The sequence below is a fragment of the Hordeum vulgare genome, chromosome 2H (assembly GCF_904849725.1).
Source record: "Hordeum vulgare subsp. vulgare chromosome 2H, MorexV3_pseudomolecules_assembly, whole genome shotgun sequence".
Taxonomy (NCBI): domain Eukaryota; kingdom Viridiplantae; phylum Streptophyta; class Magnoliopsida; order Poales; family Poaceae; genus Hordeum; species Hordeum vulgare.
Window position 1 is genome coordinate 108673641 of NC_058519.1, and position 72089 is coordinate 108745729.

The window sequence follows — 72089 nt, forward strand, 5'->3', positions numbered from 1 at the left end:
CATAAATATTGCAAAGTTTACTTAGACTATGTTCAAGATAATTAGAGTTCAGCTAACCATATTACTAATAAACTCCCACTCAAATAGACATCCCTCTAGTTATTTGAGTGTGGCATGATCCAAATTCACTAACTCAAGTCCGATCATCACGTGAGGTGAGTGTAGTTTTAGTGGTAAACATCTCTATGTTAATCATATCAACCATACGATTCATGCTCGACCTTTTAGTCTCTTGTGTTACGAGGCCAAGTCTGTACGTGCTAGGCTCGTCAAGTTTAACCCGAGTGTTCCGCATGTGCAACTATTTTGCACCCGTTGTATGTGAACGTTGAGTCTATCACATCCGATCATCACGTGGTATCTCGAAACGACGAACTGTCGCAACGGTGTACAGTCGGGGAGAACACAATTTTATCTTGAAGTTTAGTAAGGGATCACCTTATAATGCTACCGTCATTCTAAACAAGATAAGGTGCATAAAAGGTTTAACATCACATGCAATTCATAAGTGACATGATATGGCCATGATCTTGTGCTTCTTGGTCTCCATCACCAAAGCACCGACATGATCTTCATCGTCACCGGCGCAACACCATGATCTCCATCATCATGTCGCCATCGAGGTTGTCGTACTATCTATGCTATTACTACTAAAGCTACAATGTAGCAATATAGTAAACACATCTGCAAACACAAACGTTAGTTTAAAGACAACCCTATGGCTCCTGCCGGTTGCCGTAGCATCGACGTGCAAGTCGACATTTAACTATTAACACATTATCATCTCATACATCCAATATATCACATCATGTCTTTGGCCATATCACATCACATGCATAGCCTGCAAAAACAAGTTAGACGTCCTCTAATTTGTTGTGCATGTTTTACGTGGCTGCTATGGGTATCTAGTATGACCGCATCTTACTTACGCAAAACCATAACGAAGATATCCAAATTGCTTAACCTCGATCCAAGGACCGCCTCGGTCAAATCTGATTCAACTAAAGTTGAAGAAACAAACACCCGCAAGTCATATTTATGCAACAAGTTGCATGTTAGTCAATGAAACCGGTCTCTCGTAAGCGTACGAGTAAGGTTGGCTCGGGCCGCTTCAATCCAACAATACCGCCGAATCGAGAAAAGACTAAGGAGGGCAGCAAATCGAACATCAACGCCCACCAAAACTTTTGTGTTCTACTCGAGATTACATCTACGCATGAACCTAGCTCATGATGCCAATATTGGGGAACGTTTCATGGGAAATAAAAAATTTCCTATGCACACGAAGACCTATCATGGTGATTTTCATCTACGAGAGGGAGATCGGATCCACATACCCTTGTAGATCGCTAAGCGGGAAGCGTTAAGAAACGCGGTTGATCTAGTGGAACAGCTTCGTGATTCAAATCACCGTCGTCCCACGATCCGTCCCGATCTAGCACCTAACGGACGGCACCTCCGCGTTCAGCACACGTACAACTCGATGACGATCTCCGCCTTCTTGATCCAGCAAGAGTGGCGGGGAAGTAGATGAATTCTCCGGCAGCATGACGGCGCGCCGGTGATGGTGATGATCTATTCTTGCAGGGCTCTGCTACGGCAACAAAAGTTCTTCCCCGGCAATGGTGCTAGAGATCCTTCTTTCGTCTCTTGAGCTTGCGTTGGTTTTTCCCTTGAAGAGGAAAGGGTGATGCAGCACAGGAGCAGTAAGTATTTCCCTCAGTTTGAGAACCAAGGTGTCAATCCAGTAGGAGAATCTCGTCAAGTCCAGAGTACCTGCACAAACACAAAGAGCTTGCACCCAACGCAATAAAGGGGTTGTCAATCCCTTCAAGATTGATTGCAAAGTGAGATCTGAAGGCGGAAAGTGCAACGAAGAAAAAGTGTAAGGCTGAAAATATGGTGTGGAGTAGACCCGGGGGCCATAGTGTTCACTAGAGGCTTCTCTCAAAATAGCAAATATTACGGTGGGTGAACAAATTACTGTCGAGCAATTGATAGAACCGCGCAAAGTCATGACGATATCTAAGGCAATGATCATACATATAGGCATCACGTCCGAGACAAGTAGACCGATACTTTTTGTATCTACTACTATTACTCCACACATCGACCGCTATCCAGCATGCATCTAGTGTATTGAGTTCATGACAAACAGAGTAACTCCTTAAGCAAGATGACATGATGTAGAGGGATAATCTCAAACCAATGATGAAAACCCCATATTTTTACCCTTGATGGCAACAACATGATGCGTGCCTCGCTACCCCTTCTGTCATTGGGTGAGGTCACCGCACGGTATGAACCCAAAACCAAGCACTTCTCCCATTGCAAGAATCATAGATCTAGTTGGCCAGACAAAACCCACAACTCGAAGAGAATTACAAGGATATGAAATCATGCATAAGAGAGATCGGAAGAAACTCAAATAAGATTCATAGATAACCTGATCATAAATCCACAATTCATCGGATCTCGACAAACACACCGCAAAAGAAGATTACATCGGATAGATCTCCATGAAGATCATGGAGAACTTTGTATTGAAGATCCAAGAGAGAGAAGAAGCCATCTAGCTACTAGCTATGGACCCGTAGGTCTATGGTGAACTACTCACGCATCATCGGAGAGGTCATGGTGTTGATGAATAAGCCCTCCGTGTCCGAATCCCCCCTCTGGCAGGGCACCAAAACGTGCCCCAGATGGGATCTTGCAGAGACAGAAGCTTGCGGCGGCGGAAAAGTACTTTCAATGATCTCCTGGTTTTTTTTCTCGGATTTTAGGGAATATATAGGCGCAAAACCTAGGGCAGAGGTGGCCCAGGGAGCCCACAAGCCAGGGAGGCGCGGTCCCCCCTGGCCGTGGCTAGGGGGCTTGTGGGGTCCGTGCAGGCCCCCTACGTGATTCTCCGGCTTCCCGATCTTTTTCTGTTTCGGAAAAAATCTTTTTGGCAGTTTCATTCCATTTGGACTCTGTTCAAAATACTCCTCTGAAAGGGGTCAAAACATGGAAAAAACAGGAACTGGCACTTGGCACCGAGTTAATAAGTTAGTCCCAAAAAATATATAAAAGGCATGCAAAACATCCAAAGTTTGACAAGATCATAGCATGAAAACATCAAAAACTATAGATGCGTTGGAGACGTATCAAGCATCCCCAAGCTTAACTCCTGCTCGTCCTTGAGTAGGGAAGTGATAAAGAATGAATTTTTGATGTGGAATGCTACCTAGCATAGTTGTCATTTGCAACTTCTTTCATGTGGCATGAGTGTTCAGATCCGTGAGATTCAAAACAATAGTTTGCTATTGACATGAAAACAATAATACTTCAAGCAAACTAGCAAGGTAATCATGAACTTTCAAAATAACAAGGCCAAAGAAAGTTATCCCTACAAAATCATATAGTCTGGCTATGCTCCATCATCCTCACATAACTAATGAAATCATGCACAACCCCGGTATTGGCCAAGTAATTGTTTTCACACTCTAACTTTCTCAAACTTTTTATAACTATCACGCAATACATGAGCATGAGCCATGGATATAGCACTATAGGTGGAATAGAGTGTGGTGGTGGTTGTGAGACAAAAAGGAGGAGATGGTCACATTGACTCGGCGTATCAAAGGGCTATGGAGATGCCCATTAATAGATATCAATGTGAATGAGTAGGGATTGTCATACAAGGGGTGCACTAGATCTATAAGTATGTGAAAGCTCAAAAGTAGAACTAGTGGGTGTGCATCCAACTTGCTTGCTCACGAAGACCTAGGGCAATTTTGAGGAAGCCCATCATTGGAATATACAAGCCAAGTGATATGATAAAGATTCCCACTAGCATATGGTAGTGACAAAGCAAGTAGCTCTCAATCATGAAGAACATGGTGCTATTATGAAGCACAAGCGTGGAAAAAGATAGTAGCATTGTCCCTTCTCTCTTTTTCTCTTTTTTTTATTTGGGCTCTTAGGTCTCTTTTTTTCTTTTCTCTTTTTTTTTAAAATTTTTGGGCTCTTTGGCCTATTTTTTTATTCCTCACATGGGACAATGCTCTAATAATGATGATCATCACACTTTTATTTACTCACAGCTCAAAGCTTAGAACGATGATGACTCTATAGGAAATGCCTCCGACAGTGTACCGGGATGTGCAACGATCTAGCTTGGCGTATGATGTTGAAAAATCTCGCTAGCTATCTTACGATCATGCAATGGCAATATGAGAGTGACAGCACAAGTCATGAGACAGAACAGTGGGAGTTGCATGGCAATATATCTCGGAATGGCTATGAAAATGCCATAGTAGGTAGGTATGGTGGCTGTGTTGAGGAAGGCATATAGTGGGTTTGTGTACCGGCGAAAGTGGCGCGGCACTAGAGAGGCTAGCAAAGGTGAAAGGTGAAAGTGCATTTATACCATGGACTCACATTAGTCATGAAGAACTCACATACTTGTTGCGAAAGTTTTTATTAGTAATCGAAACAAAGTGCTAAACGCATACTCCTAGGGGAAGGGTTGGTAGGTGTTAACCATCGCGCGATCCCGACCTCAACACAAAGGATGACAATCAATAGATCAATTATGCTCCGACTTCCTAACATAGCGGTTCACCATACGTGCATGCTACGGGAATCACTAACTTCAACACAAGTATTTCTAGATTCACAACACCCTACTAACATAACTCTTAATATTACCAAATCCACGCCTCAAAACTAATTGAGAGGAAACAAAACTTCTCTTTCTACTCAATGCACATGAAGATGGAGGTTTTTGTATCCTCTTTGGGTACCTATCACCTTTGGAACTACTTTTCATAGCATGAGCCAACTACCAAGTCACGCACCGTCGTGCTCTAAAAGATCTAAGTGAAGCACATAGAGCAAAATTATCTAGCTCAAAAGATATAAGTGAAGCACTATGAGCATTCTAGCAAAATCACGATGAGTGCATGTATCTCTCTAAAGGTGTGCAGCAAGGATGATTGTGACACAACAAAAAGAAAAGACTCCTATGATACAAGACGCTCCAAGCAAAACACATATCATGTGGTGAATTAAAATATAGCTCCAAGTAATGTTACCGATGGATTGAAGACGAAAGAGGGGATGCCTTCCTGGGGCATCCCCAAGCTTAGGCTTTTTGGTGTCCTTGAATTTGGCTTGGGATGCCTTGGGCATCCCCAAGCTTGAGCTCTTTCCACTCCTTATCTCTTTTTCCATGAGAACATCACCCAAAACTTGAAAACTTCACAACACAAAACTTAAACAGAAACTCGTGATAACATTAGCACAAGAAAACAAACTACCACCTCTTTAGGTACTGTAGAAAACTTGAATTATATCTATATTGGTGTTGGGATACTGTATTCTCACTTTTCCATGGCTAGTACTCCCCGATACTAACCATAGTTTCATCAAAACAAGCAACCAACTCAACAAAAAAACAGAATCTGTCAAAAACAGACCAGTCTGTAGCAATCTGTATACTTTGTATACTTCTCGTACCTCAAAAATTCGGAAAACATACGACTGCCTGTGAAAAAGGTATATCAACCAGCAGCAAAAATAATCAACTCAAAATCTCTTTCTGAATAAAAATGAAAAATCATCTCGTGAGCGAAAAGTTTCTGTCTTTTTCCAGCACGATTAAACAACCATCACCAAGACTAGTCATAAAGGTTTTGCTTGGCTCAAACACAAAAAGAAACAAAAAAAACACAACCATAACAGAATTATGATGGTGTGGACGCAACAAAAATAAATAAAAATAAATAAATTCATTGGGTTGCCTCCCAACAAGCGCTATTGTTTAACGCCCTTAGCTAGGCATTGATAATTCAATGATGCTCACACAAAAGACAAGAATTGAAGCACAACGAGAGCATCATAGAGCATGTGAAAATCACATCTAAGTCTAACATACTTCCTATGAATAGTCATTTTATAGGAAAATAGATTGTCAAGACAACCAATAGTCACCATATGCAAGGTAGAAGAAAGAGACAATATCAATCTCAACATAACGAGAGGTCATTTAGTGGCATGAAAGTTTCTACCATAATATTTTCCTCTCTCATAATAATTACATGTGGGATCATATTCAAATTCAGCAATATAGCTATCACAAAGGATATACTTTTCATGATCCACATGCATGCAAAGTTGACGCTCTTCAAAAATAGTGGGATTATCATCAACTAAAGTCATGACTTCTCCAAACCCACTTTCAATAATGTTGCAAATATCATATTCATCATGAGGCTTAAATTTTTTTTCAAGATCATAAGAAAAATCATCACCCCAATCATGATCATTGCAACCAGTGGTGGATATAGCAAAACTAGCATCCCCAAGCTTAGGGTTTTGCATATTTTTAGCATGATTGTCACTAATAGAATTTATAGTGAAACCATTGCAATCATGCTATTCATCCAAGGAGCCCTCGTGAATCACTTCATAAATTTCATCCTCACAACTTGTCAAGTGCACTCAACTCACTAGCAATTGGATCAACATAATTGGATCTCTTAAAGAGATTAGCAAGTGGATGAGGATCCATATCACTAGATTTTCAGCAAGCGAAGATGGAAGCATATTGAAGGCACATGGCACACAAGCGAACAGAAAGCAAGCGAGAGAAAAGGGCGAACGAAAAAGGCAAATAGAAAAGGCAAACGAAAAAGGCAAATTGTGAAGTGGGGGAGAGGAAAACGAGAGGCAACTCGCACACAAAGTAAATGCAAGAGATGAATTTGCGACACTTACTTGGATGAGTTCTTGACTTGATCCTCCCCGGCAACGGCGCCAGAAATTCTTCTTCTACGGCAACAAAAGTTCTTCCCCGACAATGGTGCCAGAGATCCTTCTGTCGTCTCTTGAGCTTGCGTTGGTTTTTCCCTTGAAGAGGAAAGGGTGATGCAGCACAGGAGCAGTAAGTATTTCCCTCAGTTTGAGAACCAAGGTATCAGTCGAGTAGGAGAATCTCGTCAAGTCCAGAGTACCTGCACAAACACAAAGAGCTTGCACCCAATGCTATAAAGGGGTTGTCAATCCCTTCAAGATTGATTGCAAAGTGAGATCTGAAGGCGGAAAGTGCAACGAAGAAAAGTGTAAGGCTGAAAATATGGTGTGGAGTAGACCCGGGGGTCATAGTGTTCACTAGAGGCTTCTCTCAAAATAGCAAATATTACGGTGGGTGAACAAATTAATGTCGAGCAATTGATAGAACCGCGCAAAGTCATGACAATATCTAAGGCAATGATCATACATATATGCATCACGTCCGAGACAAGTAGACCGATACTTTCTGCATCTACTACTATTACTCCACACATCGACCGCTATCCAACATGCATCTAGTGTATTGAGTTCATGACGAACAGAGTAACGCCTTAAGCAAGATGACATGATGTAGAGGGATAATCTCAAAGCAATGATGGAAACCCCATCTTTTTACCCTTGATGGCAACAACACGATGCGTGCCTCGCTACCCCTTCTGTCACTAGGTGAGGTCACCGCACGGTATGAACCCAAAACCAAGTACTTCTCCCATTGCAAGAATCATAGATCTAGTTGGCCAGACAAAACCCACAACTCAAAGAGAATTACAAGGATATGAAATCATGCATAAGAGAGATCGGAAGAAACTAAAATAAGATTCATAGATAACCTGATCATAAATCCACAATTCATCGGATCTCGGCAAACACACCGCAAAAGAAGATTACATCGGATAGATCTCCATGAAGATCATGGAGAACTTTGTATTGAAGATCCAAGAGATAGAAGAAGCCATCTAGCTACTAGCTATGGACCCGTAGGTCTATGGTGAACTACTCACGCATCATCGGAGAGGTCATGGTGTTGATGAAGAAGCCCTTCGTGTCCGAATCCCCCCTCCGATAGGGCACCAGAACGTGCCCCAGATGGGATCTTGCGGAGACAGAAGCTTGCGGCGGCGGAAAAGTACTTTCGATGATCTCCTGATTTTTTCTGGGATTTTAGGGAATATATAGGCGCAAAACCTAGGGCAGAGGTGGCCCAGGGAGCCCACAAGCCAGGGAGGCGCGGGCCCCCCTAGCAGCGGCTAGGGGGCTTGTTGGGTCCGTGTAGGCCCCCTGCCCTGATTCTCCGGCTTCCCGATCTTTTTCTGTTTCGGAAAAAATATTTTTGGTAGTTTCATTCCGTTTGGACTCCGTTCAAAATCCTCCTCTGAAAGGGGTCAAAAACATGGAAAAAACCGGAACTGGCACTTGGCACTGGGATAATAAGTTAGCCCCAAAAAATATATAAAAGGCATGCAAAACATCCAAAGTTTGACAAGATAATAGCATGAAACTATCAAAAATTATAGATACATTGGAGACGTATCAGGCTCCGCGTGAGCTCCGCAGAAAACCAATCTAGAGGAAGAACTACGAAGTAGAGGTTTAGGGTTGCACGTGGCAAAGTTGTTTCTCAAATGCCCTAAACCTCAAGTATAGATAGGATGAGCCAAGGGGTGGGGCTTGCCTCTAGGGCGCCGGCCAAAGGGGGAGGGATCCTCCTCCAAGTCGGTTTGTACGGAGGAGTCCCTTCCTTCCTTCCCACCTACTATTTTTATAGTGGGGGGAACAATCCAACCGTTACCCCCCCACTTACTACACTAGCCAAGCGATACTACCGCTGCTGGAGCGGTACCAGCGTTGCTAGGAGCGGTACTCCCGCACGACAGTTCGTCAACCACGGTAGTAAGATATTACTACCGTGCCTACCACTGTAGAGGCAAAAGGATGCGCAAAAAGTCTGACAGAGCGGTAATGAAAAACTACTACCGCCCACGGAGCGGTAGCAAAAAACTACTACCACCCCGAGGGTGGAACTACCATTGTGCCAGCGGTACTACCACTTGCGCAAGCGGTACTACCGCTCGCCCTTTTGCACATACATGGAAAACATGGTTGGAGCTCCATTTGATGCAAGGGAAAGGTGGTGCAATAGAAATGTGTACGTGTTGATTCCACCCAAACCTTTCCGACGCGGACCCCCTCTTAATAGTACGGCTTTCCTATGACTCAACTCCACCAAAGAGAAACGTAGAAAGCAACCGTCTTTGAAAGACTCTGAGGGGCACCGAATCGTCTTGTGCCTAGTCATGAATTATCTGAAATGCTCAATGCACACGATTAGTCCGCACATTCATTGTCATCAATCACCAAAACCACCTAGGGAGAAATATGCCCTAACAATCTCCCCCTTTTTGGTGGACTGATCACAATACATGATTTGCACTAAAGGATATAAAAATAGCATATGCAAACCCACAATCTACAAACTAGAGACAGGCTCCCCTGGTTGTGTGCATACTTTAGAAAAAGGATATGGTCTACCGAGCACACAACCAAAGAAAAGCACTCCCCTAGATTTTATAGACGAGGCAATCCTTGCAACAAACTGAATAAACACTAAGCATGGAAGCAAGGCATAGCATGTGAGCATGAAGATAAGGGCACATAATAATTAGACTCACAAGATACTACTAAACTAGATAATAATGAGACAATAAAGATAGAGGAGTGATAGCATAAGTCTCACACCATATGATGAAGTACGGCGTCTCCTGGTCTCACACACAAAGCAAAGACAACCAAAGTAGCAACAAAAGTTCAACAAATTAAGCAACATAGAAAACGAGGAAACTCGCAAATCCTACACTCTCTCCCCCTTTGGCATCGGGACACCAAAAAGTCAGAGAGGACACCTACGACACAGGTGGTAGTTCGAACTGTAGATGACTCGGCCATCAGATTCCTCAACGTACTCCTCGTCACTCTCGTCTTCTGTCTCCTCATAAAACTCCTTGTCAGACTCAGCCCACTGCAGAGTGTTCTTTTTCATCCAAGGAGCCTCAGGAGTGATGTCTTGCTCAGACCCACTGGAGATGTGCGCGTCGAGCTTCCTCATAATCAGCTTGTCGCGCTGATGGCTCTCCTTCTGAGCAACATGAGTCATGTACTGCCCCTTCGCGTGCATGCAGAACAAGGTCTTCATCCGGTCTGTGAGCTTCTTGGCCCAAGATGGCTCGGCAGAGGAAGGCACATGTGACTCTGGGATGGGCTCATCCTTAGCCACAACCTCATCCTCATTAGAATCCACAATGGAAGCAGCAGGTGTGGTGGCGGTGTTGGCCCATTTGTTCTTCTGTCGCAGCTTAATAGGCTCATGGCAAATCCACCCGGGAGCATGGAACTCAATAGCTGGGAAGGCCTTCACCCACTTCTTCTTGATCAGGTAAAACAGATAAGGGCCCTAGATTGGGACCTTACGGTGGAAGACTGTCGAGTGAAGCTCACTCCACATGATGTGAGATGCATCAAGTGGTCCAGAGGAACGAGTCCGCCCTTTCTGACACATCATAAGCATATCCACCAGGTATGAATGCACCCGGTCCTTGTTGCCAAAACGCGGAAAAAGAGTGTTGCGAAAGATACGGAGCATGACATCAAGGAATGGGTTCAACACGTGGGAGACCTCACCAGATGGGGATTCCTTCATAATAAAGAATGGGAGCAACTTCTCCTTAGCTGTAGCAGAAGGCTTAGCGTGTGGGCGCAAACCAACTGAGTGCTCAAGCCCCTCATCACGGACGTGAAGCAAATCCATGAACTCTTTCCAAGTAGCAGACAACCTCTCCCCATTGGTCATCCAAGACATAGTGTGCTCATCATCAGAGTGAAAGTGGACAGTAACAAAGAAATGAGCCAGTATTTTAGGATCAAAGTCATAATGGAACGTGATGAGCTCCTCAATCTGAAGCTGTTCCACCATGGCGAGAGCTTCACCAAAGTATGCAGGGTCCTTCTTCAGATGGTCCATATCAATCCACTAAACCGATACATAAATATTCTTCCTTGTCTTGATGATATCTTCATAAATAAGAGCCTGCTGCTTAGACCAGAACATTTCACCTCCGGGGAACTGAACCCTAGCGCTATCATAGGGGTTGACCTTTCGGCGAAGCTGAAACTCTACAAGTGGCATAGCATCCCAATCGACGGTGTTTGTCGTGTTCTTGTGAGCGGGCCGCTTGAAAATGCACTTCGGAGCCTGTGATCCCTCGGGTGCATCTGAAGAACGAGGTCGCTTGGAACTGGCATCCCGAGGTGGGTTAGAGCGCCTGGAGCCACCACCTATGACACACAACATGAACACAAGAAAGTGACAAAGAAAAGGTCAAGGCAAAGATCAAAGCAAATCAGAAAAACCCAGATAAAGGAGAATTGGAAGGACATAACATGTGTACTCAGGGAACAGCGGTAGTACTGTTGTTCAAGCGATAGTAAAATTTTACTACCGCTCTGACAGCGGTAGTACCGCCATGACAACGGTAGTACCGTGCTCCAGGGGTAGTAAAAAAATTACTACCGCTCAGACAACGGTAGTACCGCTCCACGAGGAGCGGTAGTACCGCACGCGCGAAAAAGTGTTAGATCTGACAAGGGAAATTGCAGATCCGGTACTACCGGAGAACCAAACCCACATGTTGCAACCTACACATACAAAAATTCTACCACACAAGTACTCCCCAACCCTCCTAGCATGAAGATATGGTGCCATGAAACAATGAACGAACATACATGCCCCTAACCCTAGATTCAACAAAAACGAGGCAAATAGAAGGGAACGATGGGCAATACCGAGGTCCATGGCACGAGGGAGAGGAGGGAGACGATCCCACCAAATGGAATCGGAGGAGAGTGGCCGGAGAAGGAGATCCAGCGAGTCCCTCCGACAGCGTTTCTTGAGAAGAGCGAGAGAAAAAAGAGAGATCCACGAGATGAATGGGTATGAGGGAGAAAGAACTGCCCCTGCCCTAAAATAAACCCCTGTGGCCCTAGCGGCGCGGTAGTACCGTAGTCATCGCGGTAGTACCGCTTTGCCAACGGTAGTAAAATTTTACTACCGCTAGTGCCTGGAGTGGTAGTACCGTGCCCCTTTTGACAAAAACACATTGAAACTTTGCCCCCTTTTTATGAAAACACTTTGAGCCTTGCTAGAGGAAGAGAAAAAAAGCACAGGAAAACCCAAGGGAAGATAAAAATAGACATGCACGCAACTTGAACATAGAACCGAATCTTCTGACGAAGACAGGGCGGTGGCCGGAGCCACCAATGTTTGACACAAATGGTATGACACCACGAAGAATTATCCTTGGGTTCGTGACCACAACTCGTATTTGAAGCACAAGTGCCATTAACAATGGCTAATGTGAAAGATGTGATCAATTTATGCATAATGGGGGGGAGGGAAAGTTCACTAAGATAACAACACTCCCCCTATGTCCATGCCTGCACCTAGAACAAAATATAATGATGAGTGAGGTGTGGTGTGCCTAGTTTCAATCCACATTACTTGAATCAATGATATTTAGCTCATGCCTTAACTCGCGAAAACTTGTTCATCTAGAGGTTTAGTGAAAATATCCGCAAGTTGCTCTTGATTGTTGATGAAGAGGACCTCAATATCTCCTTGCTTGATATGATCTCGAATGAAATGATGACGAATATCAATATGCTTGGTCTTGCTATGTTGCACCATATTGAGAGATATCTTGATGGCACTTCCATTGTCACATAGAAGAGGCACTTTGTCACAAGTGACACCGTAATCCTTTAAAGTTTGCCTCATCCATAATAATTGAGCACAACAACTTGCGGCAGCTACATACTCAGCCTTGGTGGAAGAAAGTGACACACAATTTTGTTTCTTCGAAGACCAATTTACCAAAGAGCACCCAAGGAATTGGCATCCTCCAGAATTTGACTTCCTTCTGACACAGTCTCTAACCCAATCTGAGTCAGAGTAACCTACTAAACTAAAGCTTGCTCTGTTGGGGTACCATAAGCCAAATTTTGGGGTATGAGACAAATATTGGAAGATTCGTTTGACTGCCGCATAGTGTCTTTCCTTTGGTGCGGATTGAAACCATGCACAAATTCCCACACTCAACGTGATATCTGGTCTAGATGCACAAAGATAAAGCAAGGATCCAATCATGGAGTGATATACCTTTTGATCCACTTCTTTACCATTGGGATCATTGTCAAGCTTGCATTTGGTTGGCATGGGAAATTTGACCGGCTTGACGTCCTCAAGCTCGAACCTTTTGAGCATGTCTTGAGTGTATTTGGCTTGTTTGATGAATGTTCCTTCTCTTCCTTCTTTGATCTCAAACCCGAGAAAGAACTTCAACTCTCCCATCATAGACATCTCAAACTTCTTGGTCATTAGTGCAGCAAACTCTTCATTGAAAGTTTCGTTAGGAGAACCAAAAATAATATCATCAACATATAGTTGGCATATGAACAAATACCCTTTGACCTTTTTGGTAAAAAGGCTGGGATCAATTTTCCCAATTTCAAACCCGATCTTGCAACAACTCGGTAAGGTACTCATACCACGCACGTGGGGCTTGTTTAAGGCCATAGAGTGCCTTCTTGAGTTTATATACATGAGTGGGGAGCTTGGGATCCTCGAACCCTGTGGGTTGTTTGACATATACCAACTCATTTAAGGGACCATTAAGAAAAGCACTCTTCACATCCATTTGTTGCAATTTAAAATCATGATGAGAAGCAAATGCAAGCAACATGCGAATAGATTCAAGACGAGAGACAGGGGAAAAGGTTTCACTATAGCCGATACCCTCGACTTGGGAGTAGCCTTGAGCCACCAGTCTTGCCTTGTTTCGAATGACAACACCATTTGCATGCTGCTTGTTCTTAAAGATCCATTTGGTTCCAATGACATCATGTTCCTCCGTTGGCCTTGGCACTAATTCCCAAACTTGATTGCGCTCGAAGTTGTTAAGTTCATCATGCATGGCTTCAAGCCAATCCTCATCATCGAGCACATCATGTACCTTTTGGGGTTCAACACGCGAAAGAAACGTGTGATGCAAACAAAAGTTTGATAATTGTTGATGAGTGGTTACCCCCTTATTGAAGCTTCCAAGCACATTCTTGAATATATGTTGTCGAACCCGGAGCCTGTTAGCTATCCTCGCAGCGCGGTGCTTCAAGACTTCCCTACTTGATAATTTAGGAGTGTCTTCTTGAACATCTTGAGCACCGTCTTGAGCTTGCTCACGAGTTTTCCCTTGATCTTGTGGTTGCACTTGATCTTGAGCAAACTTGGAGCCTTGAGCATGATCTTGGACATCATTTGGTGCAACACCATCTTCATGAGGTTGATTTTGTCCTTGATCTTGTTCATCGGGTTGAGGGCCTTCACTTTGTTCTTCGGAAGCGTGTGGGTCTAGCGAGGGTGATGGCTCCACTTGAGCAGAGCATTGTCCTTCTCCTTCATCCACAAGGGGTTCCTCAATGGGGAGTATTTGACCAATCCCTATTCTTCTTATGGCTTGAGGAGGAATTTCATCACCTACATCACAAAGACCACTTTGCTCCACTTGGGAGCCATTATTTTCATCAAACTCTACGTTACACGTCTCCTCAATGAGTCCAGTGGACTTGTTGAGAACATGGTAAGCATGAGAGTTTGTAGCATAACCAACAAATATGCCCTCATGAGCTCTATCTTCGAATTTAAAAAACCAACACTTTTCTTGAGTATGAAACACTTACAACTGAACACCCGGAAGTACTTGAGACTGGGCTTGTTCCCGGTAAGAATCTCGTATGGAGTCTTGTTCAAGACTTTGTGGAGGTAGAGCCGATTGGATGCATGACATGCGGTGCTAATGGCTTTCGCCCAAAATTGTACGGATATTTGAACTCCGCCATCATGGTTCTTGCCGCGTCCATTAACGTCCGGTTCTTCCTCTCCGCCACACCATTCTGTTGGGGGTATAGGGTGCTGAATATTGGTGCTTGATACCCTCGTCACTAAGGAACTCATTCAAGGTTTAGTTCTTGAACTCGATGCCGTTATCACTTCTAATCATCAATATCTTTTCTTCATCTTGACGTTGAGCTTCATTAGCAAAGTTGATGATAGTTTGTTGAATCTCACTCTTCCTCTTGAAGAAGTATACCCAAGTGTATCTTGAGTAGTAATCCACAATCACCAAGCAATACTTTCTTCCCCCAAGACTACCAAAAGATGGAGGACCAAAGAGATCCATGTGAAGGGCTCCAAAGGCATTTTAGAGTAGATGATAGTTGTGGGATAGTGAGTTGTTTCATGAAGCTTTCCTTCAATACAAGCACTGCAAGCACGGTCTCTGGCAAAACTCACATTTGTTAGTCCACGAACATGGTCCCCTCTGAGGAGACTTTGCAAAGATCTCATATTGACATGAGCTAGCCGGCGATGCCACAGCCAACCCACATCAACTTTAGCCATTAGACAAGTCGCGATCTTATTAGGTCGCTCCAAAAAGTTCACCACATAGAGACCGTTCTCCACATGTCCAACAAAGGCTACTTTAAGAGTCTTGCTCCACAAGAAGGCCATGGTATCAAGATTAAAGAATGTGGCAAAGCCCATAATTGCAAGCTAACGAACAGAAAGAAAATTGTATGCAACAGACTCAACAAGCATGAGCTTCTCTATAGATAAATCTTGAGAGATGACCACCTTACCAAATCCCATTACCTTAGATGTTGAGGCATCAATAAATTTGACATGGGTGGGCATAGATGGAATTGGATGCACATCCACCACCAAGTCCTTGCTCCCGGTCATATGATTTCTGGCTCCACTGTCGAGCAACCATGACACTCCACCGGAATCAAACTCCTACAAGAGATCAATGCTTGGATTTAGGTACCCATTCTTGAATGGGTCCTTTGATGTTAGAAACAAGGGTCTTAGGAACCCAAATAGCCCGTTCAATGTTCTCATAATAAAAACCAACAAATCTGACATAAACATGCCCATCACTAGCATGGCATAAAACATAAGTGGGGTTAAAGTCGTTGGCTTTGTTGGTAGAGGTGGTTTTCCCTTCTTGGCATTGTCACCCCCTTCCTTGTTCTTCATCTTCTTATGAGTACTCTCATCCTTTTTGACAAAGATGTCCTTGAGAGGGGGAGAAAGCTTGGTCTTGTTCTTCTTTTTCTTTTTAGACTTGGGTGCAAACCCAAGTCCTTCCTTTCGTACCACTTCCTTTTGATTACTCAAAAGGTCATTTAGATTCTTCTCACCTTGGATGCATGACACAAGGCCCTTTTCAAGTTGTTCTTTCAACTTGGCATTCTCCTCTACAAGATGCACATGCTCACAACAAGGGTTAGTAGCACAAGCATTATCAATTAGAACAAAAGGAGGACAAGTAGAAATCTCCTTGGTTAGTTTTACTTGGAGCTGATCATGCGACTCCTTCAGAGAAAAATGAGCACCTTTCAAGACCTTGTGGGCCTTGTCAAGTGCATCAAATTCTTCCTCGAGTCTATCATGGCCAACCCCAAGTGCAACTTTCTCGGATTTAAGCACACGAGTAAGAACAATAGCATGATCAAGATCTTTTTGTAATTTAGCATGATCAACATTGTGTGACTCCTCAAGAGCCAAACGAAGACCACACTCTTCTTATAGAGCAATGGATAGTTCTGCTATATCAGCGGCGTAATCACGACTATGTTCTTGCAACTTGGGGATAGTATCCTCATGAGTCACAATGAGATTATTGGCCTCACCAAGTTGTTCCAAAAGAGCAACAAAGTGTTTCTTGGTTTCACCTTTGATCTTACACAGGAATTTGTCAAACTCATTCTCATCAAGCTCCAGTACTTCACTATTATCAACACAATCTAAAAAAGAAGGAGAGGTAGTGATAGTGGTCTTGATGCTGGGGGTTACCTTATTGATACCCTTGGCGATGAGGCACTTGGCAATGCGGTTTTAGTTGGTGGCGCCGAAGAGAGACACCTTGGGGGAGGAAGTGGCAATGGACATGGTAGCCGTTGCCATCCCCTCACGATATGTATCATCTTCATCATCATCGGAGGTGTACTCTTCATGGACCACCAAACCCCTTGGAGGAGTCTTCTTGGTGAAGGTGTTCTTGCTTGGGAAGGACTTGGCTCTGTCCTTGAGAATGAGCTTGCCCCCGTTGTCTTCCCTCTTCTCATAAGGACAATCTGCCACAAAGTGACTCACATTGCCACAGTTGTAGCATGTCCGTACTCGTTGCCAATTCTTGGACCCACTTGTGTTGTCCTTGCGGAAGTTGGGCCTTGAGTTCATCTTGTTGCCCCAAAATTGCCTTGATGCAAGAGCCATGTGCTCGTGATAAGCATACTTTGTGTCTTCGGGGCAGCCATCTTCTTCCTCTTCTTCTTCATCAACAATGGCCTTGGCTCTAAAAGCAAGGTTGGGTGAGGCTATCTTCGAGCGGACACGACCAAGAGCATTGTCAGCAATCTTGTTCGTAATATCCACAGTAATGAACTCATCCAACACTTCGCCTGAGATCAAGGTGTGGAAATCTGGCCTTTGACGAATGACGGAAGACATGGCTTTATTGAATGGCATGATGGCCTTGAGAAACTTGCGCTTGATCCAAGTGCCATCTGTATCATTGCTCCCATGGTCTTGGAGAGCAATGGCAAGAGCAGTCACCCTTCGATAGAGATCACGAGGGTCCTCATCTTCTAGCATCACAAACTCATCGGTGTGATCAAGAACCACTTCAAAGTTAGACTATTGAATGCTTGAGATCCCCTTTTACAACACCATGATGTGTTCCCAACAATCCTTTGCATGGGAGAAGGGGCGCAAGTGAGGTAGATCTTTTGGAGGAACCGCGGATTGAAGGATGAACAACGCGGAATGATTGTATTGATTGTCCGCCTCTTCTCTTGGAGTGAGGCTTTTTGGATCATGTGGGTAATAGCCTTGTTCGATGATTCTCCAAAGATTTGTTGAGCTATGATTCAAATGAGACTTGATGGAAAAGACCCAATTAGCGAAATCACCTTTAACAAGTGTAGGAGGAGGACCAAGGTTATTAATATGCGGTGTAGGGACCTGTCCTCCATAGACTAGGGAGGAGGAACCGATGCAAAGGTTCCCGTCTCATTCTTGTCAAGACGGGAAGAAGTTCGAGTACCTTTAACTATTTCCTTGTCAGAATTGGCCTCCGACTCCGATGTGGTGGGTTTAACCACAAGCAACGGGCCGGGAGAATTCTTCATCCCCTGAAGTAATTCTTTAAGCATGGATTTGACTTCGGTCTTCATGGACGTATTGAGTGGGGCCATGGCCTCATTCAACTCGTCCCATGTGATCGAAACCAACTCCACAGCCTCGGACCCTTCGGGCCCAACCTCACCGTCATCAACCATACTCTTCGGGTGGTGAAACCCTTAATAAAGAGACGTGGCTCTGATACCAATTGAAAGGATTGATATGGTTGACTAGAGGGGGTGAATAGGCAACTACCAATTTTTAGCTTGTCTTAACAAATTAGGGTTAGCAACAAAAGGTTCTCTGTATTAATAACTAGGTGAGCAACCTAAATGCTTCTAACAGCAAGGACAACAAGTGCAAGCAAGAAATACACCGCAACAATACTAAGTACAAAGTAAAGGTAAGAGATAATCGCAAGTGGAACCGGTGGAGACGAGGATGTGTTACCGAAGTTCCTTCCCTTTGACAGGAAGTACGTCTCCGTTGGAGCGGTGTGGAGGCACAATGCTCCCCAAGAAGCCACTAGGGCCACCATATTCTCCTCACGCCCTCACACAATGCGAGATGCCGTGATTCCACTATTCGTGCCCTTGAAGGCGGCGACCGGACCTTTACAAACAAGGTTGGGGCTATCCCCACACAAAGCTTGGAGGCTCACAACAAGACCACGAAGCTTCACCACAATGGAATGTGGCTCTGAGGTGACCTCAACCGTCTAGGGTGCTCAAACACCCAAGAGTAACAAGATCCACAAGGGATTAGTGGGGGAATCAAATATCTCTTGGTGGAAGTGTAGATTAGGGCCTTCTCAACCAATCCCTAGGAAATCAACAAGTTTGATTGGCTAGGGATAAAGATTGGGCAAGAATGAGCTTCGGAGCAACAATGGAGCTTGGGGAGGTAAGAGGTAACCTTCTCAGGGAAGAAAACACCTTTATATAGTGGGGGGGACAATCCAACCGTTATCCCCCACTTACTGCACTAGCCAAGCGGTACTACCACTGCTGGAGCGGTACCGCACGGCAGTTCACCAACCACGGTAGTAAGAAAATACTACCGTCCCTACCACTGCAAAGGCAAAACGATGCGCAAAATTTTTGACGGAGTTGGACGAGCCGACGACAGTAAAGGCGGTGATCAGCAAGACTCCATATGAAGCAATTTACGGACGTAAGGCGAATGTGTCTCATCTACGGACGTTCGGGTGTGTGGCACATGTGAAGACGGCGGAGCCGCACCTCTCAAAGCTTGCCGATCGTAGCACCAAGATGGTGTTCATCGGATACGAGAGGAGTTCCGGCAGCAAGGCATACCGCTTCTACGATCCACAAACCAAGCGTCTACGGATTTCACGCGACGTCGTGTTTGAAGAAAACCAAGCATGGAATTGGAGCACCGCAGCCGACGATGCTCCAAACGGTAACATATTCACGGTTGAATTTCCAACTGATGATGATGCAGGGGAGGATGTCCAGGTGGTTGGCAAGACGCCCAACCAAGGTGACCACAATGGTAGTGATCATCATGGTTCCGACACCTACGACAACGCGCATAGGTCGCAAGGAGATAGCGACAACGACGCGCACGGCACGGGCAGAGATCTCGACGACAACATCGACAAGGAGGTGCATAGTGACGACGACAATCAAGATGATGGTCACGGTCACGACGACTACGCCGATGACACGGATGTCGATGACACGCCCGGGTCTGAGCCATCTTCCTCAAGTGCATCAACACCGACACAATTTGTGTCGCCTCCTTCGCAGGCCACAACGGACTCCTCAGGGCCTCGTTGCTACAAGACCCTCAAGAAAGTCTACAAGTACACAAAGCCAGTTACGCTCGAATACTCCGGACTATGTCTTTTCGAAGTTGAGGAGCCGGCGAACTTCGTAGAGGCGAGCAAAAGCCGTAGTTGGATGCACGCCATGGATGAGGAGATGAAGGCGATTGAGAGCAATGGCACGTGGACTTTGGTAACCCGACCTCCAAACCAAAAGGCGATGGGTTTGAAGTGGGTTTACAAGTTAAAGAAGGACACGAAGGGTGCCATTGTGAAGTACAAGGCAAGACTCGTTGCAAAGGGCTACGTACAACGTCAAGGAGTTGACTATGATGAGGTGTTTGCACCAGTTGCTTGACTCAAGACGGTGAGAGTGCTCCTAGCTTTGGCAGCACAAGAGGATTGGAAGGTTCATCATATGGATGTTAAATCCACTTTCCTCAACGGCGATCTCACACAAGAAGTGTACGTAGAACAACCCCTCGGCTACGAGAAGAAAGACGAACAAGCGGAAGTTGACAAGCTCAAGAAGGCACTTTACGGGCTGATGCAAGCGCCAAGAGCTTGGAATTCAAAGTTAGACCAAAGTATGGTCACGCTAAGGTTCAAAAGATGTGCCCTCGATGATCCGAAGGACAGTCTATAAAGCACCGAAGAAGAGGTGAAGATTGAAGACACGACCAAAAAGGAGTGTTGTCATCGAGCTACGGACGAGTCGACGACAGTAAAGTCGCCCACTGAGCGGTACTACCGCCCACAGAGCGGTAGTAAAAAACTGCTACCGCCCCGAGGGCGGTGCTACCGTTGTGCCAGCGGTACTACCGTGGCCCTTTTTCACATACATGGAAAACATGGTTGGAGCTCCATTTGAAGCAAGGGAAAGGTGCTGCAATAGAAATGTGTACGTGTTGATTCCACCCAAACCTTTCCGACGTGGACCCCCTCTTAATAGTATGGCTTTCCTACGACTCAAGTCCACCAAAGAGAAATGTAGAAAGCAACCGTCTTTGGAAGACTCCGAGGGGCACCGAATCGTCTTGTGCCTAGTCATGAATTATCTGAAATGCTCAATGCACACGATTAGTCCACACAGGCATTGTCATCAATCACCAAAATCACTTAGGGAGAAATATGCTAACACCCACGTTGATGGAGACTTTAACACACATAGGGTAATGGATGCACGAGACAACGGAGGGCTCCACCCATGATGGGTCCACGAAGAAGCAACCTTATCCATGTCTTCATGGCTTACATCCATGAATGACTAGCCTCACTCGGGGTTGATGTTCACGAAGTAGACGATCTCCTTCCCCTTACAAACCCCTTGGTCCAACTCCATAAGTTTTTGAGGCACCCAAGTGACACCTAACCAATCTAGGAGACACCACACTCTCCAAAAGGTAATCAATGTTGTTGGTTATGATGAACTCCTTGCTCTTGTGCTTCAAAAGATAGTGTCTTCAACACGCAGTCACTCTCTCACGCATTTTTCTATGTGGTAGGAGAAGGATTGGAGTGGAAAGCAACTTGGGGAGGCTAGAAATCAAGGATCAAAGGTTGGAGTGGAACCCCCTTGATTTCAACACAAGTGTAGGTGGTTCTCTCGTAGAAAATGGATATGGAAAGTGATAGTTTCGTCCTGGTTGCTCTTCATGAGTTGGTGGAATGGGTGGGGGTATATATAGGAAGAACCAAAAATCTAACTGTTACACACCTTTATGCACTACTCAGTGGGACCGGGTGAAAACACTCGGTGAGACCGGTTAGTACAAAAGATCTAAACTTTAAGCTTCTTTGTGAGACATGGAACAGCTCGGTGAGACCATGGGTGATAAAAAATCACTTTCCACACATCGGTGAGACCGATCAAAACCACTCGAAAACTCCAAAGTGAAATTGATAGGTAGCAGAAGGATGGTGGGTGCTCTTCTGTGGGACCGAAAGGTCATCTCAGTGGGGCCGAGTTGCTAGGATTTGGAAGTGGCTATGTTATGTGTTTCTCTATCGGTCTGGGTAGGAGTGTTTCAGTGGAACCGAGATAGACTTTAGAATTTTGCACATAGATGAATGTGAGTGTGTGGCTGAGGGTTTTGGAGCAACATATCTAAGCACTTTAGCAATTAGTCCATTATCAAAACCTCATACCCTTTTAATAGTATGTCTTTCCTATGGACTCAATGTGATCTTTGATCACTTAACCAAAAATGTAGAGTCTTGAAGCTTCGCCAATGTTTGTTCTGTGCATTTTGAGTAGCCCACATGTCCATCCTATCGTCATACCAATATTGACCTTTACTTAAAATATTCTTTGAGTAGGCGTTAATTCAATGAATATGTTGTTACGAATTACCAAAATCATCCGAGAATTAGTTGCACTTTCAATCTTCCCTTTTTGGTAATTCATGACAACATATAGATCAAATCTTTGACATAAGATATAACAATTAAATAACATCGTCGCTTTGAGAAGTATGTGATAAGCAATAGCTCCCCCTAAATTTATGCATTATTTAGAATATGTGTTCGAATGCAATTGCACAATCGATTAGGACATGGAATGGTTCTTTCATGTCACATACATCTTGATGAAGCACACAAAAAAAATGAAGGAATACAATAAGCACTAATCACCAAGCACACATGTGAATGACTATGATATCAAGTATAAAAGACCAATGTCATTACTTGACCCAGCTATCTTAATGCGTTCATATATGGTGACGGTTTCACCATCGCGGTGCTATGGTTTGGTAGTTTGGTGTTCTTATAGTCCAATTTTTTGCTTCATGTTGTTATAGTCCAATTTTTGCTTCTTGATTTTTTTTCCTCCATGTAAACTCTAGAGTTTGGCTCCGTTTCTTTTTTGTTTATGTTTTGTTTTTGAGTTCATTCATATATTTCTCTTGATCTTTTATTAATTATGTTGGTGGATCTTTGATTAATGATGTTGTGACTTGCAACTATTTCCCCTCCATCCCGGAGATATGTCCCATAAAATACGAGCCACCAATGATGCCTTTGTTGTGTGGATGCATTTGCAAGACTAGCTGTCAAACACTTCAGCTTTTCATTGATTGATTATGATGTACTACTTTCTCTGTCTTAAAATAAATGTCACTGCTCTAGTACTAATTTTGTATTAACTTAGTACTTCCTCGGTCCTATAATATAAGACTTTTTGCAAGCTAAAACTTGTAAAAACGTCTTACATTATGAAACGAAGGGAGTACTAAATTTGCGACATTTATTTTAGGACAGATGGAGTAATACCGAGCAAATTTAGCTACCGTAACACTTTAGTAGAAACTAATGTGCTTGCTTTGGATCATGTTAAAACTTGTCAGAGCATACGATTCAATACATAAGCATAAGAAACTACAAGAGGTATGAGCTCAGAAACGCCAACAAAAGATAACAAAATGCAATAGAAAAATAACTCAGCATAAATCGCATCCTCGAACGAGTTCCAGCCTCAGCCTGCCATAAAAGAAATGTGCTAAATCCCCCAGAAACTAACACCAAACAGCCCGTGAATGATTCAAAAAGCACAAATAACGAACCACATCCATATAAAATCTCTGCATCATGTTTACAGGTCAGAGCATTCCAAAATGCGGGCAGCAACTAGCCACAAAAGAGGCACCAGCCTAAACGAGGTATCATCATGTTGAACAGAACTTTCCTTAGCCTAATACGATGCGGGAGAATGCGGATCATTTCAGAGATTCCTAAAGGAGTACGGGGTGAGAAACAGTATCAATGGGCGAACAGTCTACAGTTTTCTACTTTGCTGGATTGCACACAACTTCTATGCGGTAACTGCTATTTGCTTGGGGCCATTGAAGCGGCCAGACCTCGCATTCACATTCCCCATCCCACTGTGAACAGGGCGTGGCTGATGGTGTCCATTCCCATTCTGGCGGTAGCCGTCCCTGTTCTGGAGGTAGTCTTCTCCGTTCTGGCGGTAGCCGTCCCTGTTCTGGCGGTAGTCATCTCCATTCTGCCGGTAGCCGTCCCTGTTCTGGCGGTAGTCATCTCCATTAAGGCGGTAGCCGTTCCCATCCTGACGGTAATCATTCCTGTTCTGACGGGAGTCATTCTGGCGGTAGTCGTTGTTCCCCTGCGGTCCTCGACCATGGCCTGAGTACTCATTCTGGTTTCTGTTATCACTCCTCATATTATTGCCATCGCGGTAGTTGTTACCATTGTTCACGAAGCCCACTCCCCGTCCTCTGAAGTTTTCACCATCACGGTAGTTATTGTTGTTCACAAAGCTCGCCCCCTGACCCCTGAAGTTGTCGCCATCATGGTAGTTGCCATTGTTCACATAGCCTGTCCCCTGTCCCCTGAAGTTGTCGCCATGGTAACCACCTCTGTCTGGCAGGACCCGACTGCCCCGAGCATTGCCATTGTACTCACTATGAGTGACACCATTAACAACTGAAAGTTTTTTGAGGGGAATTAACAACTGAAAGTTATAATCCAAGCATGCAAGAGCAAAAATGTGACTTGCAACGATGGGACTTAAACAAAAACAAATATGCAAGGAGGCAGCAATTAATGTACACTTGATCAGTTATCAGCAGCATAACTTATTGGAGATGGAAAGGAAAACAAATGTAGTTTAATTCGTTTCTAACCATCCAGACACCATCTTATATAAGATTATCACTAGTCATGCATTTTAATTTTTGGGGAATAAGGACTTCTTTTTAGATGGAGAGCAAGGATTAGAGCGCACATGCATGTTCAAAACTAAGAACACGCCAACGATTGTATATGGCATGTCCACTTGTGAAAGGTGGACTAAAACTATGGAAGAAATCATTCTATTTTAGTTGCACATATGACGTGCAGATATCATAATACAGCTTACCTCGTTTTGGAGTTCGTTTCTCCTCAACATAAGACACATACGTCCCAAAACGAACTTTAAATACCTAAAAGTCAAAACAAGCATCAGTTATATAGCTCTTGCAACATCTTGCAGTTACTTAAAATACTGAAACCGTGTGGACAAGTAGGCCAAGTTACAATTAGCCCTCCACTATTTTACAGAATGTAACTAAATGTACTTCAGCTAACTTAAAGTTGCACAAACTGAAACATAATGCAACAGCTTAGCTAAATTTACTTGTAAAGTAATAGCTCAAACTGAGAACATCAACTAAGAGAACAAACCTCGATTGCTGCATTCATTGATTTTTCATACTCAAATTGAACGAAGCCAAAGCAGAACCCATCAACCTGCAATGCAAAACTAATGTTAGCAAGCATATATTTTTCATGGAAACCAAAAGCCTACATTCATACAATATTAACTTACCGGACGGTGTACAACTTGTATACCACGAGGTTTGATTGGACCAAACTTACTGAACTCAGCCTCAACCATTTCGATAGTTGCATTATAAGGCAAGTTCTTCACAAAGATTGAATACCCTTGGTCTGCAGAACAAGGTAGTGTTATAGTTCACTACAGCAAAAAGACATGTGCTTCATTTTTTTTTAGGAAACATGCGGAGGAAGCACCAACCATTAGAATTATTTTGGTCATTTGGAGGCGCAGTATCAGCTGCATGCGTAGTTTTTGCAGGAACAGACGAAGATTTCTCCACATTTTCAGCTCTCTTCACTGTTGGATTTGGTCTAGGTTTGGGTTTGGGTTTGGTAATGGGTGCTGGTGGTATGCTCTCATTTGTGGCCTTAACCTATCATGCAAGTCACAGAAGCCAGTAAGCAAGCATAAAACATCGAGTTAATTCTTATTCCATATTCAGAACTCACTCAATTCTGGCAGTAGAATTAGTAGGGGGAACTGCAGGGAAACAAAGAGAACTTACAATCGATGCATATGTCTTCTTGATAAAATCCTTCTGACCTGAAGCAGGAGTAGGTACTGCCTCAGGTATCTTAATAGCATCATTCTTAATTTGAGAATTTTCATTTCCAGATGAATTTATGACTTTCTCCTTGATAGAAATAGTCTCTATAGACGGATCCATGACTTCATCATTGATGGAAACATTCTCTGCAGATAGATTTATGACTTCAGCATCCACAGGAATCATCTCTGCAGATGGATTTATGACTTCGCCATTGGTGGAAATATTCCCTGCAGATGGAAGCTCTGGGTCCATGCTCTCCTTGACAGATGTTGTTTCTGGTCAAATATTGAAATGTCAGTAAGCTACGAAAGGATAAGCTTGAAGCTGAAATTCCGTTACCTGGCTCAGCTAGAAATGGGGCAATCTGAGTGTTTCCATTAACATGGTCAACTAAAGCTTCGTTTGTCTCAGCCAATGGCATCTCCGGCGCAAGTCGAAGCACATCATTCAAAACAAAATAGCCTCCAGTTTCTTGTGGAGCAAGGAAGAATGACTGAGCAAATCTATGCTTCACTGTATCAAGCATGGTAAAAGATCCAGTAACCAAAATGATCACACCACACCCGTGGGATGGCTGAGTATCTACATTATCCAACTGTATCAAACAGCCCTTCAGATCTGTAGATAAGAAGTGTTCATTGATAGCCTGGTCAAGCACGTGAAGCAAGTCAGTTATAACAAATCAGGTGACCAGAAATGAATAAAGTGATGTGACCATGTAGCTGATTACAATACACATTAGACAAATTAAATGAGAGATGCTGGAAAACTATACTGCAGGCAAATGATATTACATGGATGATTCTTAATAAACATTACCTACATAACATATTTGCATGCGCATCCCTTTCGCAAATCAATACGTGTAGCCTATAGATTTGATTAATTGCACAATAGCACCACTACAGCTACTACTACCTGCCCAACTTACAGTAAAAGTTCGCTCTGCGTAGGACACCACATGCTAGAACATCGAAGTAGTATCCCATTGTGAATTACCACGCCAAAACAGCCTGATGACCCCAACATGCTAGCAAAATCTATAACTGATGGCAGACCATCTACCCTTATACAAGCTAGCTGCTGTTTGTCCTCAATCTATTCTAATTTTAAGTGACAAATCGTACAAGTGGAGTCCATCAACAGCATGGATGAAAATCAAGCTCTGAAGTATAAAGTAAGTGAACAAGTGTGCTCTGAATTCAAGTGTCCACCTAATCACGTTTAATTATACATCATATGCATAATAGTAAGATCATAGATGTACTGCAAAGAACTTACATCCATAGTGGTTATAGATGCCAATGCACCATCAGAATCTGGTCGACCAAGGATACTTTCATCATGATAGAACTTATGGACATGCTCTGGTGACCCATTCAAAACTCTGTAGTATTGTTGAGCAAACGCATTCCCAATCTGTCAGCAAGACCAATCATGTTTAGCAATAGTCCTATTATTCTACATTCTATATTAATAATAAATAAAATGGAGGAAAACGGTACCACATTGGGATGAGGAGGGCCAAACAAATTCCCAGTTGGCATAGACATTGCTGCACAATAGATGACACTGATCAGTATCTAATGTTTTGAGGTGGATGGATATTGTGTGACGATCGAGCTGCATAAAAATGATGTAGCTATTCAAAAGCTATAGTTAATCACAAAGGTTCACAGTAAATTGTAAACGTTGTTGCGAGAAAACAAATTGTTGCCACAAATGAATATACAGTAATTGGCTGAGCAACCACCTATAAGACCGTACAGTTTCCGAACAACCAAACCATTTGCAAACAACTATCAACAACTCGGTAGCACAGTGGCCTTTGTCCATCAATGGATGGATGCTCACTCATATTTCACGAATTAATAGCACAAGTTATTTAGCATGCATATATCAGTATTTATTTATTTTTTTGAATTTTTTGAATATATTAATCAGAGGGCAAAAGCCCAGATGATTACAGGCGCATAGGAGGCACCACAAAGAGTTTTACATCAAGGATTCAGAGAGAGTGATGGGGGGAGTAGTGACACCCCCCATCAACCAGACTACATATATCAGTATCACTGTAGCCACAAACAATCGGTACAAATGTAGCACAATGAAACTATCAGATTGGCGAAATTTGGATACAACAATTGGGACTTGGACTCACAATTGTCTCCCCAATTTCTCACAATCATCGTATAAAATAATACCCATTTATTCAGCAGACCCGTCAACATTGGAGATAAAACAAACCATCAGAAAAGCTACTCCCTCCGATCCATATTACTTGTCTTACATACATCCGTAGCTAGACAAACGTAAGACTAGTAATATGGATCCGAGGGAGTAGCTTTAATCGCTTTCTGCAAAGGAAAATTAACTACCGTACAGAGCAAACATCCATATAAAAAGAACAACTCACAATAAGAAAATGATTGAAATTTCAGAATTGAAACAGTGAACTACTCCCTCCGTTCCTAAATATAAGTCTTTTAAGAGTTTTCACTATGAGACTACATACGGATGTACATAGACATACTTTAGAGTATAGATTAACTCATTTTGCTTCGTATGTAGTCACTTAGTGAAATCTCTTAAAAGACTTATATTTAGGAACGGAGGGAGTAGCTAACAAAATGAACAAAATACACATCGAACCATCCGCCATACCAGCCGCACAGAAGCCTATTGCATTGCAAAAAAAAAAACATGTTCCATGAGGCAAAAGCACTACTAAATGTCTGCAGCTCAGTGCCATGAAACACTCCCACCAAAATTCTGAAACCACACAAGAATCATAAGCTACCTATCTAATGGCCACAGCAAAAATTGCATTAGATTCGCAGTGCTGGGCTGTTGATACTCCAAACCAGTCAACAGCCAACATTAGTTTAATAACGACTGAGAATATAGACAAATAAAGGTGAGAATTTCACACAAAAAACGGACATTAAGTAAACACCAGTAGGCAACCCATAAAATAAGTCAATATTGTCATCAAAAGGGGGCCTTTCCTTCACCCAAGCACATAAACCACATGAAAGCCTGTCCACATACCCTACAGCAACCCAACCGAGCAAGCCAAGTCGATCAGGCTGAAAGCGTAAAATAGGAACTTGGAACAATGACAATAACTATCGGTCCCAGATATAACTCAATGATAATAACTATCAGATTGAGAACATCTGGATACAGCAATTGGAACTTGAGCTCATAATTGTTTTCCTAATTTCTCCCAATCATCACACAAAACAATAACCATTTATTCAGCAGACTCGACCTGAGCTTATCAACATTGGAAATAAAAAGAAATCAACAGAAAAGCTAGCTATAACCTCTTTGTGTAAAGGAAAATCAACCACCGTACAGAGTAACATCCATATAGTAGAAACAACTCACAGTAGTAAAATGACTGAAATTTCAGAACCGAAACAGTAAACTAGCTAACGAAATGCACAAACTGCACATCAAACCATCCACTAGACCCGCTGCAGATGTGTTATTGCATTGCAAAGACAAAAAATGTCCCACGATGCAAAAGCAATACTCCTACTAAACGTCTGCAGCTCAGTAGAAACACACCCACCAAGATTCTGAAACTACACAAAACACATAACTTGATAAGCTACCTGCTACCTAATGGGCACAGAAAAAAATGCATTGGATTTGCAGCACTAGGCTGCCCTGATAACCAGTCAACGGCCGACACTAGTTTGATAACGACGGAGAATCTAGACGATTAAAGATCACAATTTCGCACACAAAGACACCATTGCGTAAACCCCAGCCAGCAACCCACGAAATACGTCGATTTTGTCGTGAAAAGGAGGCCCTTTCCTTCACCCGAGCACACAAACCACAAGAAAGCTTGCACGCGACCGCAACGGAGAATAACCCGGCGCTAATCCCCAGACGACGACGCAGTTCAAACCCCGAATCCGCCCAAGCCCGCAGCATTACCCCGCATGGAACCCGATCCCCCGCGCAGACCGACGAGACCCGCGAGCCGCGCCGCGACGAGGACGAGCGCGCGCGCAAGGGGCAAAACGAGAGCCGGCCGAACGGAACGGAAAAACGTAAAACAGGAGGGATCGAGAGGCGCGCGCGCGCGGAGAGGGAGAGGGACAGGAGTACCACCTTCCGGACCGAGCGCGGGCCGACGGCCGACGGCGACGGGAGGGCGGGCAAACCCTAGCGGAGCGGCCGGGCGGCGCGGGTGGCGGGCGGGGCAGTTGGAGCCGATCGAGGAGGCGGGGCGAGAGAGAGAGGGAGAGGAAAGGACGGAGGGAGGAGGCGGAAGGGGTTTATAACGGGAAGGGTTTTTCGGGGGTGGAGGGGTCGCGAATGTTCCCGCTGTGTCTCACTGGCTTCTGGGCCCTCACTCGCCAGCTTGCGGCCGGGCTGCGGCTGGGCTCCGTCGGTCCGACCCACGAGTCCGTCCGACCGACCGACCGACCCATTTGTGGCTCCGACCCCGACGCTGTTCGTCTTTGTTTTCGTTTTCTTTAGAAGAGCCCTCCTTTTCGGCGCGGCGGCGGCGCTCCCCACCCTCGCTCTTGACGGCGGCGCGGCGGCCATCCACCTGACCCTCCGCGTGCTCCGCACCCGCTTCTCCACCACCAGGCCCGTACGTCCTCTTCTGCTCTCCTGGGTGGCGTAGCCCGTGCTCTGGCCTGCACCCCTCCAATCCGCCGCCGGAGCCGTTAGCTTAGCGTCGCCGCCGACGCCACACACCTCTCATGCGCGTCGCTTCCATCGCCGCCCGCCCCCGTTCTGTCTCGTCGCGGCATCGCGCCGCCACTCCGTCCGCAGTATTGGACATTGGTGTTCGAGGTATGATGAGCTTTTAGTCATCCAGTGATTCCTTCAAGAAATTAGTCATCCAGTGATATGAATGGTTAAGCCCGAACTAATGAGCCTCCGAAATGGTGTGCCGGTGACCACCATTTTAGCCTCAGTACCCTAACCTGCAACTGGTACAAGCTTTATACATGTACATCTGTGGATTAGCATGGTCTCATTTATTGATGTTATTTAGCAGTCTGTTCCTTGGGTCAGGATGCACCCCGGAAGCGTCGAATGGAGAGATGTGGGGTTGATGATGATAGTGCTGACGAGGGCATTGGTTCCAACATTGCTTTAGGTGCAGAGGCTGGTAAGGAACCTACCCAAGACAGAGAACCGCAGTAAGGACAGGAAGCAAAAGAGGTCTAAGGAGAATCACAATAAGGGTTTCAAGAAAAAGAAGGCGGACGCGTTGGAAGCCAAGCAGAATCAAGAGACAGAGGAGATGAGGCGGCTGGAGAGTTCACTGTTTGGGCCGATCTATGCGCCACTGAATTTGGGGCTGTGTTGTCGGATCATGGCAGGGATGGTCCTTTGTTCTTCATGAATCGGTCTGCCGGTAACGGTGTTCATGAGGAGAGCTTCTGCAGTGAAGTCGATGAAAATGAGATGGTCAATTAGGGGAGGAAGCCTGCGTGGGTAGATGACGAGGAGGAGAAGACTGAGGTGGACATCTTAAAGGTTGCAAGATTGAGGAAGTTGAGAAAGGAGGCTGATGAGCGTGTGATCTCGGGCAAAGAGTATGAAGCTAGGTTGCACGGTCACCATGCCAAGTTGAACCCCTTCACTGGCTGGGCAGATATGAACAGTAAAGCTCCTCTCCCTGGGGTGTACGATGATGAATTCGGCGAGGACAGCGGAGTCGACCATATTCTTCGGGACGACGATGGGCTTGTTGTCAAGGGTGTTGTAAGCTTCTACCTGGCATATTGGACTTCTCAAGGCTTGTTGATGCTTGATGGTAATGTGTAGGAGCCATCCAGTGGCCCTATCAATTCCGTGCAGTTTCACAGGAATGGACTGCTGATGCTTGTTGCAGGTCTGGATAAATGTCTGAGATTTTTCCAGATTGACTGTAAGAGAAACCCCAAGATCCAGAGCATATTCGTTGAGGATTGTCCTGTTCACAAGGCATCATTTCTACCTGATGGCTCTGAAGTGATCCAATCAGGCAGGAGGAAGTTCTTCTACTCATTTGATCTGGTGAAAGCTGCTGTTAGTAAGACTGGACCCTTGAACGGCCGTGATGAGAAAAGCCTGGAAAACTTTGAGATATCACCTGACTCAAAAACCATTGCATTTGTTAGTAACGAGGGGTATATTCTCTTGATATCTTCCAAAACAAAGCAGCTCATTGGAACCCTCAAGATGAATGGAAACGTGCTCACAAAGTTTTGGATATCCAATCTGCTGTCACTTTGATTTTCTCTCCATGTGCACCACATGTGTGCAGTACATTCAACTTCTTGATGCAGAATGTGTTCTCATGAGCAATTTTTGATGCAGTCATGTAGAATGGACATCCACTTTCCCTTTCCATGCACCACACTATGATCCTATCTTTACAGTTCCTGTGGTAATGAAAATTTCTAAGTTTCCTAATATGATAGTTCCTAAGGGCTCTTCTAAACTAATACACATTAGTAAAGCACAATTTCAAGCAGAGTTCCTCATGAGCATTTGGCCTTGTCTCATCATACCACTTCCTAGTCTTATCCCTCCTGGCTTGGCTCTTTCTTCCACAAGGAAGTGGTATAGCTTCTATACCAGCCTCTTCATCTGAATCACTTATGCCATAGTCTCTAGGGAAACATCCCGAATCATTAGATGGAGTGAAATCAGGAATGACCTTTGTCTCAGCCTGTTTGTGAGATCTTGTAGTTGGTCCTGCTTTTCCAACTATCTTAAAAGTTAGAGGAAGTGTTGTCTCAGGTTGTATGTCTGAGTCCTCAACCTTTGGGCACATCTCTTCCACCTTTGTGTCTCCTTCAAAGTTAATCACATGATCTTCTCTGTGTTTCCTCATCTGCTTCAGTTGATCAATAATTTCATTTTCCTCCTCTACAGCTATGTTATGCTCTTCTGGTTTGTACTCACAGTAGTTGAAATCAACAAATCCTTCATCATCTGATGGGCCATAGTATTCCCGAGCTTTACCCTTGGCCTTCTTCAAATTCATGCCATCCCGTGTGTTCAGAAAAATCAATATGTTCACTTGGTTGTGCAATACATATAGGAATAACATACAACTCCTCACTGCAAACTATTTCAAAAGGAAACAATACCCAACCTCATCTATACTGATGATGTTGGATTGTCCAACCTGGTCTATTGGTATCTGGGCCTCACCTAAGTTTGCTATGTTCAAATCTCCAGGATTAGGCTCAGTAGCCTTTATGACAGTGATGTTCAACAACTTCTCAGGATCATACTGGTCAAGCATCTCCTCTACAACATCTTCAGTGTCTATGACCTGCAATCCTGCTGACCCTTGTCCCTCATTTTTCACATAGAACATGTAGTCGGCTTCAGTATATCCCTCCTCAATCACCATCAGTGCTAACAGTTTATGAATGTAATTTCTGAAAGAGAAATGGTCCTCTCCAAGTTGTCTTTGCCTTGAAAATGAAACCTAATTTCCCATATCTCATCAGTCAAACTATAAAAAATATAAATAGCATCACAATTAACAATCACTGTATATTAATGATAACAAAAGAATCTTACATTGGACCAATCTACTACACATGTAATCCCTAACACTAAATCCATATCAACCAAATAATCACCATACCAAAATGAGAAAAAAAATAATCTAAAATGCAACAATTAAGGAGAGGAGTAGAAACACTTACCAGACGCTGCCGAAACCTGTAGCCCACTCATGACCGTGCCCGACGCCGGAAGCCCTTATCTGGCGGGTCAAGGTCGCCGCCGCACGCTGCTCGATATCAAACTCCGACGACGAAGGAGGAAATGGGCCCGCTCCAGCGAAGCAGCTCGCTGTGTCGGCAAGCTACTGTTGCCGAGCTAGTTGTCCACCTCCGAGAAGCCGTCACCATCACCTCATGTCCCTCCCTCGCAGCCTACTGTATCATCCTCACCGCTCGCTTTACCAGCTGACGCCATGGCTCGAGGGGGAATGGGGGAGAATGAGAGAATCCGGAGGGGGGCAGAGGGAAGGGGGCGTTTATGACCTTGCACTCTCTAACGGCCGTCACTCGCTGGCCGTTACACTAGTCCAACGTGGCACCCGACACGTGGGTCCATTCTGTCGGAAATCGTAGTTAACGGCTTCAAATCGGTCATCTGTGTTTATTGAAAAAAATTACCGTAAAAGTGGTGGATTTTTGAGACGAACAAAGAATGTGGCAATTCTGCTCGACGAACTGCAAATGGGGTGTTTCTTTTTTTTTGTAATTCACTCCGTCTCGTGCGTATCGCCCAGGGCAGCAGGACGGCGTGCCCCATTGCCATCGACCGCTACCTACCTACCAGTGCCGGCTCCTGTTCCAGACGAGACGAGCAGGACGGCGTGCCCCATTGCCATCGACCATTACCAGTGCCGGGTTCCTGTTCCAGACGACCGGGCGACCGAATCACGAGCGGGGGTTGCGGCAATCCATGTTGTGCCGGAAGGCGTCTTCCTCCACCAGGCCCCGGTACGTACGACCACAGCGATGATGCGGTTCCGCCTCTCGACCTGCCTAACAGTTGCGTTGAAATCTTTACAGTGCGAAATTCCCCCTGCCTGCCCCTAGCGATCGTCGCGGCCCCGGAGCTCCGCCCGCGGCACGCTCGCCGCGGCCGGCCCCCCCCCCCCCCCCCCCCCAGGTACGCCTTCCGCGATCGTCGTGTCCTCTCGCAGAAATGCCTGTTCCCTCCCGTGCATTCCTCCTGTTCGTTCCTCTCCAGCCGGTACATATCAATTAGCACCCTGCATCATGCGTCCGGCGTCCTGGATGAATCTGGCACTGACTGTGGCATATATCATGGATTTACTGTCAGGCTGTACACATGTATAGCCATTGTTGATTTCACTGCCGGCTGCATAATTTCATCGATGATTGGTTTTCAAGGGACACCCTCCTCGTGCCAATGTCGGGTTAGGACTGCCCGTAGACTTTTCTTCATGGTGTACAAACAGTTTTGGGAGCTGACTACAGGCCTGAAACTTCTGGTGGGCATCTGGCAGGAAAACCTGGTTATCTATAACAGTGTGCGATCTTCCTGGCATGCAGGAGCCAAATGGTCCCTTCTTCTTCTTATCCAAAATAGACGCAGATTGGGTAAGAAACTGTTGCTTCATGTGATCACATCTTATGGAACAAACAGTAGTTGTGCAATCAAGAAAAAGGAACATGGTCTCATCAAAGTAAGCAACATCTACAAACAAGAGTTTCTGTAATGGTATATGATATTCAGCTGATCGCTTTTTCTAGTGTCGATGTCAGTGAGACCAGAGTTCCAGGAATAATTATATTTCTTCTATATAATTCAGTCTTCAGAGAAAAAATACAAAGGGTTACATTTACTAGTGGCTAAGATTCCTAATGGAAACGACTATCAACAGTCATATTCAGTTTATACTACTGAAAGACAGCTGCCTACGCAATTTCCATTGTCCAGCTTGCATCTTCTCTGTAGCCTCGCCACCTATAACCTCGTCAATGAGGTCCCTGAAAATGGACCTCTCAATGTCCAAAACCATGCCTTGTAGCTCACCTTCAGGGCTACCCCAATCTTTCATCTCATACAATGCATCCTCAGATAATGGTATGTTTTCATCCTCATCCTCTTCGGAGCATTTTGCTGCCAAACTCTCGGATAGGAGCCGGTCAACCTCTGTGCACAATTCCTTGAAAAGACGCCACCCACTTAACTTCCTTGATCGAAGAAGTTTCGCCGTTCCACTTGCAGAGCTATAGATGTTCATCTTCTGAGCTATAATTTCATTTACCAGATCGAACACAATTCTGCGGTGAAGCTTTTCTGTGTTACGGTCAGAACTCTTCTTAGCTCCGGTAACAGCTTGAGCCGCTGAAATGAAGTGCGGCTTTGTTTGCTCTAGAATGAGGAAGAGCTCCGGATTGATCGGGCAACTGGATGGCGAAAGTTGTGCAGGCATCGCTGCGAAGCTAAGTTCCTTGTGCAGAAGACCAGATGCTAAGAGTATCTCGTAGATATACTGGTGATCTTTGGAGTTTGCAGCTTCATCGTTCATCGATTGCAATTGTTCAAGTTTCTGAATGAGTGCCTCCAGATTTTCTGGTTTGATCTGGCTGACTTCACTGCTCGTCTTCGACTGCGGTGTGTCCGGCAGGCTGTTTGAATTCCAGCATTCGTCTGAAGTATGTGTCTCGCCATCTGAACAATCAGAAAAATGATGTACATATGTTAAAACCAATGCTTAACACATCTGCAGAAAAAAAAAATGGACCAGACAGAAATACAGAATCCGCTACGGACAATTGAACTGGATCAGACAGGAGAAATGAAATCACTATTCTGTGTACATGATTCACTGAGCCACACATACTAGGTGTATTTGTGAAGGGGACACTAGTGGGCACATCTACACTAGCAATGCATAGACACCAGAGGACATGCATCATGCTGCTGTATGAGCGAGTGCAACATGTGGGGCTTGCGAAAATGGCACTGTTCAGCACCAGCACATCAGATGCAACTATCAATATGATCTGGTTCCTCCCACTCGCAGGACCACGAGCTGCCTGGTAGCTTTTAATGCAGATTATCTGTCACTAGCGGCATTCGTATGCTTACAGCTAACTATGTTTGTCCTTTGCATAGCATTGTGGGCTTCTGAATTGAATGGGACCAAATAGTAGGATCTATCATGTCATTGATCTTGAGCTGGTGGCTATCGATTAGCAACAAATCGGTGGTTTATCTGATGCAAAAGACTATGCAGGAAAACTGTTAGATCAACTTCTCACCTTTGAATGAATCTGAGATGCTTTTATGGTAGAAGGACGTGTCGAGGACCGAGACGGGGCTCAGGGCGTTCTCCAGTGAATGGATCTTGTGATCTGAACCCAGGATTGAAGAAGGGCTCTGAAGAAAATGAGAAGTTTCGTTAGTTACTGATAACAATGAGCATATGAAAAAAAAATACTTAGAGCTGGCTGGTTTTCTTTCATATATCTATTTATCTGTACCTTTTGGCTCGGGGTTTTTGGGTCGACAAACGATGACCTGGCAACTAGATGACTTTGACAATCCATTATACTGACGTCAATCAGCTTGGCCAAGCTGATCCTTCTTCCTGGGCTCTGCGAGACCTCATTGTCACGGTTGCTCCTCACTTGAGAAGGCTTTGATCTTGTTCTTCCTCTTGGGGATGCTGCTTCATTTGCCTTCTTGCTTGGAGACTTTGGTGAGACCGGGGGACGAGATCGCCTCTCCGATTCTGCCTTCCTCTGCACTAACCTGGGGCTTGATGACCCTGTAGGCCTCGGCGAGGTCGCTCTGCTTGCAGGTTCGTCAGACTTGGATTGAGCCCTTGCAACGCGAGAATGGATCTTCTCATTTGTGCTAGCTTCCTTCTTGTCAGTTAAGGATGAATCTCTGGATTGTAGCTTCCTGAGGCCTCTGAGCCCTGCAAGGGGAGCAACTGAGACCCCAGGCTTCTCGGTGGTTCTTGCTGGCTTCATGACTACAATGGGAGACTGGAAGCTTCTGGAACTGGTGGCGGCTGAATCCTCTTCTTGGCTCTGAGAAGCCACCGATGCAGTATCACCATCGTTGTTCTGGTGCTTAGCATCCTTTGCATGTAATGCACCCAAAATTCTGAGAGCTCTGAAGTCTTTGTTGCACTCCGAGAACTCGAGGCCACCAAGCGTTCTCTCTATATCGGCATAGAGAGATGCGGTTCTTGGCCTCACCTCAGCGTCCCGGCATTGTGAAGCCTTGTTGTTGGTGACGCTGACGCCTCTCTCCTGCTGCCTCCAGGGAGCAGCTTCGGTGAGAATTCTTGGAGGAGGTCTTGTTTTCAGTGCTGAAGGCTCGTTTTTCGGCAGCGACACACAAGCATCCTGGCAAGCGCTCCTGGGTGAGCGGGATGGACGCTCGCTCCGTGTGGCCTGTGCTGCTGTTCTTGGTGATCTTGCAGGCTCGTAGCTATCAGCGATCAACATCCCCATAGCGTCTGGTGCCTCTTCCAACCCCATTAGCTTGGCGATGACACTGTTGGAACGCCTGTGGCCCGGGGAGTCTTGAGGCTTCAGAGTGTCCAGCAGAGAGTCATCGGTTCTCCTGTAACTGTAGCTCTTCAGACGTGAACTTGGGCTCAGAGACTCTTTCCTGCTGTCCAAGGACAGTCTAGGAAGCTCTTTGGTCCTTGTGGAAGAAGGCTTCTTGGCTTCTTGGGTTTCAGCCGGCCGCAGGAGCCGCCGGTCGTCACATGAGAAGCGCGACTGCTCCGGGAAACGCCTGCTGGACTCGACGACGTTTGCAGGGACGGCGTTGGTGGTCCTGTCGATGCTGATGACGTAGGTTCCGTCCATCGATTTGGAGAGCAGCAATGGCCTTGGAGAATCCTTGTACTGCAAGTTCCTTCTTGCTCCATTCCCCAAGGTCGTCACAGTTAGCCCTCCCGAGTCCCGGTTGATGGAGTCCTTGACGATGTCTCTGAAACCGACGTTGGGTTGTGCGGTCCTGGTATCCATTTCAGCACCCTTCAGATTCGGTGAGCTCTTCGGTGGCCTCTGCGCAAAGAGCTCTTCGTTGATGTAGGGTAGCTCCTGTTGGGCTGATTTGCTGCCGTCCATCGACGAGAAGGATGAGCATGAAGAGGAAGAACAAGAAGCTCTTGATGACTCTATTGAGAGGCTACTGTTCTCAGTCATGCTTTTGCTGAGTGTTTTCTCCTGCAAAGTAAACTGAAAAGTTAGAGCCTCTCCTTGGTTTTCCTGCCAATAAAATTAAGTTGATTTAGTACAGATGGGGGAATCACCAGAATGATTTTGGGGGTACTTGAACTCTGCACCGGAACATTGCTGCTGCTTTCTGGTGGAGTACGGCCTGGACAAAAATGACAGGACATTAGAATAGTAATCTAAACTTTAGAATAGGGCAATTTATGATGCCATCATGGTAATACTACTACACAATAAAATGGATGGATGTGATGGGATAAAAGGTGATGCTTTTTTGTTTCTATTCACCATTATTGTGACATGAATGGAAAAATCATATCCAACTGTTAACCTGCCATCCTGATTAATCTACCATCTCAAGAATGTTTCTTAAATCAAAAGTTCAGCTGTCCTCTTCAGTTTCATTAGAAAAGAAATTCAGTAACCGACTGTTCGGCTGTCCTCTTCACTGGAAATAGTAATGCTACTTCTGGATACAGGAATACACACAATCGCCTGTCACCATGTCAATGCCCGGCTCATATAGTGCTAAAAGTAGTTAGCCGCTGTCATTAAACATTCTTATTTCTAATGAAATTCTTTTTTGATCAGACTCATCAGATTCTTCTTTGCTGTTTATGTACTGCTGCAGTTCTGGATGTTCCAGCAGCAAACTTTTTGAGCTTTAGCCTTTTGTCTCTTGTCAACAGAAATAAAATCAGGATCTTGAAAACTTGTTTTCCAACTTAAACTTTGGGAGTCTACCGTACTTTCCGCAACAAAGGAAGTTTCTACCATTATACCGTTTTATTTACTTGTTTTTTACTAACCATTGTCTTTTGTTTTTTTCACTGAACCTCCCATGTCCCAACTGTCCATGTTACCCAACTCTGGATGGCAGTAGTCTGAAAGGACTTGGGTTCAGCGAACGCAACAAGCAATCTTTCTGACAAAGGAAAAACCATTTGATAACTTTCTGGCAACTGGTCAACGATGGCAGAACGAGTTGCAGCGCGCGGTTCAGAGAGCGATTAAAAGCTCGGAAACCGCCCGCTTATAATAATTAAACCGAAGAAGCAACCGCAGTAATCAGGAAGAAGATTACGCCAAAGCACAGCAGTGTGAATGGAATGGAGATGATGAGCTACCCTACTATTACTAGGTGCTGTGGTTACCTGCGGGCAGTCTCTTCTGCTGCTGCGGTTGCCGCCCGCCGGCGCCGGCGCCGGCGCGACGCGCCGTGAGCATCCGCTGGCGGTCGAAGATCTGGAATATGCCGGCCATGCAGCCCATCTGGCGGCGGTCGAACTCCGGCATGTCGTCAGCCAAGGCGTTGAGCACCCTCCTCGCCGCGGGCATCACCCAACGCTCCCAAACCGATCAAACGCCGGCCCAGACGAGAATCGCTGCTTCACATTCACTGCCCACGGCAGGCCACGCTGTGCGGCAGCGGCACCCGGCCGGAGCTAGGAAAAGGAGGAGAAGGTTCTGAAAGCAGAGACGAAGAAGAAGAAGAAGAGGCAGAGCAAGAAGCTAGCGGCGGTATGTGGATGGATGCAGGTGCAGATATAGAAGTCTTGCAGGCTCTTGGGATGGGCGCTGTGAGTTGGGAGGAGGAATGTTTTACTACTTATGACGATGATTGCTGCGCCACTCGCTCATACGTGCAGCAGCCTCGTGAGCAGAGGAGAAGACGGGTTGGGTTGGATGGAGGGAAGAGGGAGCGATGGGGGGCTCGGGGATTTTAAGAGGGAGGCGGGCGCTGGGTGCGCGAAATAAGAGAGAGGGAGGGGTGGGGTGGGGGGGCATGGGGTGGGTCAAGCCGTGTCTCTGGTCCTGCGCTGCGCGCGTCCATCACAAGGCCATGTGCGCGGTGATCATTGCGGGTGGCCGGGCGCGCGCGAGCCGGCATGTGATCTGTGTCAGGCCGCACAGGAGTTTTCGTCTCGCCGGAGCACGACGCCGGCCGGCCGGCCTCGGCCGGCGGGGCGGCGCTTAATTCCCGTGACGGACGCGGGTGCCTGCCAGGCCGGAGCGTACGTGCAACCACCGGCACGGCGCGGCGACCGCTTACCGTGCCTGGCTCCGGCCGCTCGACACGCAACGAACGCAGCGTACTTACTCCCCGTTGTGGTGATGTCGTTAGGTCCTTGCTTGCTTGCTGGCTGGCGTCCGTGGATAGGGATTAGGGATGGAACGGGTCGATCGACAGCTCACCGGTGGGGCGTGCCCCGGTCGGCCGTGCTGCGCTGCCAGGCGCGGCCGGAGAACGACGGCCCGGCCCCCGAGGCGCGACCTGCCTGCCTGCCTGCGTATGTACGTAAGTACGTCAGTGTGACCGGGCGGGATACGTACGTATACTACCACGTACGTACGGCCGCTACGGGCTGCTGCCATACGATACGATATACCTCCGGCCTGGCTGGATCCGCAAGACCAATCGCAAGTGCGTGCGTGCGTGCGTCCGTGACAGTGACACCGTGGAGAGATCGAGCGTCTCGCCTAGCCATGGCCATGGCTGGTTATTTGCCCCGAGAGGTAAATTCTCGCCGCGCTTTGTCGTGACAATGGCGGGAACACCGGCGTGCTTACTTCCCCGTGCACGCACGCACGCACGCACGCTCTGAGCCACTGGATTCATGGTCAGATATGGATCACGGTGAATCGGTGACCGCTTTTACTGCCGCCTGCGTATGGGACCCCTGGGCCTGGGTTCTTGCATGGTTGGGTTAAAAGCTCTGCCTTTGCCAAAACTCTCGGTTCCCGCCACCCAACACCAACAGAGAGGAGGAGATCTGAAGATGGATGGATTCGAAAGCGTGTTTGGACAGGACAGTTATTATGGGGCAGCATGTACGGCCAACTAATGGAGTTTTATGGGATTTCAACGAAAAGGGTCACTCCAAATTCGAGCCGTATTACAGATAGGTGGGGGCTTAATAATGCTAGTACTGCTACTAACACGGTGTTAGCAGTGATGCGGTGTCGCTGCCCGTTTGCTTGCTGGAGCGTACTACGTGGGGGACGGCTTCCAGCCTAACTAACACGAGGTAGGTTGATTAACCTCGCATCGGCATTTAGCAGCTAGTATACAGCTTAAAGTTAGTAAATGAGCATCGTGTCGCTGCTCGTTCACTATAATTGGACAAGTAACTATACAGCTTGTTTTTTTTTTCTTTGTTGCTCTTTAATTTTGGCAACGTTGTGTACGTTGTAGTGCACCGATAAGGTGACTGGTTTTAGGCCAATCAATAGGAAGCATGGGTGCAACTGCGAGCACTCTCATGTCATGCATGGCGCCGCGGTGGTCCTCCATCCGTCGCCGCCACACACGCAATACAAGTCCCAACGCTACGATCCAGACGCTCGCGGGGGAGCCGGCCGGGTAGACCAGGAAATCACCCGGGACGTGCGCAAGCGGCACCATAATGCTGCTCTCTCGCCATACATACTTCCCGCGGCAGCAAGCTCTGCAAGTAGAGCACCATATTTGTTGGTTCATTCCCTGCAAACCCAAGCAAGCTGGCTACTGTGTCTGTGTGTGTGTGTGTGTACGTGGTACGTGGTTGAACGCTCGTGGTACTACTGCAGTAGTAGTTGTTGTTGTTGTCTCTGCATCTGCATGCACCGCGCGCGCGCCCAGCTCAGAGGAGGGATAAGGGGTAGGAGCAGCAAACAAAAACGCAAGCTAGAGAACATGCGCATTGAGGCGCCTGTCTGTGGGGCCCCGGGACCAGTGTAGGTGGATCTGGGAGCACCATGGGCTGCTGCCCCTACTGCTTGCTAGTTGTGTGCTTTGGGAGTTGGACCAGCCAGTAGCTAGCTTGCTAGATAGCTTTGCTTGCTTGCTCCGTGATCGATCGTCTACTTCTATTCGTCGCTCATTCTCATGGTAAACTAATGTCGTGGAAAAGTTTATGTTCAAGTCGATCAGGCTGGCAGTCAAACTGATTATCTTGTAGTAGTGCCGCTACAGAACGAAACATTTGCTCATGAACGGCACAACAACAAAAGTTATGTTCGGAATGTAGCTGTAAAAGGCATAGTATTATATGGGCGGAACATGTTTAACGAACTGACCAAGAAAATAGTCCCGGTTGCCGAATTTGAAGAGATTCCCGTCCCAGGAGGCACCGGGGTTTCAAAATTGCGGAATTCAATGGGGGGTGGTCTTGTTTAATGAGGCGGAGGAATCTCTCCGTATTAAAATTGAAGGAGTTCGTTCGTTAGATTGCCCGCCAGCTATGCTTTCGGGTCCTACTCCTACGTGCCAAGAAAAGTGGGCAACGTCTCTTCCTTCCCGCCATTATTTTTGCGGGATCCTTCCCGCCAATACTTGTATTTATTTCGTCCCCAAAAGTTTATAAATGTTCTTTGCTACTCCTACTTTAGATGGCGATTCTTTATAAAGTAGAAAAAAAAAGAAGGTATTTATGAACAGAGGTATGATGATCGTATTCAAGGACTCCTGATAATCCTAGAAAAAATGAAGGATAAGTTCGTGCTGAACTAACAATGTGACGGTCGGTCAGCGGCGAATAATCAACATGCATGGATCAAGCGGCACCTCGTCCATCCAACTGGACCCCGACAGCTAGCTGAAGGCGACGAGACCCCTCTAAAAAAAACCTCTTTGAAAACTGGTCAGAGAGAGACACACACACATACACACACAAACACAGGGTGTGGACTCCGCAGCGATACGCGACCGGCGACGGACGCATGGAGCCATTGCACTTGCACCCCGCGCAAAAGTTTCTGCTCCTCTTGGTGTGGAGTGCGGCCGTGTATGGTGGGCTGCAGGCAGGCGCCCAACATGGAGAGCGACGCAGACGATGATGCTACCCTGCCCTTGGTCCGGGGGGAGTAACGGGAGCCGGCTCCTGCCGCGTCACGTCGCCGGCTTGCGGGTTGCTTTCCGGGCTAGGCAGGGTCGCTGGCGCCGTAGCTGGGTTCCTTCTCCTTTGCATGAACCTGTAGCGATCCGTCCGTCCATGCATGTTACTGGTACGTACCGTTGTCGCCGATCACTGCAAATGCTATCGGGAGTGTCGTGGTCACTTTCCGCCGCACTGTCGGGAGTATGAAGATACTACGTACATGCGTTGCGTGCATGCTTGCTGGAACGGAGTAGAGGTCTCCTTTTCTTATCTCTTCAGAAAAATGCAGATGCTTCGGATAGCAAAAAGCACACGTATTCCATTTGTTTCTAAATATAAGTCTTTTTCAAGATTTTGCTATGGGACTATATACGGAGCAAAATGAATGAATCTATATTTCAATCAGGGTAGGTCTTGAGATTTTGGGGGCCCGGGGCGAAACTAAAATTTAGGGCCCCTAAGTATAAATAAATAGTGCAGATTCCGTGGGAGATGAATTATGATCATGATCACTCATATTGTTATCGTCCGCGTCGATGTTAACATTGTCTTCTGTATGGATATCATCTTCTAGATTCACATTACTTGGTTCTTCCACAAGAACTAACGCCAACTCGTCTGGATTTTTTGAAGTGGTTGGGTTACTCGCCAAAAACTTACGAAGAAATCCTCTTTGTGAATCTACCAATTTTTAATCTCCTTTCCTCTTTTTTCTTTTGACAGCACCTGATTCAGGCTTCATTACTACTCCCTCTGTTCCTTAATATAAGACATTTTAGCGATTTTACTATAGACTAGATACGGAGCAAAATGAGTGAATCTACATCTTAAAATATGACTACATACATTCGTATGTAGTTCATAGTGGAATCTCTAAAAGGTCTTGTATTTAGGAACGGAGGGAGTAATTCTGAAAATAAATAAATCTGAATCAAAAATAGGGCATTAACTACCCAAAGATTTAAAAGGAATCACTAGAAGTAATTACAGGTCCAGATCCATCAGGCATCAGTAAATTGCAAACTAGAACGGGAACTGATCTATGAATCAAACTAGAACGAGATCCTCAGGAGAAGTGGAGAACAGACAGACTGACGGACATTACGGAAGAAGCAACCGGCGAGGACCCTTCCACGTGCCGGCGTGCGTGCCTGCGTGGCAATGAAGCCGACGTCCAGGGCCTGCCCGCAGCCCGCGTCGTAGTCTCGTACTCCTACAGATGAGAGTCGCGGCGTGCAGGGAGACGAGAGACAAGCCTGACGAGAGACTTTACAATACCTAGTACATGCCTGACCTAGTATACGTATTATATATGCAGCGGGCCTCCAACAATTTTGGGCCCCGTGCAGCCGCCCCCACGGAACCCCCCAGGGCCGGCCCTGATTCTAATGTATGTCTATATACATTCGTATATAGTTTTTTATTTAAAACTCTAAAAAAACTTACATTTAGGAATGCTGGGAGTAGTTGCTATTCCGGTGCTATTCATGTTGGAACGGAGTAGAGGTCTCCTTTACTTTGTATTAGTTGTAGGATGTAGGTTCTACGTCGGTGACACGGGGGAGAATAAAACCCAATGGAGTAGAGCTAGGTTTTTTTTGCTTTGGAAGGATGTGTGAAGTGGAGTGAAAGCGTGCACGCGTGCAGCAAAGTGTGTGCGCGCGCGTAGTACCTTTCAACAGGTAACACGGTCATGCGTTTGGTGTGCTTTCAATTGCTACCATGTTTGGTTGATGGGTCTCATGTAATATTTACATGTATTTTTAAAAAAAATGCATGAGTCGATTTGGAATGTACTTGGTGTATACAAGATACAATATATTCATTTATTTGTTTGGTCAAAATGATACTAGGAAAGAGTGTATCCACACACACAATCGCGGAGCTTCATGGGGCCAACCAGGGCCATGCCCCCCCCCCCCCCCCCCCCCCAGCTCACAAGTAAACAACGGTATATCCCCTTTAATTAGGCAATTTTTTACTAAAATTCACGTAAAAGTAGTTATGTTTGCTCCCCTCCTACAGCCCATGCCCTCCATGATTTTGGCTGAAGCTTCGCCGCTGCACACACATAAAAACCCTATGGAGTATATCCATGCCCAGAACTCTACCATAGACCGTGTAATTTTTAAAAAAAGAGAGGACATACCTCCGGCCTCTGCATCTCGACGATGCATGCGATTATTTTATTAATTACTCCCTCCGTTCCTAAATATAAATCTTTTAAGAGGTTTCATTAGAGGAATACATACGGATGTATATAGACATATCTTAAAGTATAGATTCACTTATTTTGCTCCGTATGTAGTCTCCTAGTGAAATCTCTAAAAAGACTTATATTTAGGAACAAAGGGAGTATTTATAAAGATCATATAAAGTAATACATCAGTAAACCCGAAGCCACCATTTAGGCAACACATGTTGCTACTCCTATCCTTTTGATGAAGGGGTGCCGAATATCCGAACCAAATACCAAACATATATCATAAAAAGTCTAACATCTAAAGCCGGATGCCCCAACCCAACCACATAACGAGACTGGGTCACACTCTTAGATGTTGTCGCCGCAATCTTCCACTGATCCATTTCTAGAGCAGGAACTGACGCATCACCCTTGCCTGGCTTATCGTCGATGTCGACACAACACCAGACAACACTGCCATCACTACTGGGAAAACCCTACCAGTAGCGGTAGGTTTTGAGCTACCAGTAGTGCTGGTAGGCGCGCTATTACTATGATGCTACAACTAATATTTAGCAGTAACACGCTTTTGAACTAGTGCTACTAGTAAATTCACATATCAGTAGTGCTCCTTAGACAAATGTCACTGCTAATTATCCGTAGAGCGTCTACTGAAAAAGCGCTACTATTAAGCTCGCGATGCTGGTAATCCTTGGTCCCGTGCCACTACTAGTGTTTTACGGTTTTTCTTCTTCGTTCTTTCGGACTATTTAAACAGATATGCAACTTCTATATAATAACAACATACATATTCATTGAAACACATGTGATACAAAAATGTCTAATCGTGGGCATCGATGAACGAAACTGTCATCTCATATCATCATCAACACTCATGGTCGAACACATGTCTCGGAATATAACGATACATGTTATTACATGTCTTGAATACATGCAACTACACATGGTCACACTGATGTTTCATCATCTATGTAAACTATGATATGATCGCATAGAAGAGAAGGGCAATCACGAGCAAATGTGGGATTATGTAGTAGTTCTTGAGGCACCGGTTCTTATTCCTCACCCGCGATAGCGTCCACCTCAAGTAACTAGCTTTCGCCTCGCTTCTGCTATCAAACCATTTTTGGTTGCCGCCCGGGAAGCGATAAACTTGGGTGATGTCTACCACGCAACTTTATTTGACGTTGTTGGGCCTTCAAGTGCAGAGTTTTGTAGGACAACAACAAATTTCCCTTAAGTGGATGACTTAAGGTTTAACAATTCGTGGGAGATGTAGGATGAAGATGGTCTCTCTCAAGCAACCCTGCAATCAAATATAAGAAATCTCTTGTGTCTCCAACACACCCAATACAATGGCAACTTGTATAGGTGCACTAGTTCGGTGAAGAGATGGTGATACAAGTGTATTATGGATAGTAGAAATATATTTATATAATCTGAATAAATAAAAACAATGAGGTATGTAAGTGCATCTAGTGCCCCTTAGTGATTTTGGTGGATTGAAGACTTATAGGTTAAGAGACTAATATGTTTGTGAGTGTACACAGGCTCTATAAATCGCTGAGGAGTTCAAGTTATCCGATGAATATCGACTCCTAAAAATGTATGTCTTCGGGTGAAGACTTTGGTCCTTCCTTGAAGACTTTGATCGCGAAGAAATTGCGAAGGAATTGAGATTCCTCATGAAGATATTGAAGATGAAGAATTCGGTGTGTCCTGAAGAAAACACTCTGAAGACTTTGAAGCATGAAGATTTTCTATTTCTGTTTCATTTTATTTACACTTGAGTCAAAGGAACACCGTACTGTTAAATGGGGTCAAGGTAAAACTACGGAATGAATTTCCTTATGATGCTCAACCCAAGCCTAAATCTACCAAAGCCTCAACGTGAGGAATATGAGAGACATGAGGACTTTCACAGTTGAAAGTTCCGACCGTTGTCGCGACTCGCGCCACCTCACTAAACTTATCCACCCAACAGTCACATTATTGAAGGACATTTATGTCAAATCATGTTGGGATGCTCCCACGCTATAAATAGCCACCCCACAACCACTAGCTGGTTGGCTGCTCCGAGAGAAAATGACACTTCTCATTTAGAGCAACCCAAATTCCTCAGAGTCTTTGAGAGAAAATCATCAAGTGAGAAAATACCCCAAACACCAAACCCAAACCCTAAACCCAAGTGATTGAGCATCACTGAAGAAGTTGTTCATGTGTGGAGCCGACGCTTTTTACCTTTGAGGACTATGCATCCTCCAAATGGTTAAGCGTCCTAGTCTAGAGCATCCAGCAGTCAATTGTGGATCGTCGGGTGACCGAGTTTGTGAGGGTTTGGAAGTTTGCCCTGAAGACTTACCACGAGTGTTGGGCGAGGACTGTGTGTCCTTAGCTCAAGGAGAATACAGTAGGGACTGTGTGTCCTTTTGGTTTCATTACCAAGCCGCTCCGAACCAGACGTACAACTGTCATAGTAGTTGGAACTGAGTCATCAACTACTGTCTTCATAGAGCTACGGGTTCTATTTCTTCAACTCTTTCATTTTCTCAATTATATGTTGAAGACTTTCATCTGTGATGTTTGAAGAATTTGTCTGAAGTCTTTCTCTGAATGTCCTCAACCTCAAATTCTTCACTCGAGTTAATCCTCACCTGCATAATATGTACCTGCGAACTGTGCGAACCGAATCTCTTAAATTTCATCGAGTCCGTTGTTGTAGTCGTTTTTGCACTCCTGATCCTATACCAATTCCGCTGCACTAAGTTCATAACTGAGGACTTTCCTCACAAGGAATTTCCTTAGTGCTGAAATTCGGAAAAATCTCCTATTCACCCCCTCTAGTCGATATAACGCACTTTCAATTGGTACCACAGCAAGGTACTCCCTTGTTATGTGTGATTTTGGTTTAACCATCTAGAGGTTTAGTTATGTCGACCGCAGGTGTGATCAAGGTTTCTACAGGATGTCCTACCTTCGAAGGAAAGGATTTTCCCTACTGGAAGACCAAGATGCAAATGCATCTTCAAGCTATTGACAATGATCTCTGGTATATTGTGGAACATGGTGTTCCCTCCGTCGCTGATACTATCTTTGCCGCTGATGTGAAGAAGTTCAAGCAACTTGACTCGCAAACGGAGAATATCATGTGTGGCCATCTGAGCAAAGGTCAGTATGGCAGAGTGAGTGCTTTGGGCACAGGTAAGCTTATCTGGGATAGGCTGTCCAAAGTCAACGAGGGAGTCTCAACACAGCGTGACTCTCGTGTTGATGTTCTTCGCAATCGCTTCAAGAGGCTTGACAATGAAAGCTGCCAAGATACCATTGATCGCCTCACTGACATCTCAAATAAACTGCAAGCACTGGGAGCTAGAGACATTACTGACCATGAAGTTGTGAAGAAACTGCTAAGAACTCTTGATCCATCATTTGACACATTGGTTCTGATGATTCAAGAACGAAGAGACTGCAAGATGCTTGAACCTGCTGGTATACTCGAGAGACTCAATACTCATGAATTCCAACAAGAAGAAAAGAGAGATCTATATGGACCAAGCTACTCAAGACCTCGTGCGCTGAAGGCTAAGGCTATTTCCTCATCTGAAGAAGAAGACTCAGATTGCAGCATTGGTGATCCTCAAGAACTTGGACAGGAACTTGCAATGCTCGTGAGGAAATTCCAGAAGTTCACAAAGCGTGGCCAGTTTGATAAATCTTCAAGAAGAGAGATGAGGAAATCAGAATCTGAGGACTACAAGAAAAGAACCTGCCACAAATGCAAGAAATCTGGTCACTACATTGCTCACTGTCCTCACTGGGTGAAAGAATCAAGGAAGAAGAAATACAAGGATGAAAGTTTTGATGACTCGAAGAAAAAGAAAAAATCTTCAAAGTCCTCATCGCTTAAGAAGACCAGTTGCAGAAAGGCTCGGGCACTCATTGGCAAGGAAATGGATTCTGAAGAAGAGTCTAAGGAATGTGAAGAAGAAGAAGGTTCTGAAGAGGATTCAGAGTCTGCTGTGGCAAGTCTTGCACTGGCTACCACATTCGTCAGCAAGTCAATCTTCAACCTTGAAGAAAATGACAACGTTATCTACATTGATGAATATGATGATGACTTCGCTCCAACATATTGCTTCATGGCAAAAGGTTTAAAGGTACCAAACCATAATTCCTCCTCTGATTCTAGTGACTGTGAACCTCATGATTATCAAAAACCCAGTTACTATAAACTTGCCAACATTGCCACTAAGCAACAAAGTGCCATTGAACAGCTTCAGAAACTGCTAGACACAAGCGATGATCTGTTGAACGATGAAATGAATCATACTCAAGTCCCCACTGAAGATGTGAAGAGTCTTCAGTCTAGGTTTGATAGTCTTCAAGATCGTTATGACACACTTTTGGCTGATCATGAGAAGCTTTTCTATGATTTTCTTCAAAGGAAGCTTGATCTTGAGAAGTTGAAAATGTCTCATGATGATCTTCGAATGAAAAATGATTCATTGCTTGGTCAACAGATCAATACCGCTCAGGTTGAATTCATTCCACCACATTTGAAATGCATCGAGCGTGAAATTGCTAATTCTTCACCAGAATCATCAAATGCTTGTATTGCTACAAATTCTTCGACTATCCCCGTGGTATCAAATTCTTCAGTTGAAGAAACCACAAAATCTACTGATGAAAATGCTGGGTAGAAGAAATTGTATGTGACAGGCATATACAAAAGTCTCAAAGGGCATCAAACCCTTTGCGATGTGCTCAAAAAGCAGATTCTCAACAGAAACCCGAGGAAAGAAGGAAATGCCTTTGAGAGGAAATTTAATGCTCATGGATCATACTGGAAACCTGAGCAGTACCCCAAAACCTCATGGGTTGCTGCTAAAGGTCCTCCCGTCGATCCATCTACTATGAATCTATTCCTCAGATGAGTCATTTGACTCCAACTATAAACTGTTCAAAAATCAACCTGGTGAAGTATTTGCTCGATATGTTGGAACTAATTGCAGGAATGGACCACCCATGAGGAAAATCTGGGTTCCAAAAGGTTGCTTTGAAAATCTCCAGGTGAATATCCTCATGACACCACCTATGAAGAACCAGAAACCAAGATCAATTTCCTGAGGTGAACCAAAGTCTTCACGAGGATGAAAATCCTCAAATGGTCAATATTATGCTCGTATTCGCGCTAATGCTACTGATATGCAGGGAAATTACAGGGGACATGAATATGAGCGTTATTCCTCAAATCACTATGTTCATAAGTCCTCAAAGAATTTATCTACCTATTCATTTGAGTACTCTAACCCCCCTACTATGAAAAGAAGTGCATTAGCCTCAATGCCTCCATTCTCATATGATGCTCGCGGGATGATGAACTCCTTGCCATCCCTTCAGATGTGGGTGGTGAAGAAATTGAACTAATCACTTCTGCAGGTCATGTCTCCAAATGAAAGTCATCATCTCAAGAATTTTCTGGAGACCTGAGGAAATTGCTTGATTGGACGCAAGCTAAGAATGATGAAATGATAACATTTCACACGTCCTCAAATTTACTGTTTATGATGAAATTCTTATCTGATGAAATAGATATCATATTCTTCAAGTATGAAGCATATTAGATGGTAAGCTGTACTAATTCATCTGCAGGATGACAAACCCAAGAATAGAGAATGGGTTCTTGACAATGGTTGCACTAATCACATGACTGGTGATAAAAGCTTGTTAATGAATATGTCACTGACTCCATCACGAGTCAAGCAAGTCACTTACGCTGACAAAGGTAAAAGCAAGGTATTGGGACTTGGCAAACTAGCTATCTCCAAGGACAAGCACATGGACAAAGTCATGCTTGTCGAATCCCTTGGGTTTAACCTCGTGTCAGTATCAATGCTTTGTGATCTTGATATGGTTGTTATCTTTGGAAAATACAGATGTGTAGTCATCATGGAATCTGACAAATCCAAAGTCTTCGAAGGCTTTGGGAGAGGAGATTTGTACATTGTTGATTTTCCATAGGTCCTCAACCAGCCACATGCTTACTACCAAAAACCTTAGAAGACTGGCTATGGCATCGACGTCTGGGTCATGCAGGCATGAGGAATCTGCACACACTGGCGAAGAAGAAGCATGTCATTGGCGTCGAATCCGTCAAATTCCTCAAGGACCATCTCTACGGTGCTTGTGATTCTGGAAAAATAACCAAATCCAAACACCCTTCGAAGACTATCATGACTACTACTCGTCCGTTTGAATTGCTTCACATGGATCTGTTTGGACCTACTCATTATGCTACTCTAACCAATGCAGCATCTTTATATGGCTTTGTCATCGTTGACGACTACTCTCGCTATACTTGGGTACACATTATTCTATATAAAACTGAAGTGCAGGAAGTCTTCAAACGATTTTCCTCAAGGGCCTCAACGAACTTCGTTGTCAAGATCAAACACACCAGGAGTGATAATGGGACAAAATTCAAAAACACTCGTCTTGATGATTATCTTGATGAAGTTGGTATTACTCACGAATTATCTGCTCCTTATACTCCTCAACACAATGGAGTCGTTGAACGCAAGAACATGACTTTGGTTGAAATGACACAGACTATGCTTGAAGAATATCAGACTCCTCGTTGTTTTTGGCCGGAAGCAATCAGCACTGCTTGCCACATCATCAAGCGGGTATATCTTCAAAAATTCCTCAAGAAAACGTCATATGAACTCCTCACTAACAAGAAACCCAATGTAAGTTATTTCAAAGTCTTCGGTGCAAAATGCTGGATTAGAGATCCTCGACATAGCTCATAGTTTGCACCTAAAGCACATGAGGGTTGTATGCTTGGTTAAGGAAAGGACTCGCACACCTATAGAGTCTTCAACACCTGTCACAACAAGGTTGTTGAAATTGTAGATGTGCGGTTCGATGAAACTAATGGTTCGCAAAGAGAGCAACTGCCTCTTGTGCTAGATAAATTACCTCCCGAGGAAGCCATCAAGCTCAAGGGAACTGAATATATCATTCCTATTAAGGAAAAACCACTTGTTGAAGAAGTCGTCCCCAACACTGAGGAAATTCAATCTGGTGCACCTGAGGAAAATGCTACAGATCAAATTCCTCAGCCCAACCAAAGTCATCAACCAGCTCATCGGAGAATTGCAAATGAAGTAGAACTTGACAAAATCCTCAATGACATCAATGTGCGAGGTTCTGTCACTCGCTCAAAAGCTTCACATTTAGTTAACTTTTGTGGGCATTCCTTGTTTGTGTCTATCACAGAACCCTGAAAAGTTGCAGAAGCCTTCGTGGAACTTGAGTGGATTCAAGCCATGCAAGATGAACTTCTTCAGTTCAAGCTAAATGATGTGTGGGAGCTCGTCAAACGACCAGATCCTTACAAGCACAATAACATCGGCACCAAGTGGATCTACCGAAATAAGCAAGATGAGGATGGTCAGGTAGTGAGGAATAAGGAACGGCTTGTACCCCAAGGCTACACACAGGTTGAAGGAATTAACTTCGATGAAACTTTTGCACCCGTTGCTAGACTTGAAACTATTCGAATATTACTTGCGTATGCTAATCATCACAATATAACTCTATATCAAATGGATGTGAAACGTGCATTCCTCAATGGTAAGCTTGAGGAAGAAGTATATGTTGCTCAGCCCCGGGGTTTTGAAGACCCGAAGCATCCGGACAAAGTCTTCAGACTCAAAATGGCACTCTACGGCCTCAAGCAAGTCCCTTGGGCGTGGTATGATACATTGAAGGAATTCCTCATGAAGAAAGGCTTCAAACCTGGTTCACCTTATCCTACTCTTTTCACAAGATCCTATGGCAATGAACTATTGGTGTGCCAAATATATGTCGACGACATTATTTTTGGTTGTACTGACAAAAGTTACAGTGATGAATTTGCCTACGTGATGAGTGAAGAATATCAAATGTCTATGATGGGAGAGCTAAAATTCTTCTTAGGACTGCAAATTCGTCAACAACGCAATGTCATCTCCATATCTCAAGAGAAATACCTCAAGGACGTTCTGAGGAAATTTGACATGCATGAATGCAAAGACGTCAAGACTCCTATGCCTACCAATGGCCACCTCTCCACTGACAAAAATGATAAAGATTTCGATCAGCAGGTAAATCGCTCTATGATTGGCTCTTTATTGTACCTATGTGTATCTAGGCCAGGTATTATGCTTAATGTTTGCATGTGTGCTGGTTTTCAAGCAAAACCGAAGGAATAACACCATAAGGCTGTGAAACACATTCTTCGATACTTAGCTCACAGAGCAACAATAGGATTATGGTACCCCAAGGGCTCAAATCTTCACCTCGTTGGATATTCTAATTCTGATTATGCCGGTGACCGTGTGGATCGCAAGTCAACATCAGGCACATGCCATTTCCTCGGAAGATCATTAGTCTGCTAGTCCTCAAAGAAGCAGAATTGTGTATCACTCTCCACTGCCGAAGCTGAGTATATTGCTGCTGGATCTTGCTGTGCTCAACTACTATGGATGAAGCAAACCCTCAGAGACTATGGCATCAACTTGAAGAATGTGCCCCTCTACTGCGACAATGAGAGTGCAATCAAAATCACCTACAACCCAGTACAACTGTAGCGACCCGACTCAAGACGAGTCAAGCCTCTGTGTTTCTGTGCCATCCCTAGATCAGTATGCTGGCACACACAGTACATCAATGTATATATCAAAGTGCAATCACATGTAAATAGCGTAAAACTGATATATACCTTAATTATATCAGCGGAAGCAGTCAAGGGAAGGGAGTCCCAATAAACACCAACGACAAGTTGAGTGTAGACCGTAACCCTGAATCATACTCTTACTCGTCGAAGAAAAATATCTGCAACATAAGACGTTGCAGCCGTGTAGGTCAGCATATTGAATATGCCGGCAAGTCACATAAGAGAGGGGTGAAAAGTGATCATCTATACTATATGCATATATGGCAGGTGGTGTTGTAAGTTTTTAGCGAAAAGCAAGTTTTGTCCTACATCAAGAGGGGGCTAAAAGCAAAATGTTACTATATTGTTGGTTGTTAACGAGATGGTTCCGCCAACCAGTTCTCGTACCTGAGTTGTCAATAATTACCCTCATCAAATGTATATAATGGTGTTGAGAAATCCAGATAACTTCAGTTCCTTTGGCTCAAGTTGTCCATGACCGTGGACACGGCTAATCGATTAGGTTTGAGTACTTTGCAGAGTTTTGCACACGTTCCCTGCAAGATTTGATCGCCTCCGGTATGTCCTCGCACTTCAGGATGTTTGAAGACCGGATGATCAAAACATGGTCTTTCAACGGGTCCCTCTGAATCCCTGTCGGTGCCCATCCAATCCTACCGTTCTTCTACATCTGCTAGCACCGCCTGTCCAGAGTCGCCGCGTTGTCCAACCAAGCCAGAGCCCATAATGACTTGTGGCTGTGCAGGTAAGCCTTGGGTCTTGAAAATATCCGTCCGTCTCTTTGAGCCTGGGTGAAGCTTTCCGCAGGATGTCATGGCCGTCCCCAGCATCCCGGGTCATCCACTGGGTTCTCCACGGAGCCGATCAACCGTCCTTCACCCAGAGTTGCATTGCGTCCAAGGTCTTGAAAATCTTGTCTTAACCGGTCTTGATTATTTAATCAACCTCGCATCACTCGTGTTATGCACTCAACCGAAATCCCGTCTACTCAAGCATAGCAATATGAAATTTGTCGTCCCGGGGCCAAGTATCGGGGTTGTTGTGTGCCTACCACATGATACTACAATCTATACTACAATTTCCAAGTACCTAAGCATCATGCAATTGGGCATAGGATGGTAGAACTACGATGCATAAAACATGGGTGATAGTATGATCAAAGTGACTTGCCTGGTGATGTTGACGAAGAAGAATTTCTCGAGAAAATAACTTGATAGACTACTCGTCACTCTCCGATGAAATCTATATAACAAACATATCATTCACATAAGCACTCATACTAGCAATCATTCTAGCAATCAAAACAAAAGAGAGAGCGAATAGGAATCCGAAAGAAAACTTCAAATAAGACTAGGGAGTCTTCTACTACGTCAAACACTAAATAGTTTTTGTCTAACAGAAAATAATAACAAGGAACTAAGATATAAGTTTAACTAAGATAAAGTATTTTTTCACAAAACTATTTGGAAGTATTCCCAAACGGGATTTGAAACAGTGGAGAAACCAATTGCAAGTTACTAAGGAACTAGAATTGATTTCATGAAAACAAATAAAAATAAAATAAAAATTTGTTGCAAAACTACTGTTTAACTAACATAAACAAAACAATAATGTTTCTGAAATAATAAAGAAAATATTTTAAAAACAAATCTAGAAAAGGAATTAGCCGCAATCCTAAAAGAGGTGAAACAGAAATTGTTTCACACGAAACAGTGAGCTAAAATACTCAAACAAATCTGAAATTTTTACCGCTGGTAAATACGATCACTAGTGATCAGTAGCAAAAAGAATCAAATTAAAAGCTATTTCTAAACTCCTGGAATAGGCAAAACAAGGTTTAAACTAAATCTGATCTAACTTATATTTGAAAATTTCAAATATAGACAAATTATATGTTTTTACAAACTACAGGAAATTTGTGAGCTACTGGAAAAAGAATCACTACCATTGGACTTTGGGATCAAAAGTTATGATCAAAAGAAAATTGAAACTTTCTCTGTTTTGGAATTAAAACAGAAAAAAGGGAAAAACTGATTTGTGGACAGGGGTCCACGTGGCATTTTCTAATTGGCTAAGGGGGTGAGTGCTGCGGGGATAACTAACAAATGACCGCTATTTAACTAATTCGCTTCGGCGAAACTTAAGTGAAAGAAAAACCGATCGGTTTTATCTAAAAGATCGAAGGGGTAAGTACCTATGTAATCTACACCGTAGATTATGGATCTAAGGGCTACTACATAAAAACAAAAAAGAAACAAGAGGGGGATGGAGCCTTACCGTGGCTGGAGTTGCTCCCGTGGCTGGCAATGGTGGCCGAGGTAGGGGTGGGGCTCCGGTGGGGTGGGTCGCCGGTGGGGGAGGGGATCCGGCGGAGCGGGGGGGGGGGGGCGAAGGGGTGGGGCGCTCCTGGGAGGGGAGGGAGGCGACGGGAAGTGAGGGCTGCAGGGGGGGGCGACGGGAAGTTTTCTGGCTGCTCCTGCTGGTCGTGGTGATGGGGAGGGAGTGCAGCGTGGGTGGTGCCGACGGGAGGGGTGGTGGAGGAGGGCCGAAGTGGTGGAGGGGTGGTGGCGGGGTGGGGTGGGTGCAGCGAGGTGGAGGAGCCTGCAGGTGGGGGGGGGGGACGGGGGAAGTTCTCTGGCGAGTTTCTGGTGACGACTCCGGCGAGGTGGGGCGCGAGTTAGAGGCGAGAAGAGGGGAGGGTTTCAACGGGAATGGAACGAGGAGGTGCAGGGGGTTCTTATAGAGGCGACGGGAGGTGCTGGGAAGGGAAGGGCTTCGCGAATCCCGAAGGTGGGGATCTTCTGTCCATGGAAGGAAAATTTCCTGTGACGTGAGGGAGAGAGGAGGAAGAAGATGATCTTCTTGGGCCAGTGAAAGGAAAGTCTTAATGGGCCACGTGGAGTTTCCTAATAAAAACGATTCCTTTCCTATTTTTAAAACTAGGAAACTAAAACGATAAAAAGGAAATCAAATCAATTTGAAATAAAGAGTTTTTATATACTAAAATTATCAGAAAAAATAAATATAAATGATGGGCATTTTTCCACGGCAAAAATAAAAACTTCAGAAAAAATTATTTTCACAAAATTGCCTAAAAGATTTATTTTCTTTTGCAAATAATTTTCAAATGACCCTCTAAGTTTTAGGGTTCAAATAACTTTCAAAATGCCCGTGGGTTTGAGGGTCATGTTCCTCCTCTCTAGAATGTATTTCCCGGCATTTCTTGCACGAAGAAAAACGAATGGAAAATGCAAAAGAATTCAATGCAAATATCTCCGTTCAAATTATTTATAGTTGAAGAAGTCATGTCATCTTCTCTCTTTGCTTTTAAAAGATTGAATTTGAATTCACCGGAGAAGGGGAAAGTCATTTTATTCCCTCTCATTCAAAAGTTTCGAAAAGTTTCAAATTTCACACAAGTATCAATCACTCAGGCAACCAACAAACAATCAATCTAATAATTATATTAACATTCCAAAATTTATAATTTTGGGATGTTACAACAACACTCGAAGACCAAGCACATCCACGTTCGTCATCATTTTCTTCGTGACCATGTCCTCAAGGGTAATATCATCATCGACCATGTGAAGACTGATGATCAACTAGAAGATATTTTCACAAAGCCCTTGGATGAGAGAAGGATTTGCAAGTTGCGGTGTGAGCTAAATATCCTAGAATCTTCGAATTTCCTGTAAACATACACACATCCTAACACTTATGCAAAGTCGATGACTTAGATGTGCAACACACAAAGTAATGATTTTCTTCAACCAATGAAGAAAATCACTCTAAGTGTGAAGAAATCAATGAAGAATTTGGTTCTCACGGCCCTACAACAATTGTACGCGGCGCCTGAAATCATCATTCTTATACGGTGGGTCACGCCACCACCCAACTTTGAAATCCTTCAAGCTGTTTGTTCTTCAAAGTTGAAATTCTTCAATCTGAAACTTTGTCACAAAATCCTCAAATTTTCAAAATCTTCAAATTCTTCAAAACTTTTTGATGATCTTCATTTGAGTATATATATGACTATTCTTCATCGTGGGTGAGGAATAGTTATTCTTCCCCCCCTCTATTTTCATATCAATGCACCATAATTTTACGTTCCGCAAATTTTGTCTTATTTCATACGTAAAAACAGACCGCAAGAAAATATATAGTCACCATAAAAAATATTTTATGTCATGTAAAATTACAAAAACAAAAACATGGTGTAAATTATACATAAAATGCGATTTTTCTGGTCTTATAATCTATATATTTGTTTTCTTATGTCAAACTTTACGTAGTGAATCATTATAAATATAACTATTTGTATTTCAAATGTAATTTATTTATGAAATGATCGTAAGATTACCTCGGGTGAAGAATAACTTATTCTGCGCCCTGGATGATGAATAGACCTTCTATATATGTATATATATATGTATGTGTGTGTGTGTATATATATATATATATATATATATATTATGAGCTTTCAATGTCCTCAACAACATTCACTTATAGCTCAGTCTTCAATTTGATATTTCCTCTAAGTGAATGTGATCAGACCCGACTCCCCTCTGGTCTCCCCTCTATGCTAAGCTCAACCTAGTCTATTCTCAATTCTTCATATGCGTTCTATTTGACACTTGTTTAGAATCCTCACTGAATCCTTGTCAGTTGAGGACTTTGTAACAAAATTGTCAGAATTCAAAAAACAAATTAAACGTTACAACAGTAACCACACCCACTACTCACGTTCGGATAATCACGATCTCCACCGCTTCAATCGTGGGCACCACGTGTGCAACAAAGACGAAGGGGCAAGGGCAGTTCGATCCGAAAGTTTTGGACTGAACATTTTTTCACGTGAGCTATAAATAGCTCCTTACCCCCCTCGGTCAAAACTCTTCTCTCCCTCTCGTCTTATCCGCTCGAGCTTGAACCCTAGCATCCTCGTCGCCGGTGAGAAAGAGCTTCACTGCCTCGCCCTTGCCGTCGCCGGACTCACGCCGACTGCGGAATATCTTTCTCCGCCGCCGTCGTAGCTGTTTTCAGTCGCCAAGTTAGGGCACTGAAGATCTGAATCAAAGAACTTCTTCTATTTACTGCCTCAGTTCATCGTGTTCTTCACACATGGTAAATAAAATCTTATTTTACTGCCCCTGTTGATTTCTTATTTCTCTTTAGATTCATGAAATAAGTTTTCCTCAGAAATTTTCTCAGCAGTGCACACCCATGTCTAGAACACTTGATGAATTTCACTACGTCACTAAAATTCTTCACGAGATTCCTCAATTGTATAAATTTTCGAATCTGCAGAACTCTGGCACCCAAGCTCAGAATGCTTAGTCAAATTCCTCAACTCACTGGTCAAATTTCTCAACTTTAGTAATTCTTCAATTTCCTCAAATCTGAGAACGCATATGACTCTCCAAATTCTTCGCACCTATACTCTGTTCACAGGTACAAAATGGGAGCTGGTGAATCACTAGGTTCCCATCAACTTAACTCATTTGCAACATTTCTAGAAGAAACCTTACCAGTGTCTTCCGAATCATCAAGAGTTCAAATTGCTCAGCAAAATCCTCAGCTGAAGAAAATGGAAGAAGACCGGAAACACAAAGGTGGCAACAAGCTAGAACAGAATACTGCCTTTGAGATATGTGAAGAAATATATGCTGACTACTGCACTCCTGAGGAGGAAATACATGGTAAAGAGACCATGACGAAGCGCAAGATAAGGCTTCAAAAGATTGAGCGCAGGTGGGCAAAAGAGTGGAAGGAGTATAGATATGTGACTCGGAAATATGCAAAGAAGTTTGCCCTCAAACCTCCCTGCAAAAGGTTGCCACGGGGAGATCAACAAGCAGCTCATTCCTCAAGTGTTGCCACTACTGAGGATTACCCTGATGAAAAAGAAAAATTCTTGTCAAAATTGTAGAAAAAGGCCAAAGATGGTGTGACAAAATTCATTGAGGACTATGCTGCTGAAGCCACTGCTGCCACTTCTTCAACTGTTGAGGCCTCTGCCACTGAAATTCCCCAGAAGAAGGCTTTCCTGAAGAAACCAAAAGCTTCAACCGCTGCGTCAAAAGAGCAGTTTCCTCAGAAAGTTGCAACAACTGCAAAATCTTCAACTACAGCCAAGTCTTCAACCCCTCCGCAAAAGCAGCTCAGTAAGGTTCAATCTGAACACCCTGGTTTCTCTGTGCCATTTGCTACTAGTTGTACTTCAAAATCTTCACCAAGCCCGTTGAAGACTAAGATGACTGCTGGTAGAGGTACCAGACCCAGTCCAAACAAAATAGTCAACATTCCTTCTGCATTAGAAGGAAGTGAAGAATTTGATGATGAAACACTTCAAGCGATTATCAAAAACAAACAAGAACGAGTTGCACAAGCCTCTTGCAGTTCCATTCCTCTTGCAATGGAACCGAATGTATTGCTGGACTTCATCGACCTCTGGTATGAAGATTCAAACACTCCGATTGATGATTTGAAGCTTCCCCCTGGTGTAAGCCACATGGTCGCCCCTTTCATCAATGAAGCTAAATGGAAGGAACAACAAGCCAAACAAGACAGGGCTGCTAAAGTTAAAAAGGAGAAATTTCTGAAGCAGTATCTCCTCAACCTATCGCCTGAAAAACTTGTTTCAACTCAGGCTGAACTCAAGACCCTCACATACAAGTATACAAGTCTTCACGCTGATCGTAAGGGGGTCAAAGTGCAATTCATCAAGGCTGCAACTGCTGCAGTTGATGAATACAATAGCAGAATAGCTGCTGCAAAGCGACAATCAAACCCTCAGCCAAGCTACACTGTTGAACTGCCTTAGGAAGATGAAGAACCAGATACTGACGAAATTCCTCAAGATATTTCAGTTGAAGAATCTGCTAGGCCTGACTCTGATAAAACAGCGCCTGAAGAAACTGCTCCTTCACAAAAATCCTCAAAGGTGAAGAAAGTGACTCCGTCTGCAACAGACGTGAAGAAAACCAAAGCGGCTGAAAAAGAAGCTAAAAAGAGAAAAGCTTCAATGGCTTCCGAATCCTCAGAAGCAAAGCATCTGAAGATTATGCCTTCAGAATCTTCATCAGCCCCGGTGGATGCTACTCCTCGTAGCACCATCATATATGATGGTTCCATTCGATGAGGACTATGTCATTCGTGAAGAGGATGAAGAAATGGATGACACTCGCTCTCGTGCATCCACACCGATGGATGAGGTAATTCAAATTGATGATATTCCTCAAATCACAACACCTCCTATGACCACTAAAGAAAAGGATGGTGATGAAGAAATTGGATGCAGCACACACCCTAACTCACCACGAACAACCCAAGTTCCTCCAACTCCGGCTGATACTGAAATTCTGGTTGGCTCTAATGAAAATAGCATACATGAGGAATCAACACAAGACCGTGAATCAACTGCATCAGCTGAAGAAAATGCAACATCAAAAACTGCAACCGCTTCCTGAAGTCAGCAATTTCCTCAAGCTAAAGAAAATCCTCAAGCTGAGGAAAATTCTCAAGCTGATGAAAATGCTTCTGCCCCAAATGTTGAAACCGCACTTGTTGTGGTGAATCCTGAAACTATCATTGTGGTGGCCACAACTCATCAAGATGCACAACAACACAATCTTCAGCCGAAGGCTAATCAACCCTTCTCCAAGAGGCCAAAGTTTCATAAGGAAGCTTTCTTTGATGAACGTCATTACTTCACTGGTGCAAACCCCTATGACAAACTTTGCATCAGACACAGAACATTCTGGACCAGAAATCAGCTCAACTATTATGCCTTTGTGCTCTTTGGAAGGAAGAAGATATTTCATCACACCCATATTCCTCATTGTGATATGGAAGAAATACCTTGCTTCGCTCGAGTCCTCAATGTTCTTCATGAAGCTCGGTTACTGCCTTTCTACACAGATATCAGTGATTGGAACATGGACATAATTCTTCAATTCTATGCCACACTACATATCTCAGGCGACCCAAAATACGTCACCACATGGGTATTGGACTGGATGACTCAGCACACGCATTACAAAGCTGCAGCCACTGAATTTCTTCGAGCTCTCCTAATGTCAATTCCCTCAGAAGATGCAGTCAAAATGTAGGATGAATGTGAACTGCCTAACAAGCTCATGGAAGTCCTCATGAAGCCTTTGACTCCAGGTCAACCTCCAAGGACCAGATTCCTCGTAAAGGATCTGAAGTATGAGCTTAGAATCGTCTATCGCATCCTGTCATATTCCTTCGCTCCAATCAAAGGGCCTGACGATGAAGAAGACATTGTAGGCATCATGAAGAATATCCTATTCAACGTCATTCGTGGCATTCCTATGGATCTTCATGATTTCTTCCTGAGGACTTTGGCTGACAATGCTTTGACACCTTATGAGTTGAAGATTTATGCACCGTGGATTATGAAGTTCATCAGAAATAGATCAGGCATAAACTATCAAGCTGACTTTCAGAATCACCTTGGATATCTACCGCCTGTCAAAGTCATCAAGCAATCTTTTGATCCAGTTGAAGGCAAAGGCAAGTCTATGATTGATGAAGGAAATTGGCCCCTTGACGACCAATTTCGCAAGGATGATTCCTATTCTTCATATTATGATACTGCTACCCAAGAACCACCAATCCCAACTGCTCCTCGGGTGATGACTAACACAAAGCTTCTCCTGAGTCTTCACCAGAAAGTCGATCGCAATCACAAGTGGGTGAAACGCCAGTTTGGTGCCATTTTGAAAACCCTCAATGAAACCCAAAATGCAGTGAAGAAAAATCACTACTATCTTCATGAGGTTTTTTATCGCACTTGGGCCACTTTGGCTCACCTGAGGACTCCTGAGGTACTTGAGGAAATGGAATTTACTCAATACTTTGACTGGTCGTGGCCTCCAAAGAAGAAATTCAAGCCAATTCCAGTTCCTGACTTGGAGGACAGTTCATTTTCTTCATTTCACACTTCAGAATCAAATGAAGAACCAGAGCACACTGCAACTGGTCCAAGGAAGAAGCGTGTCTCCAAGGATGCTCACACCTCTACATCAACAAAGAAGTGAATTTATTCAAGGGCGTTAGTCCTTAGTTTTGTCCCTTTTCGTCACTTCATGACAAAGGGGGATAAATCTGACAGTTAGTCTTCAAGCGGGATACATTATGGGCTTATAAACTTTGTTAAGTTACGAACTCTTGGCTCTTCTGAAGTTTTTGATGTAATGAGTTGTAACTTAAGCCCGATGGTGTTCTGACTCTTTTGGACGTTTTTCCTCGCATGCTTATTCCTCAAAGTTTATTAATGCAGGCATGCTGAAATTCGTCAGACACCATTTTTCATCATGCATATATAATTCCTCATACTATATGTAAAATGCATGCATGAATTGCAAGATACACGGGGATATCTTCATGATGTAAATCATCAGTGTGCATCTGTTGTTCAAAGCAATTTCCTCAAAATATGCACATCTTCAGGGGGAGTTTCTTTGTATCTTGATTTCAATTTCTTCAAACGCAGTACTTACATTACATATTATTATCACCGTTGAAAACTTAACCTAATTGTCATCAACCACCAAAAGGGGGAGATTGTAAGTGCATCTAGTGCCCCTTAGTGATTTTGGTGGATTGAAGACTTATAGGTTAAGAGACTAATATGTTTGTGAGTGTACAGAGGCTCTATAAGTCGCTGAGGAGTTTAAGTTATCCGATGAATATCGACCCCTAAAAATGTATGTCTTCGGGTGAAAACTTTGGTCCTTCCTTGAAGACTTTGATCGTGAAGAAATTGCGAAGAAATTGAGATTCCTCATGAAGATATTCAAGATGAGGAATTCAGTGTCTCGTGAAGAAAACACTTTGAAGACTTTGAAGCGTGAAGATTTTCTCTTTCTGTTTCATTTTCTTTACACTTGAGTCATAGGAACACCATACTCTTAAAGGGGGTCGAGGTAAAACTACGGAATGAATTTCCTCATGATGCCTAACCCAAGCCTAAATCTACCAAAGCCTCAAAGTGAGGAATATGAGAGACATGAGGACTTTCACAGTTGAAAGTTCCGACCGTTGCCGCGACTCGCGCCACCTCACAGTTGAAACTTCGTGTGTGGAGCCAACACTTTTTACCTTTGAGGACTGTGCATCCTCTAGACGGTTAGGCGTCATGGTCTAGAGCATCCATCGGTCAATTGTGGATCGCCGGGTGACCGAGTTTGCGAGGGTTTGGAAGTCTGCCTTGAAGACTTACCACGAGTGTTGGGCGAGGACTGGATGTCCTTAGCTCAAGGAGAATACGGTAGGGATTGTGTGTCCCGGGACTGTGTGTCCTTTTGGTTTCAAAACCAAGCCGCTCCGAACTAGACATACAACTATCACAGCAGTTAGAACTCGGTCATCAACTACTGTCTTCACCGAGCTATGGGTTCTATTTCTTCAACTCTTTTATTTCCTCAATTGTATGTTGAAGACTTTCATCTATGATGTTTGAAGAATTTGTCTGAAGTCTGCCCTGAAGACTTACCACGAGTGTTGGGCGAGGACTGGATGTCCTTAGCTCAAGGAGAATATGGTAGGGACTGTGTGTCCTTTTGGTTTCAATACCAAGCCTCTCCGAACTAGACATACAACTCTCACAACAATTGGAACTGGGTCATCAACTACTGTCTTCATCGAGCTATGGGTTCTATTTCTTCAACTCTTTTATTTCCTCAATTGTATGTTGAAGACTTTCATGTATGATGTTTGAAGATTTTGTCTGAAGACTTTCTTTGAATTTCGTTAACCTGAAATTCTTCACTCGAGTTAATCCTCACGTGCATAATCTGTACTTGCGAACTGTGTGAACCGAATCTCTTGAATTTCATCGAGTTCGTTGCTGTAGTCATTTTTTGCAATCCTGATCCTGTACCAATTCTGCTGCACTAAGTTCATAACTAAGTACTTTCCTCACAAGGAATTTCCTAAGTGATGAAATTCTAAAAATCTCCTATTCACCGCCCCTCTAGTCGATATGACGCACTTTCAATAATGTCTATTATGCAACTTTACACTTGTAAATGTTGTTGGGCCTCCAAGTGCATAGTTTTGTAGGACAACAACAAATTTCCCTCAAGTGGATAACCTAAGGTTTATCAATCCGTGGGAGGTGTAGGATGAAGATGGTCTCTCTCAAGCAGTTGTGCAATCAAATACAAGAAATCTCTTGTGTCCCCAACACACCCAATACAATGGCAAATTATATAGGTGAAATAGTGTTGGGGAACGTAGTAATAATTCAAAATTTTCATATGTGTCATCAAGATCAATCTAGGAGATGCTAGCAATGATATAGGGAGAGCATTTTCATACCGTTGAAGATCGCTAAGCGGAAGCGTTACAATGAATGCGGTTGATGGAGTCATACTCGCGGCGATTCAAATCGCGAAAGATCCGATCCAAGCACCGAACGAACGACGCCTCCACGTTCAACACACGTACAGCCCGAGGACGTCTCCTCCTTCTTGATCTAGCAAGAGGGGAGGAGAAGTTGAGGGAGAGCTCCGGCAGCACGACGGCGTGATGGCGGTGGAGCTTGTGGCTCTCCGGTAGGGCTTCACCAAGCGCCACGGAGGAGGAGAAGTGGAGGGGTAGGGCTGCGCCCAGGGGGAGGGTTCAAATGTGTATGAAGCCCTCTCAGCCCTCCTCTATTTATAGGAGGAAGGGGAGAGGGGCCCGACCACCCTAGATGGCCTAGGAGGGGGCGACGGCGGCCAAGGGGGAGGCTTGCCTCCCAAGTTAGTGGGAGGATTCTCCCACGCCCTAGGGTTTCAGCCCTAGGCGCCTTGGGCCCATTTGGTGGTGTGCACCAGCCCATCAGGGAGCTGGTTCCCTCCCACTTTCGTCCCACGGGGCCCTCCGGGACACGTGGCCCCTCCCGGTGGACCCCCGGAACCCTTTCGGTCGTCCCCATACAATACCGATAAACCCCGAAACCTTTCCGGTGACCGAAACTGAACTTCCCATATATAAATCTTCACCTTCAGACTATTCCATAACTCCTCGTGACATTCCGGATCTCATACGGGACTCCGAACAACTTTTGGTAACCACATATACAATTCCCATTACAACTCTAGCATCACCGAACCTTAAGTGTGTAGACCCTACGGGTTCGGGAACCATGCAGACATGACCGAGACACCTCTCCGGCCAATAACCAATAGCGGGATCTGGATACCCATATTGGCTCGCAGATGTTCCACGATGATCTCATCGGATGAACCACAATGTCGGGGATTCAATTAATCTCGTATACAATTCCTTTTGTCTATCGGTATTATACTTGCCCGAGATTCGATCGTCGGTATCCCTATACCTTGTTCAATCTCGTTACCGGGAAGTCTCTTTACTCGTTCCGTAACACATGATACCCTGGCTAACTCCTTAGTCACATTGAGCTCATTATGATGATGTATTACCGAGTGTGCCCAGAGATACCTCTCCGTCACACGGAGTGACAAATCCCAGTCTCGATTCGTACCAACCCAACAGACACTTTGGGAGATACCTGTAATGCACCTTTATAGTCACCCAGTTACGTTGTAATGTTTGATATACCCAAAGCATTCTTACAGTATCCGGGAGTTGCACAATCTCATGGTCTAAGGAAATGATACTTGACATTAGAAAAGCTCTAGTAGACGAACTACACGATCTTGTGCTATGCTTAGGATTGGGTCTTGTCCATCACATCATTCTCCTAATGATGTGATCTTGTTATCAACGACATCTAATGTCCATGGTCAGGAAACCATGACCATCCATTGATCAACGAGCTAGTCAACTAGAGGCTCACTAGGGACATGGTGTGGTCCATTTATTCACACATGTATTACTGTTTCCGATTAATACAATTATAACATGAACAATAGAAAATTATCATGAACAAGGAAATATAATAATAAACATTTTAGTATTGCCTCCAGGGCATATTTCCAACAGTCTCCCACTTGCATTAGAGTCAATAATCTAGTTACATTGTGATGAATCGAACACCCATAGAGTTCTGGTGTTGAATGTTCCGCTCGTGGAAGAGGTTTAGTCAACGGATCTGCGACATTTAGATCCGTATGTACTTTACAAATATCTATATCTCCATCCTGAATGTATCCACGAATGGAGTTCAAGCGGCGCTTGATGTGCTTGGTCTTCTTGTAAAACTTGGGCTCCTTGGCAATGGCAATGGCAATAGCTCCAGTGTTGTCACATAAGAGAGTCATCGGGCCCGACGCATTGGGAATCACTCCTAGGTCGGTGATGAATGATACGTCTACAAAGTATTTATAATTTTTTTATGGTTTCATGCTATTATCTTGTCAAACTTTGGATGTTTTGCATGCCTTTTATATATTTTCTGGGACTAACTTATTAACTCAGTGCCAAGTGCCAATTCCTATTTTTTCCATGTTTTTGACCCCTTTCACAGGAGATTTTGAAACAGAGTCCAAACGGAAGAAAATCCCCGAAAAGATTTTTTACGTAACGGAAGAAGATCGGGAAGCTTGAGAGCCAAGTCAGGGGAGCCTCAGAGGCCCCACAAGCCCCCACCCCGCGACCACGGGGGAGGCCGCGACCCACAGGCTTGTGGGCCCCCTGAGCGCCCTCTGCCCTAGGGGTTGCGCCTATATATTCCCTAAAACTCGCAAAAAAACCGGGAGATCATCGAAAGTACTTTTCCGCCGCCGCAAGCTTCTGTCTCCGCAAAATCCCATCTAGGGCATGTTCTGGTGCCGTGCCGGAGGGGGGATTCGGATACGGAGGGCTTCTTCATCAACACCATGACCTCTCCGATGATGCGTGAGTAGTTCACCATAGACCTACGGGTCCATAGCTAGTAACTAGATGGCTTCTTATCTCTCTTGGATCTTCAATACAAAGTTCTCCATGATCTTCATGGAGATCTATCCGATGTAATCTTCTTTTGCGGTGTGTTTGTCGAGATCCAATGAATTGTGGATTTATGATCAGATTATCTATGAATCTTATTTGAGTTTCTTCTGATCTCTCTTATGCATGATTTCATATCCTTGTAATTCTCTTCGAGTTGTGGGTTTTGTCTGGCCAACTAGATCTATGATTCTTGTAATGTGAGAAGTGCTTGGTTTTGGGTTTATACCGTGCGGTGACCTCACCCAGGGACAGAAGGGGTAGCAAGGCACGCATTGTGTTGTTGCCATCAAGGGTAAAAAGATGGGGTTTTCATCATTGGTTTGAGATTATCCCTCTACATCATGTCATCTTGCTTAAGGCGTTACTCTGTTCGTCATGAACTCAATACACTAGATGCATGCTAGATAGCGGTCGATGTGTGGAGTAATAGTAGTAGATGTAGAAAGTATGGATATACTTGTCTCACACGTGATGTCTATATGTATGATCATTGCCTTAGACATCGTCATGAATTTGCGCAGTTCTATCAATTGCTCGACAGTAATTTGTTCACCCACCGTGAGATTTGCTATTTTGAGAGAAGCCTCTAGTGAACACTATGGCCCCCGGGTCTACTCCACACCATATTTTCAGCCTTACACTTTTTACTTCGTCGCACTTTCCGCCTTCAGATCTCACTTTGCAAACAATCTTGAATGGATTGACAACCCCTTTGAAGCATTGGGTGCAAGCTTGTTTGTGTTTGCGTAGGTACTCTGGGCTTGACGAGACCCTCCTTCTGGATCGATACCTTGGTTCTCAAACTGAGGAATATACTTACTGCTCCTGTGCTGCATCACCCTTTCCTCTTCAAGGGAAAAATCGACGCAAACCACAGAAGTAACAAGAAGAATTCCTAGCGCCAAGGAAGGACTTTTGTTGCCGTAGCAGAAGAATTTCTGGCGCCGTTTCCGGGGAGGAAGATCAAGTCAAGAACTCATTCAAGTAGGTGTCGCAAACTCATCTCTTGCATTTACTTTGTTTGCCAGTTGCCTCTCGTTTTCCTCTCCCCCACTTCACCAATTTGCCTTTTTCGTTTGCCTTTTTCGTTCGCCCTTTTCGTTCGCCCTTTCTCTCGCTTGCTTTTTGTTCGCTTGTGTGCCATGTGCCTTCAATATGCTTGCATCTTCGCTTGCTGAAAATCTAGTGATATGGATCCTCATCCACTTGCTAATCTCTTTAAGAGATCCAATTATGTTGATCCAATTGCTAGTGGGTTGAGTGCACTTGACTATCTTTATGGAGTTTTGCTTGAGATGTGTGAATCTGAAAATTGTGAGGAAGAAATTTATGAAGTGATTCACAAGGTCTCCTTGGATGAAAAGCATGATTGCAATGGTTTCACTATAAATTCTATTAGTGACAATCATGCTAAAAATATGCAAAACCCTAAGCTTGGGGATGCTAGTTTTGCTATGTCCACTACTTGTTGCAATGATCATGAGTGGGGCGATGATTTTTTTATGATCGTGAAAATTTGTTTAAGTCTCATGATGAATATGATATTTGCAATATTATTGGAAGTGGGTTTGGAGAAGTCATGACTTTAGTTGATGATAATCCCACTATTTTTGAAGAGCGTCAACTTTGCATGCATGTGGATCATGAAAAGAATATCCTATGTGATAGTTACATTGTTGAATTCAAATATGATCCCACATGTAATTATTATGAGAGAGGAAAATATGGTGGTAGAAACTTTCATATCACTAAATCACCTCTCGTTATGTGGAGATTGCTATTGTCTCTTTCTTCTTCCTTGCATATGGCAACTATTGGTTGCCTTGACAATCTGTTTTCCTATAAAATGCCTCTGCATATATAGGAAGTATGTTAGACTTAGATGTGATTTTTACATGCTTTATGATGCTCTCGTTGTGCTTCAATTCTTGTCTTTTGTGTGAGCATCATTGATTTATCAATGCCTAGCTAAGGACGTTAAACAATAGCGCTTGTTGGGAGGCAACCCAATGAATTTATCTTTTTCTTTCTGTTTTGTTGAGTACACACCATGATAATTCTGTTGTGATTGTATTTTTTGTGTTTCTTTTTGTGTTTGAGCCAAGCAAAACCTTTACGACTAGTCTTGGTGATGGTTGTTTGATCCTGCTGGAAAAGACATAAACTTTTCGCTCACGAGATGATTTTTCATTTTTATTCAGAAAGAGCTCTTGAGTTCATTCTTTTTGCTTCTAGTTTATATGCCTTTTGCCCAGGCAATCGTAATTTTTCAGATTTTTTGAGGTACCAGAAGTATACGAAGTATACAGATTGCTATAGACTGGTCTGTTTTTGACAGATTATGTTTTTGTTGAGTTGGTTGCTTGTTTTGATGAAACTATGGTTAGTATCGGGGGGGGGGGGGGGGGTACTAGCCATGGAAAAGTGAGAATACAGTAGCCCAACACCAATATAGATAGAATTCAAGTTGCCTACAGTACCAAAAGAAGTGGTAGTTTGTTTTCTTGTTTTAATGTTATCACGAGTTTCTGTTTAAGTTTTGTGTTGTGAAGTTTTCAAGGTGATGTTCTTATGGACAAAGAGATAAAGAGTGAAAATAGCTCAAGCTTGGGGATGCCCAAGGCATCCCAAGCCAATTCAAGGACACCAAAAAGCCTAAGCTTGGGGATGCCCGGGGAAGGCATCCCCTCTTTCGTCTTCAATCCATGGATAACATTACTTGGAGCTATATTTTTATTCACCACATGATATGTGTTTTTTTGGAGCGTCTTGTATCTTAGGAGTCTTTTTCCTTTTGTTGTGTCACAATCATCCTTGCTTCACACCTTTTTGAGAGAGAGACATGCACTCATCGTTATTTTGCTAGAATGCTCATAGTGCTTCACTTATATCTTTTGAGCTAGATACTTTTGCTCTTTGTGCTTCACTTATATCTTTTGAGCTAGATACTTTTTCTCTTTGTGCTTCACTTATATCTTTTGAGCTAGATACTTTTGCTCTAGTGCTTCACTTATATCTTTAGAGCACGGCGGTGCGTGATTTGCTAGTTGGCTTATGCTATGAAAGTAGTCCCAAATGTGATAGGTACCCAAAGAGGATGCAAAAACCTCCATATTCATGTGCATTGAGTAGAAATAGAAGTTTTGATTCCTCCCAATTAGTTTTGAGACGTGGATTTGGTAATATTAAGAGCTATGTTAGTAGGGTGTTGTGAATCTAGAAATACTTGTGTTAAAGTTAGTGATTCCCGTAGCATGCACGTATGGTGAACCGCTATGTTAGGAAGTCGGAGCATAATTGATCTATTGATTGTCACCCTTTGTGTTGAGGTCGGGATCGCGCGATGGTTAACACCTACCAACCCTTCCCCTCGGAGTATGCGTTTAGCACTTTGTTTTGATTACTAATAAAAACTTTCGCAACAAGTATGTGAGTTCTTCATGACTAATGTGAGTCCATGGTATAGATGCACTTTCACCTTCCACCATTGCTAGCCTCTCTAGTGCCGCGCAATTCTCGCCGGTGCACAAACCCACCATATGCCTTCCTCAAAACAGCCACCATACCTACCTACTATGGCATTTTCATAGCCATTCCGAGATATATTGCCATGCAACTTCCACCGTTCCGTCTCATGACTTGTGTCGTCACTCTCATATTGCCTTTGCATGATCGTAAGATAGCTAGCGAGATGTTTCAACGTCATACGCCATGCTAGATGGTTGCACATCCCGTTACACTACCGGAGGCATTTCCTATAGAGTTATCACCATTTTGAGCTGTGAGTAAATAAAAGTGTGATGATCATCATTATTAGAGCATT

The 72089-nt window shown here is 44.3% G+C and overlaps 2 protein-coding genes and 1 pseudogene across 2 annotated transcripts; 1 reads left to right on the top strand and 2 right to left on the bottom strand.

The window, feature by feature from the left end:
• Nucleotides 1-23467: 23467 nt before the first annotated feature.
• Nucleotides 23468-30033, bottom strand: LOC123429718 (nuclear transport factor 2-like). The gene is made up of 10 exons (XM_045113725.1): nt 29942-30033; nt 27316-27365; nt 27092-27229; nt 26150-26456; nt 25766-26085; nt 25459-25633; nt 25249-25370; nt 25104-25169; nt 24799-24862; nt 23468-24362 (listed from the first exon to the last, which is right to left on the bottom strand). The coding sequence occupies exons 2-10, from the start codon at nt 27361-27363 to the stop codon at nt 23731-23733; spliced, it is 1872 nt and encodes a 623-aa protein (XP_044969660.1). The 5' UTR covers nt 27364-27365; nt 29942-30033; the 3' UTR covers nt 23468-23730.
• A 266-nt stretch (nt 30034-30299) lies between these two features.
• LOC123429719 lies at nt 30300-32214 on the top strand (annotated as a pseudogene).
• A 2900-nt stretch (nt 32215-35114) lies between these two features.
• LOC123425389 (protein LONGIFOLIA 1-like) lies at nt 35115-40270 on the bottom strand. Its single transcript, XM_045109084.1, has 5 exons — nt 39705-40270; nt 38628-38695; nt 36832-38541; nt 36610-36727; nt 35115-36016 (listed from the first exon to the last, which is right to left on the bottom strand). Exons 1-5 carry the CDS (start codon nt 39886-39888, stop codon nt 35229-35231), a joined length of 2868 nt encoding a protein of 955 aa, XP_044965019.1. The 5' UTR covers nt 39889-40270; the 3' UTR covers nt 35115-35228.
• Between the last annotated feature and the right edge of the window lie 31819 nt (nt 40271-72089).

Bases quoted from the DNA above. Each gene is read 5' to 3' on its own strand.
- LOC123429718 (XM_045113725.1), bottom strand. From the start codon at position 27,363: ATGTCTATGCCAACTGGGAATTTGTTTGGCCCTCCTCATCCCAATGTG. The intron at 27,230-27,315 runs GTACCGTTTTCC...TCTTGCTGACAG, and splicing joins GCCCTCCTCATCCCAATGTG to ATTGGGAATGCGTTTGCTCA. The intron at 25,634-25,765 runs GTAAGTTCTCTT...CTTGCATGATAG, and splicing joins AGAAGACATATGCATCGATT to GTTAAGGCCACAAATGAGAG.
- LOC123425389 (XM_045109084.1), bottom strand. From the start codon at position 39,888: ATGCCCGCGGCGAGGAGGGTGCTCAACGCCTTGGCTGACGACATGCCG. The intron at 38,696-39,704 runs GTAACCACAGCA...ATTTTTGTCCAG, and splicing joins GCAGAAGAGACTGCCCGCAG to GCCGTACTCCACCAGAAAGC. The intron at 38,542-38,627 runs GTGATTCCCCCA...TTTACTTTGCAG, and splicing joins GTACCCCCAAAATCATTCTG to GAGAAAACACTCAGCAAAAG.